The sequence below is a fragment of the Cebus imitator genome, unplaced genomic scaffold (genome assembly GCF_001604975.1).
Source record: "Cebus imitator isolate Cc_AM_T3 unplaced genomic scaffold, Cebus_imitator-1.0 Scaffold98, whole genome shotgun sequence".
Taxonomy (NCBI): domain Eukaryota; kingdom Metazoa; phylum Chordata; class Mammalia; order Primates; family Cebidae; genus Cebus; species Cebus imitator.
The window spans coordinates 5,382,606-5,454,694 of NW_016107413.1; the positions used below are offsets into that span (position 1 = coordinate 5,382,606).

Consider the following 72,089-nt stretch of genomic DNA (forward strand, 5'->3'; position numbering starts at 1 on the left):
TTTTGGTGTGACTTGACATAGTCTATTTGTGCTCTTTCAGACTTTTTGATGTAGATAATTAAGACTATGAACTTTCCTCTTAGCACTGCTGTTTGCCGTTAACCCAGGAGTTTTGATAGGTTCTGTCACTATTATTGTTCGGTTCAAAGAAGTTTTTAGTTTCCATCTTGATTTCATTGTTAACCCAACAATCATTCAGGAGCAGATTATTTAATTTCCATATATTTACATAATTTTGAGGGTTCCTTTTGGAGTTGATTTCCAACTTTATTCCACTCTGGTCTGAGAAAGTACTTGCTGTAATTTTGATATTCTTAAATTTGTTGAGACTTGTTTTGTAGTCTATCATATGGTCTATCTTGGAGAACGTTCCAAATGCTGATGAATAGAATGTATATTGTACAGTTATTGAGTAGAATGTTCTCTAAATATCTGTTAAGTCCATTTGTTAAGGGTATAGTTTAAGTCCATTGTTTCTTTGTTGACTTTCTGTCTCAATGACCTGTCTAGTGCTGTCAATAGAGTATTGAAGTCCCCCACTATTATTGTGTTGCTATCTATCTTATTTCTTAGGTCTAGTAGTAATTGTGTTTATACATTTGGGATCTCCAGTGTTTTATGCATATATATTTAGGATTGTGACATTTTCCTTTTGGACTAGTCTTTTTATCATTATATAATGTCATTCTTTGACTTCTTTAACTGCTGTTGCTTTGAAGTTTGCTTTTTCTGATATAAGAATAGCTACTCTTGCTCACTTCTGCATGGAATATCTTTTCCCCCCCTTTACCTTAAGTTTATGTGAGTCCTTATGTGTTAAGTGAGTCTTTTAAAGACAGCAGATACTTGGTTGGTGAGTTCTTAACCATTCTGCCATTCTGTATCTTTTAAGTGGAGCATTTAGTTCATTATATTCAATGTCAGTATTGATATGTGAGGTACTATTCTATTCATTGTGCTATTTGTTGCCTGAACACCTTTTTTATTGTATTTTTGTTTTATAGGTCCTATAAAATATATACTTTAAAGAGATTCTATTTTGGTGTATCGTGAGGATTTGTTTCAAGATTTAGAGCTCCTTTTAGCAGTTCTTATAGTGCTGGCTTGGTAGCGGTAAATTCTCTCAGTATTTGTTTGTCATAAAAAGACTGTATCTTTCCTTCACTTATGAAGCCTAGTTTCACTGGGTAAAAATTCTTAGCTGATAATTGTTTTGTTTAAGGAGGCTAAAGGTAGGACCCCAATCCCTTCTAGCTTGCAGGGTTTCTGCTGAAAAATCTGCTGTTAATCAGGTTTTCCTTTATAGGTTGCTTTTGTCTCACAGCTCTTAAGATTCTTTCCCTCCTCTTGACTTTGGATAACCTGATGACTATGTGCCTAGGCAATTATCTTTTTGCGATGTATTTCCTACGTGTTCTTTGAGCTTCTTGTATTTGAATGTCTAGATCTCTAGCAAGGCCAAGGAAGTTTCCTTGATTATTCCCTCATGTATTTTTCCAAACTTCTAGATTTTTCTTCTTCCTCAGGAATACCAATTATTCTTAGGTTTGATCATTTAACATAATCACAAACTTCTTGGAGTCTTTGTTCATGTCTTTTAAGTTCTTTTCTCTTTGTGTTCGATGGATTGGGTTAATTCAAATTAACCTTACCTTCAGGCTCTGAAGTTCTTTCTTCAACTTAGTTTGATTCTATTGCTGAGACTTTCCAGGGTGTTTTTTACTTCTCTAAGTGTCCTTGATTTCCATAATTTTTTTTTTAATTTATGCCATCTGTTTCACTAGAGATTTTTCCATTCATATCCTGTATAATGTTTTTGATTTCTTTAAGATGAACTTCACCTTTCTCTGGTGGCTTCTTAATTGGCTTAATAATCAATCTTCTGAATTCTTTTTCTGGAAATTCAGAGATTTCTTCTTGGTTGGATTCATTGTTGGTGAGCTACCGGGATCTTTCGGGGCTGTTAAAGAGCCTCATTTTTTCATATTTCCAGAATTCTTTTTCTGGTTTCTTCTCATTTGAGCAGACTACGTCAAAGGGAAGATCTGGGACTCAAGGGCTGCTGTCCAGATTCTTTTGTCCCACAGAGGTGTTCCCTTGATGTAGTGCTCTTTGTTTTCCCTTAGGAATGGAGGTTCCTGAGAGCCAAACTGCAGTAATTGTTATTTCTCTTTTGGATCTAGCCATCCAGCAGAGCTACTAGACTTCGGGCTGGTACTGGAGAGTGTCTGCAAAAAGTCCTGTGATGTGATTCGTCTTCAGGTCTCTCAGCCATGGATACCAGCACCTACTCTGGTGGAGGTAGCAAGGGAATGAAGTGAACTCTGTGAAGGTGCTTGGTTGTGTTTTTGTGAAGTGCTCTGGTTTTGTCTTAATTGGCCTCCATCTAGGAGGTGGTACTTTCAAGAGGACATCAGCTGTGATTGTATAGGGAGGATACAAGCTTGCCCAACATTGGCTTTGAATAAGTATTCAGGTTTCTCAGGTGGTGGGCAGGGTCACAGAGCTCCCATGAGATTATGACGTTTGTCTTCAGCTACCCGGGTGGGTAGATAAAGACCATCAGGTGGAGGGAGGGTTAGTTGTTTCTGAGTTCAGACTCTCCTTGGGTGAAGCTTGCTATGGCTGCTGTGAGGGTTGGGAATGTGGTTCCCAGGCCAATGGATTTATGTTACCAGAAGGATTGTGGGCATCCCTGCTGCATCACACAGGTTGCCAGGGAAGTGGGGGAAAGTGGCAACCACAGGCCTCACCCACCTCCCATGCAGCCTGCCCCTGCAACAGCACTGAGTTTATTTCCAGGCATCCAGTGAGCAGAAATGAGAACTCACTCCAGGTTCCAAGCCTTGCAGATGAGAAAGGAGGCCGACTCACAGTTCCTTGGCTGCCCCATGGAGCCTGCAGAAGCAATCCACCTTCTTCAAAGGGTCTGTGGATTCTCTCAGTTTTCCTGGTATGTTCCTGCAGTAGTTCCTGGAGAATAAGTTCACAGTGTGGGTCTCCACACACTGCTCTTTCGCTCCAAGTGAGAAGTGCAAGTTAGTGCTGTCTCCAATCTGCCATTTACCATAATGTCTTCCCCCAGTAAAGGTATTCTTATACTGACTTTTCCTTTTTCTTTTTCTCACTCACCCTTTCCTTCACTCCTGCCTGCTGGGATTATCTCCCACATAAACCATACCCAAGTCCTTGTTGCAGGCTCTGCTTTGAGGGAAACTAATCTGAGATTTCCCTCCACCATCATCATCCACCATCATCTCTGCCTGGGAGGTATAAGCCCGGCTGCCAATGCTTGAGACTGGAGTAGAGGAAGAAAACTAGAGACTTTATTTGAATTATACAGAAATCCTCAGGAAATGTTCTCCCCTTTTCCCTTGGGTTGAGTACCAAGTTTATGAATCACTTGTCTTTCTCTTTCTTGGTTTTTTTCTTGTTTTGTGTGTGTACGGAGCACATCCTTCAATAGTGTCCTGAGTCACTATTTTCCTTAGAATTTTGAAGACATTCTCCAGTATTTACTAGCCTCTAGTAATGTTTCTAAGTCATACTATGCCATTCTAATATGTGATACTTTGTATCACACTGATTTTTGTTTCAGAATCTTCTCATTGTCTTCCATGTTCTGAAATATATCAGTGATATGCTTGGTCAGTTATTTTTATCCACTCAGGGAATTTATAGAAAATTGTGGAATCTCATATCCCTGTTCTAGAAAATTTACTCAAGTCATTTTTTTAATGATTTATTTTCCTTCATTTACTTTTCTTTCTTTCTAGAACTCCTAACTTTTAGATGTTGGACTTCCTGGAATAGACTTCTAATTTCTTTCCATTTTCTTTTCTATTTCTCTTCTCTGTTTTAGAAAGTATTTTACTGTCTGAAAGATTTCTTCTATTTTTATCTTATAATTCTTTTATTGAGGTTTTTAGTTTTTTATTGCATATTTTAAATTTCCAAGAGCTCTTTCTGATCTTTGAATAATTCTTCTTTTTAACATCAGGGTATTATTAACAGACTTTCTATATAATGTAGAATTACATATAATTTATAGATTATAATAGTAATTGAGGTAGAGATGTTTTTACCTCCATAAATTTGCTTCCTTAAAGCCGTCATTATTGATTTAACTTCGAAGCACTAGAAAGCTGATTGGGGCATTTGTTTACTGACCATGGAATTTTCTGTATCATAACCCATTTTGGTCAGTTTGCAGAGGCATGATCCATCTGACTGTTCAGCCTGCATAGAATAGTCAGCCATCTCTGCCTGGGAGGTATGAGCCTGGCTGCCAATGCTAGAGACTGGAGGAAAGGAAGAAACTAGAGATCTCATTTGAATTATGCAGAAATCCTCAGTAGCTCAATTTTACCATTTAAGAAATGTAAGACCACTCTTTTTTGCTCATATGAGAGAAGAGTAGTGACCAAGTTAGGTAGAATGGGAGAAGGGAGCTTGTGTATGGAATTGTTTCTTAAAGAGTCTTTCAACCAATTATTTTGATTTTAGCCCCTCCCTCATCTCTATAACCAGAGGTAACAAGTGCCACCAAAACTCCGGTGAGCCTTTGAGAAAATTTTGTTTGCAAGTCAGGTATCTTCTCAAGAAGTGGTTTAAAATCCAGCTTTCTTCAGTCTGCTGGGTCAGTTAGCACTTGCCTGTTTTCCAACTAAAGAGATTTTGTTGCATCTCCATTATTTGCTCCCAACTCTTTGTCCATGTGTCTTACACCTTTTAAAAAAAATACCATTACTATCATTTTAGTGGTATTTCAGCAGGATGTGATATAAATTTGTGTGCTCAATGTTGGAGTTTTCACTGTATATACTGTATGATTTCCAAGTTAGTATACTTATGTTATTTGGCAGAAGAAACCTTAATTCTCTTTTGTTTATTTTCTTAGACAGTGTTTATCATAAAAATAACTTTACCATTTTTGAGGCTTCATGGTATTTGATTTATTAATTATAGTATTTTGGTACAGTAGGTGATATCCTCAAGATTTTATTTTTTAACATGTGAGCCTACTTTAAATAACCCTCAATTTCTATCTTTTCTAAAATTTTATACTTCTATTCTGCAATTCTTTGGTTTATTTTTAATCAACTTCTATATCCTGCTGTTGACAGATGAATTTGTGGCTTCTATTCTGCTTTATTTTACAAATAATTTTGAAGGTTATGGTGGCTCTATTTTAGAAAGTAATGAAATATGAAAGCTTTTTGATAGCTATTTCTTTGGAGGCCCATAGCCCTCAAGTTTTTCTCTGTTACTTATGGATTGATAACTATTTTTTTAATGATTGATATTATTAAAATATAATATTTGAATGAAAGTACCTTAATAACAAAAATAAAAATGACGATAATGGTAGCAATAATGATAATGGAAGCAATAATAATAATTCCTAAAACTTATTGAGGAGCCACTGAGTGTCAAGCACTATTTTACGTGTCTTATATACAAGGCTTATTACAACCCTATAAAACAGTTAACATAATTATTTGTACTATTGCATAGAAAAAGAAGAGTACTGGAGGAATGATGTTGCCTGTTCCTAGAATATGAATCTGGTATTTTACTTCCAGTTCAACTGACTCCAAAGTCTCTGTTTTCTCATTACCATGTTATACTGACTCTGCAAAGGATTGCAGTAGATGTCATGAATGGACAATGTATATCATAAATTCATTTTTATATAATTTATAAAGTTTGGCTCAATTATTTAGGTTTCAGGCTAAGATTAAATCAGTGTCAGTAAGTTCAATAAAATTAGACACTTGAGGTCACAAGCATGAATGCATATGTAGTGGCTGTCAATACCCAATCTTGTAAGTCACGAGCCTGCTCCCAAGCATAACATGGAATTTGATATAAGATGTCTAACACCCTCTGTGATACTTATTAAATCTAATCAAATTAATATATGCTTATTAACAAGTCTCGGTATACTAAACTATGCGTAGTAACTGAGAAAAACTGGGAATAAAAAGAAAACAAGATATGTATCTTATTTTTCCCAGGACTTACTGTCTAGTTGCAAATATAAAACACATATGAAAATTTTAAGAACTTTACTATTTAACTTTTAAAGGTTTGAAATGAACATAATATAGCATTACTTCAAAGGAGAGAGATTCATAGGGATAGCCTGAGATGGCTGGTGTTCGGCAGCAGGTGATTCTTAAATATGAAGTCTGAAAGGTTATTCAGCTCTCAGATTGGCAAAAAGGAATTTCTAATTTGCTATTCGAGTGGAGATATCTGTAGATAAGAAATGGGAATCATGCAGGTAATTGCCATAACATAGAGGAAAGGAAACAATAAGAAGGCTCTCTAGCTAGAGCAGAAGAGTATGAGCAATATAGTCACAGAAGAGAGGCAAGGTGATATAGCGAAATGTCTTGCACAGGGATACATTCCATAAATACTGGTCAAAATGGAAGGCACCCAACAAGCAAGATGAGGAAACTGGGCCGTGTCCTTTGACTAAAGGGAGCTACTATCTTATATTATTTCTAGGAGGAATGGCAATGAATCCTGAGGGTTGGGAAAACTAATCAATAAGTAAGCAGTTAGGGAGAAGGGAAAGGAGCCTGGTGGCTGATGAGATATCAATCGGAAGAAAGTCACAGAAATCTGTGTTCGAGGTTCTGATGACCTGGATATACAAGAAAGAAGGAATGGAGTACGGGGGCAGGGGGGGCTATTTGTTTAAAAACAAAGATTTGGCAGTTCTTATGGCTATTTTTTTAAGTTAAAAAGACACCTTAAGTTTCAAAATAAAGTCACCAGAAATATTTATGAAGTCCCTAACACTCAGAATATATAACACTTAGTCATCACCACTAAATAGGCTCCATGCCTCTGACTTGATTTATTATTTTGATTTTGACTAAGCTTGTGATTCTGGGACCTTTGCCAAAATAAGTATATGTTGCTTAGTATATGTAATTTAAGAGAATAAATTGAAAGACTAAACGATACTGCCTAGAACGAAAGAAACCTTATTAATCACAGTAATACATTTAATTTAGGTAATTTGAGTCTAATCTGGAAAAGAGAGTAAACTGTCATAATGAATTATATACAAAAGCCAATAATTATTCATTTAATTAATCACTCAGGTAAGTAAATAACATATTCACCCAAAAATTTTATATTGCATACCTACTACATGTAAGAAACTGTACCAAATGCTGGAGGTAGAAGTAATAGTAGGACAATATCATTCCTTAAGAGACAGATTGATCAGAAGAATCACTCAAGACATCAGGGACCCACAGAAGTGTGGCCCCACACATGCTGCCTCAGACATCATGGAGAAGGATAGGACTCTGATGCGGAAGAGCAACAAGAGGTGTTGTATCATTTAAATGAAGTTAACTTTGCTTTTTTCCTCTTACTCTAGAGGCATTTTTTACTTCTTTCTTCTCTCATACCCAACATTCAATCCATCAGCATATTCTGCTAGTTCTACCTACACAATCTATCCCAAATCACGCTCTCGCTGGCTATGAACCTAGTTCAAATTCCAATCACCTCACATGTAAAAATCACTGTAACAGTCTCCTCACTGGTTGCCTTGCTTCCATTCTTGCCTTCCAGAATCATTTCTCCATCCAACATCCAGAATGAGTTTCTGGAATTAAGTCAGATCACATCATTTCTCTTGTCAAGGCCTACACTCCTTTAGAGAGCAATGCAAAGTTATCATATGACCTATACAGCCCTGAATAGACTGCATCTGTCTCCAATCTTCTTTTCATTCTCCTTGTAACTTCGCTTATGCCATATGGCCACCTTGCTGTTTCCCAGAAAATCAAGCATACACTCACCCCAGGGATCCATTCTTACTCTTTCCTCTGTGTGGAATGCTTTTCCCTAGATTTCTTCTCTTAATTCTTTCGTCTGCATAGACATCACTTAATGTAAATGTCTTCTACCAACTATCCTATCGAAAATAGCATCACCTATCAATTTCTAGTCCCATTTTATTATTTATCATATATTTGTTTATTATTTGTTTCCGTGCTGGAATAAAAATGCCACAAGGAGAGAAACTCAGTATGTTTTTGTTCTCTGCAGTATTCTTAGAAGAATGTTTGGTCCATGTGGAATGCCCACAGTCAGCATGTGTTGAACAGCTGAGTCAAATGTAACTGGCATGACCTTAAGGCTTTTGTTGTTTTCATCCTACGTAAATGGGCATTTAAACAAAAGATAATTATTAAAGAGATAGCCCCCCTTTGTACCCAGTAAGTCTATTGCCTATAATCCCTCTAATTGTTTAACAAGCCATGTATTACTATTTTTTTATTTTAACATTTAATAGGATTTCACAGAGATTCTGAACAAAAAACATTATGTTAGTCATGCTAGGAAAATTTTAAAATATAGAAAAGTATGCCTTAGAAAATCACCTAGAAATTTTTACTGTTATCCATGAGTAACTTTATGTAGATACCATATTGTATGTAAAATTGTGTGCCATGATTTTCAGTACTTAATATTTAGGCTTTCATTGTGTTGTGCAATTAAAGTTCTATGGGACTGTGATGCATCTGTGTCTATGTTTGTATATAAATGGTTTTTCATATTTGACATGGTGTGTCAAAATATGCTTCGATAAGCACATGTGATAACTCTCACCTCACTCTTGCTAAGAGTTGAGGAGCAGGTAGTAGAGAGGTTGTGAGCTCAAAAGCCAAAGAGAGATCTTCCAAGTTCTGGTACCAGCTTCACCACTTGTTAGGTTTGTGATCCTGGAAAATATTTAATCTCTTAGTGCCTCAGTTTTTTTTAATCTGTAAAAAGGTAATAATAGTGATATCAATCTCATAGGTTTATTAAGAGAATTAAATTAAATATATACAAAGTGCTTAGAATAGTCCTGGCAAATACTGAGCACATATAAATGTGAGATGTTAACAAAAGGAAAGTAAAATTCAGTATGTTGTATGAACATTTTAAATATTTAGCAATACGAATAAAAAAGTGATAATATTCAATTATTTCTTTTATCATAAATAAAATTAACTAATTTTCCATTTCTTGATCATTTCAATTTTTATTTTATAATTGGTCTGCTTAAGACCTTTGCTCCTTATTCTTTTATGAACACTGTTAATATATTAAGATTAACTCTATGTATTTATTGAAAATATTTCTCTAACTTGTTACATAAATTTATTATTTCTGTATTATACAGAAATTCTTAAATTTACATTTTAATCCTATCAATTTATGGTTAAAAATTTATTCCATTATTTTCTACTTCTAAATTTTTTCCAGCATTTTATGATTTCAAATTTTGCACTTAGCTCTTTATCTGGAAATTATTTGAGTATGTGGTATGATGTGAGGTTTTACTTTGAATTTTTCTGGAACCAATATTCTCAATATCATCTATTTAAAAATCCATCCATTTCCACTTTTACATTACTTCCCTTATATTAAGTTTTAATTTATGATATGTATATATATATATGTACACACATATTCATATATGAATATATATCATAAAATTAAATTCTATATCATAAAGATTATTTTTAATTTCAAAATAATATTTGTGGAATAAACTAAATAGATGAATTTGAGTTGAATTGACAGTAAGGATAAAAACTGCACTAGTATGGCTTTTTTTTTTTTTTTTTTTGGTCTCTGCAATTGAGACTAAATATTTCATTCACAAGGAACTCTTAACATAAAATCCAATTAAAGCTGAAAAGCAATGTGTAAGAACCTCCAGCAGTGTTTGCTGCATGTGGATGATCTGTGCAATGCTAACAGCTTCATATACTCACTGTGCTTGTGCATGAGCCTGTTACTAACAAGCCCACTCAAATAAGCTAGATAATGTATAGCACAATAAATAAAACAATTAAAAATATCACAGTGTCAAAGCATTTGTGAGAGTCTAATCTTTGTTTCTGGCCATTTAACCTAGTTTACCTGCTGTTGTTTTAAAAGTCCATACTCTCCTAACACCATAAAAACCCTAGAAGAAAACCTAGGCAAAACCATTCAGGACATAGACATAGGCAAGGACTTCATGAGTAAAACACCAAAAGCATTGGCAACGAAAGCCAAAATGGACAAATGTGATCTAATTCAACATCAGAGCTTCTGCACAGCAAAAGAAACAGTCATTAGAGTGAATTGGCAACCAACAGAATGGGAAAATTTTTTGCAATCTACCTGACAAAGGGCTAATATCCAGAATCTACAAAGAACTAAAACAGATTTACAAGAAAAAACAAACCCATTCAAAAGTAGGCGAAGGATATGAACAGACACTTTTCAAAGAAGACACATATGAGGCTAACAAACATATGAAAAAATGCTCATCATCACTGGTCATTAGAGAAATGCAAATTAAAATGACATTGAGATACCATCTCATGCCAGTTAGAATGGCAATCATTAAAAAATCTGGCGACAACAGATGCTGGAGAGAACGTGGAGAAATAGGAACACTTTTACACTGTTGTTGGGAGTGAAAATTAGTACAACCATTGTTGAAGAAAGTGTGGCGATTCCTCAAGGACGTAGAAATAGAAACTCCATTTGATCCAGCAATCCCATTACTGGGTATGTACCCAAAGGATTATAAATCATTCTATTATAAAGACACATGCATATGCATTGTTCATCGCAGCACTGTTTACAATAGAAAAGACGAGGAACCAACTCAAATGCCCATCGATCATAGACTGGACAAGGAAAATGTGGCACATATACACCATGGAATACTATGCACTCATAAAAAATGATGAGTTTGTGTCCTTTGTAAGGACATGGATAAACCTATAAACCATCATTCTCAAAAAAATGACAAAAGAACAGAAAATTAAACACCAAATGTTCTCACTCATAGGCGGGTGTTGAACAATGAGAACATATGGACACAGGGAGGGGAACATCACACACTGGGGTCTGTTGAGGGTGGACTAGGGGATGGACAGCAGGGGTTGGGGAGGTTGGGGAGGGATAACTTGGGGAGAAATGCCAGATATAGTTGATGGGAGAATGGAGGCAGCAAACCACATTACCATGTACGTACCTATCCAACAATCCTGCATGATCTGCACATGTACCCCAGAACCTAAAGTACAATTAAAAAAAAAAAAAAGTCCATGCTCTCATTAACACTGAAAAGGACAGAGGTTTTTGAGAGTTATTTAGACCTGCTGCTCACCACTAGCCCTCATATTTTAATGAACTTGACATTTTTAAACTAAATCAATTTCAAGTACCATGTCTTGAGCTCATCTCAAAATGAGCATGGAAATCTTGTTTTAAGTCTTTCAGGTATTAAAGATTGATGGATAGATAGATAAACCTTCACATACATACCTACATATTTACAATGGAAAGGTGATCCATTTCTACCCGGAGCTCTGGGACTGGATGACTGCAGGTATGTTAGGCTCCTCCACTAAGGAGAAGCACAGCCTCCTTCCGGGCAGCCAAGAAGAGAAATGTCAGGGCTGTGGCAATGATTGATTTTGGAACATGATAGAGCCCTTGGTTAATTTAGAAGAAAGGTGAAGGGTTCTTTCATTCACATCACATTACCCTTTTTGATTCACTTTTGGCTAATTCTTCCTAACCAAAGCTGCAGTTGTAAAATAAGCCAACCTTCTACAAGAGTTTTCATGGCATGTAAAAGCCGATCCTAAACCACAGAATTCTAGCTTTCATTTTGTGGTATGAAAAGTTCTGTGTTTTCAGTATATTTATGCATGTTAGTGGATATTATTTGTCCTTATATTATGGTTTTACTTGTTTTTCTGCAAATATTCCTGGTAGATTTTCCAAAGAAATTTGTAGCAATAAAGAGCTTATTTTGTTAAAAACTTGCTTGCTCTATGTTCTTTTGTGTAATTCAACAAATATTACTGGGTTACAAGAATAGATTCTGATTAGGGAAGAAACTGGAGAACCTATTTTAGAAGGTAAATACAGACTGCGCAGACTGATGCTAATATACAACTTATAAATCAGGAATACACAGTTTCCAAGGTCAACTTGAAGGGAGATATGTGAGTCAAAGCTCCTTACTAAATGCAGAGACTTTATACATTATATTCAAACAGTCCAGAGTAAGCTATACCACAAAACTAGACCACTGGTAGATGTGTCCATTCATGGCTAGAAGAAAAAGATTGAAGCCATTCAAAGTTGTTATTTTTGAGATTTCTCAACCTATGCTCTTTCAAGGTATAGCCCACCTTAGATAGACACAAGGTGAGAATATAGTGAAGGCTCTGAGTGAATTTCAAATAAGGCCTTTATGAGAGAGACATTTCTAAAGGCTAAATCAATCAAGTATTTTATTTTCCCAGGAGAAATTTTATCCAACCTATAAAGAACTGGTCCTCAAGGCTGCTTCTACTAAATTATCTCAGACCAAGGAACATTCCACATTTAAATACCTCTCATCAGAGTATCCTGTCATCTCTTACATTCTCCAATGTATCATCAAAGCTTCCTAGGATTCTAAATATGGTTGCTTATTTCAATGAGAGGCTAATCATCAGAGTAACTTTTTTTTTTTTAATGTGGGAAGAATCATCCACAGAGTTTGTCACTTTACTACATCAGGAATCCAAGTGGAAAGAGGGAAATGGGAAATTGGACCTTTCAATAGAACCCTCTTAGTTAACCTCATCAGTAGAGCTGTGGTTCAGAAAAGGGACAGGGTACACAATCCACCACACTATGAACAACACAAAGTGTTAGCTCTCATAAGGTTGAATAACAATGCAAGACCATAACACAAGGATCCTCTGGTTCTTTGTTGCTACTCCATCGAAAGAAGTGCTTTTGCTGCAGAGTTTGACCTGCTGGTGGAGGGAATGCAGCCCTATGCCATTTGCTACGTACTTGAGCTAGCTAAGGAGTGGAAAAGGGACAGCCATCTTTCTACATAACAATGGATCTCCTGCTCCAGGAAACAGCTTCAGTGTTACCCAGTATCTCATGATGTCAACACTGCTGACTCAGCCAGAAGCTTTGTTTTCCTTCCTAGGCCTCACTGCCAATACAACAAAATTAAAATGTGGAAGAGAGACACAAAACCTCTGAGACCAAAGATGAGTATTTCCTTAGGAACACAAACCCATATTTTTTCTACCACAGATTAAATAATTTAAAAAAAAAAAAATGTCCACCATTCTCTGGTTTCTCTGTTTTAATACTTTTGAGCTGCCTAATTGAGCCCTGATAAAAGGTATTTCTTGATGTTGGTCTCCCTGGCAGAAAGACACTTTCCAGAATGCCAAAAGGTTATGAATTTTTGCATCTGTCCAACATTCTATAATAAATAACAACCATTGTTTTCTTCCCCTGATACCTCATACTACAGTAGTCTTTCACAGAAAATTTCTCTTCATGGAACACAGAGAAAATCATGATACCTATATTACCTGTTGGACAAATTGGAATGAGTTTTGAAATAGAGGGAACTTGGTGTAAAATTAATTACATATTCTAACAAAGATAAATTATTAGTAATTAATGGGCACATTAACTTTTGCATTTATATAACTTATAAATAACTTTTATAATTTATATAATTTATAAATAACTTACAAAACTTCCAAAGAAAATCTTAAATTTAATGAGAAACTTTAGATTGTTTTCATGATGATAATTTTTTAAACATTTGTAATGCCTATACACAATTTTTGATCAAGATATCCTAATAACAATATCTTCGAATTTTTGGCAGTTACTATAAGAATATTTTTCCACATGACAGAAAATTGAAGTTTATTTTTTGCTTTATTAACCTGTGAATGAACACTTCTTTTTCTCCATTAACATGATTTCGGATAATTCCATCTCTTATTGTGCTTTAGAGTTTGATTATTCTTCAGTCTTAATAGTGCTTCCTTGTCTTTCACTGATATATACAATGTTATAAAATTGTGTCATAATTCAAATGTATTTAAATTCCTTTAGAAGTTTTTCAGATTAAATATTTTTTAAAATGACGAAGAGACTTCCAGTTTCAGCTATGACATGTAAAGAAATTAGAAGTTATCACTCCCATCCTTAATAACAAGAAAAAGGTAAACAAACTGAAAATCACTGACTGTTTGGGATCCATCATGGAATTAGACATCACTAGACAAACCGAAGCCTCAAAATATGAAGAGACATGTGTGCTGAAAGACACACAGGACAGATCTGCTTCCCTGGAACCAAACTACCTAGAGCCATATAATGATAATTTTGAGGAATTGCTGTAGGAAGACTAATCCTAGCTTGTGCAATATGGCAACAAAATAAAAATAGAAGTTATACATTCACATGTAAAACAGGAAAAAGAAAAGAAACAAGCTTAGACACAGATCTTACACAAAAATATTTGCAAAATATATCTGATAAAGACTTTTATACAAAATATACAAATATTTAAAACTCAACAAGAAAAAGACAATAAAAAATAGGCAAGAATTCTGAATAGGCACCTCATCAAAGAAAATCTACAAATGGCAAATATGCATATGGGATGCTATTCAACCCCATTTGTTTTTAGAGAAATGTAAGCTATCACTACACAAGTATTGGAATAGCTACAGACTAAAAATTGGCAATAGCAATTGCTGGCGGACATAAATATCAGCAAGAACTCTCATCCATTGTTTGTGGAAATGCAAATGATATGATCACATTCTAAGACCATTTAGCAGTTTCTTACAAAACCAAACATATTCACCATACAATCCAGCAATCATGTTCCTCATTATTTACCCAACTGACCTGAAAACATTTCCACAAAAATCTGCACTCCAGGTTAATAGCAGCTTTCATTCACAGTTGCCAAAAATGACATGCAGTCAAAATATTATTTATTAGGTGAATGGATAAAGTGTAGTGCATCTATATAATGGAATATTATTTAATAACTAAAAAATAATCGATCAAGCCATGTGAATAACAAGGCTGAATCTTAAATATATACTTCTAGTGAAAGAAGTCAGCCTGAAAAGGCTAGATACTACATCATTATATTTTCATGATATCCTGAAAAAAGGCAAAACAATAGGGATAGTCAACAGATCAATGGTTGTAAGAGTTTGGTGGGACCGGGAGGGCTAAATAGGCACAGTACAAGGACTTTTTTAGGGTGATGAAACTCTTCTGTGTGGTACTGTAATAGTAGATGCATGACAGTCTACATTTGTCAAAATCATAGAACTTCACAGCACAAAGAGTGAACCCTAATAGATACAAATTTTAAAAATCTTTTAGGGGGCTGGACATGATGGCTTGTGCCTGTAATTCCAGCATTTTGAGAGACCAAGGCAGGAGGATCACTTGATGCCAGGGTTTGAGACAAGCCTGGGTAGAAAGTAAGACCTCCTCTCTAAGAAAAATAAATAAATAAATAAATTAGCTGGGTGCGGTGACATCTGCCTGTAGTTCTAGCTATCTGGGAGGCTGAGTGGGAGGATTGCTGGAGCTCAAGGCTACATACGATGCACTATGATTGTAACACTGCACTCCCCCTGGGCCACAGAGCAAACCTTGTCTTTAAAAAAATTAAAACAAAAATAAAAGTAAATCATTTAGAAGGTTGATGACTGAAAATTTGCAGAACAAAGTAATGATTCCTCAGACTGAAAGTGAAAACAGAGTGTTAAAAAGGATGAACAATAATAAATACAGAAATATGCCATGCTAAAATTTCAGTGTATCAGGGATAAAGAGAGTATCTTTAAGATAACCTAAAAGATGAGTCAGATTAACTACAAAGGAGCACTCACTAGAATGACATGAGCTAAAATAAATGTGAGAACACAATGAGATATTTTCAAAGTGCTGGGAGAAAAGGATGTCAACCTAGAGTTTCATATTTAACTAAGCACTTTAAAGAGAAATGATGAAACAAAGACATTTCTAGATGCTCAAAGGTTAAGAAGAGTTCAGGAATTACAGAGGTTTGCTGAAAGAGATACAAAAAGAAGAACTTAAGTCAGAAGAAAAGAGGTCCTAGAAGCCAAGAATGAAATGCAAAAAAAAAAGATGAATATATTATTTGTTGGTATATTTAATTAACATCTGATTATGTTCTGCTAAGGAAAGTTAGAATTAATATTTTAAAACAAATGGTAAGGAAAATGGCAAGGTTTGGTGAAAAATTTAATTATACCTATATTCTCATCTTTCTGAGGAGATGAATAATAATACTGTAGACAAATCTTACGTAGACTTGAAGAGAAAATATATTTTTTTAATTTCATTTTTAATTTTTGTGGGTACATCATAGGTATATATATTTATGGATTACATGATATTTTGATACAGGCATGGAATGTGTAATAATCACATCAGGGTAAATAAGGTATTCATCACCTCAAGAATTTATACTTTGTTTTACAAACAATTCAATTATACTCTTTTTTAAATAATGTACAATGAAATTATTTTTGACTATAGTCACCCTGTTGTGCTAGAAATATTGGTTCTTATTCATTCTTTCTAACTATTTGTTTGTAACCATTAACCATCTCCACTTATCACCCATTAATCATGCCCACTTGCCCCTGACTCCTCCACTACTGGTAATCATTGTTCTACTCTCTATTGCCATGAGTTCAATTGTTTTAATTTTTGGTTCTCACAAATAAGTAAGAATATGCACATTTTGTCTTTCTATGCCTGGCTTATTTCAATTAACACAATGATCTCCAGTTCATTCATGTTGTTGAAATGATTGGATCTCATTCTTTATTAATCGCTGAACAGTTATACTCCGTTATGAATATGTACAATTGTATTGATCTATTCATCTGTTGATGAACACTTAGGTTGCTTCCAAAGCATGGCTATTGTGAATAATGCTGCAATAAATATGAAAGTGTGTATATCTCTTTGATATGCTGATTTCCATTATTTTGGGTACACATCTAGGAATGAGATTTCTAGATCCTATAGTAGCTCTATTATTGTTTTTTGGGGGGAGCCTCTAAACTGTTCTCCATCATGATTGTACTAATTTACATAGTCGCCAACAGTGTACAAGGGTTCCTGTTTCTCTACATCCTCACCAGCATTTGTTATTGTCTGATATTTGGATGAAAGCCATTTTAACTATGATGAGATAATATCTTATTGTAATTTTTGTTTGTATTTCTCTGATCATCCGTGATGCTGAGCATCTTTTCTTATGCCTGTTTCCCATTTGTATATTATCGTTTGAGAAATGTCTATTCAGATATTTTGCTCATGGTTTTACGGGATTATTAGATTTTCTCCTATAGAGTGTTTTGAGCTACTTATATATTATGGTTATTCTTTTGGACCGATGTCCTGTAGAGTTTCCCCAATGTTTTCTTGTAGTAGTTTCATAGTTTGAGGTGTTAGATTTAAGACTTTAATCAATTTTGATTTGATTTTTGTTTATTGCAAGAGATAGGGGTCAGATTCATTCTTTTTCATATGGGTATCCAGGTTTTACAGCACCCTTTATTGAAGATACTGTCCTTTCCCTCAAAGTATGTTTTTGGCACCTTTGTCAAAAATGAGTTCACTGAAGATCTATGGATTTACCTCTGTGTTCTCCATTCTGTTCCACTGATCTATGTCTGTTTTTAAAGCCAATACCATGCTGTTTTGGTTACTATAGCTCTGTAGTATAATTTAAAGTCAGGAATGTGATTCCTCCAGTTTTGGTCCTTTTGATCAGGACAGCATTGTGTATTCTGGGTCTTTTGTGGTTCCATATAAATTGTAAGACTTTTTTTTCTATTTCTGAGAAGAATGTCATTGGTATTTTTATGGGGATTTCATTAAATCTATAGATTGATTTAGGCAGTATAGATGCTTTAACAATATTGATTCTTCCCATCCACGAACATAAAATATCTTCATTTTTTAATGTCATCTTCAATTTCTTTCATCAATGTTTCCAAGTTTTTATTGTGGAGATCTTTCACTTCTTTGGTTAAGTTTAATTCTTGATATTTTATTTTGTTTTATGTATAGCTATTGTAAATGAAATTACTTTCTTGATTTCTTTTTTAGATTGTTTACTGTTGGTGACATAAATGGTGCTGATTTTTGTAAGTCAATTTTGTATCCTGAAAATTTATTGATTTACTGAATTTATTTATCAGTTCAAATAGTTTTTTGGTGGAGTCTTTAAGTTTTTTCAAATATAAGACCATATCATCTGCAAACAAGGACAATTTGACGTCTTTCTTCCAATTTGGATGCCCTTTATTTTTTTATCTTGTCTGATAGCTCTAGCTATGACTTCCAATACTATGTTGAATAACAGTTTTAAATTGGACATCCATGTCGTGTTCCTGATCTTAGAGAAAAGGCTTTCAGCTTTTCCCCATTCAATATGATATTAGCTGTGGCTCTGTTGTATATGGATTCTATTATGTTGAGGTCTGTTCTTTCTAGAGACAGTTTTATAAGAGTTTTTCTTCTATCATGAAGGGATATTAAATTTCATGAAATGATTTTTGGCATCAATTGAAATGGTTATATGATTTTTGTCCTTCATTATGTTCATATGTGTCTACACTGACTGATTTGCATAGGTTGAACCATTTTTGCATCCTTATAATAAATTCCACTCGGGCATAACCACTGATCTTTTTAATATGTTGTTGACTTTGGTTTGCTAATATTTTATTGAACATTTTCACATCAATATTCATCAGTGATATTGGCCTGTAGTTTTTCATTTTTTAAATATACTTTTGTTTGGTTTTAGTATCAGGATAATACTGGCCTTATAGAATTACTTTAGAAGTATTCCCTGCTCCTTTATTTTAAGAGTTTTAGTAGGACTGATACTAGTTCATGTTTAAAAGTTTCATGGAACTCAGCACTGAAGCCATCAGGTGGAGGGCTTTTCTTGCTCTGGGAGACTTTATATATTATAGTATTAATCTCATTACATGTTATTATTGGTCTGCTCAGGTTTTAGATTTCTTTGTGATTTAATCTTGGTAGATTGCAATGTGTCAAGGAAATTATCCTTTTTTTTTCCAGATTTTTCAATTTACTGGTATAGAGTAGCCACAAATGATCCTTTAAATTTCTGTGCTATTGATTGTAATGTCCCATTTTTTATCTCTGATTTTATACACTTGGGTCTTTTCCCCTTTTTTTCAAAGTTAGTCTGCCTAAGGTTTTGTTAATTTTATTATTCTTTCCAGAAAAATAACTTTTTTCATTGACATTTTGTACTGTTTTCTTCACTTCAAATTTATTTCTGCTTTGATCGTTATTATTTCTCTTCTCCTACTAATTTTGGGCTTGGCTTCCACTTGCTTTTTTAGTTCTTTAAGATGTGTCATTATGTTGTTTATCTGAAGTTTTTCTTGTTTTTTCAATGCAGGCACTTACAGCTATAAACCTCCCACTTAGTACTGCTTTTGCTTTATCCCATAGGCTTTGCTATGCTATGTTTTCATTATCATTTGCTTGAAGAAATTTTTTAATTTTTTTCTTTAGTTCATCCAACTTTATTGAAACGTGTTACAGAAGACAATTCAAATAAAAGCACTGTCTACTATAGAAATCTGAGTTATGTTTTATTATAAAATATAAAATACACTAGTTTAAACTACAGTGTAAAGGAATTTTTTTAATTAACAGTGTCTCCTCATTAAATGTTTGCAAAGTTTCTTCCCAAGCACTTACAACTAGATACAGCTTTTTTAAAAATTCAAATTTTACAGTCACTTTAACATGAGAGACGTTCATACTAAGGTACTTCAGCCCCAGCTTTCACAGACCATTGGAAGTTAGAAAGTACTTTGTTGCTAAGTGAAAAAAATTCACGTTTTTCGTATCAGGGAAAATTATACTAGACTAACAGATTTAAATGAGCAATAACTCACATATATTAGAGAGAAATCTCCTCTTGCCTTACAAATACAAAATAAATTCTTTAGGTTTCCCTTCTCTGTAGAGACCATTAGCTCACTGTGAAGGCTTGAGCCTCAGTAAGTATAATTTGAGGAAAAAAATAAAACAGACTTCACCACAAGAAATGGCTAAAAGAGGCATCTCCTGCAGGAAACTTCAGTGATTATTTATGTTAAACATTCAATCTTCAAGCTCCTTTTTTAAACTTACTCCATTCTCAAAACCACTGAAAATGAAAAGAATAAATTTGATAGTCCTCATGTCAAGGCAGTGTTCATTGTCTCTTGATATTTTATCCCATTTACTATTGACAATGTCTCCCACACTCCTGAAATTATTTAGAGGTTCTCTCTATGACAAACTCTTGCTTGTTTTAGCTTTAGGTATAACACTGACATCTTTTGAAAAATGTGTTAGTAAATACTCAAGTTCTGGCCTCATTTCCTGATGCATAAAGCATGAAAGCAGAGCTGTCCTGTGTAGACTGCTTTTGTACCAACTGTTTAGGAAGGTCCTTGACCTCTAAGCTTTCCTTTAGAGAATAACATTCATAGAAAACAAATTTCGTTGTCAAACACCTGTTCCTAATTCAGTGCAAAGCAATACAACATGGCACAACTCCATTTGTTTTGTTTTATGCTTTGCTCTGTAGAGAGGGTGGTCTTGCTATGTTGCCCAGTCTGATCTCAAACTCCTAGCCTCAAGCTATCCTTCCTCTTCTGCCTCCCAAAGTATTGGGATTCCAGGTGTGAGCCATGCCTGGCCCCATCTCCAATTATTAGGCTTTATCTCATGCAAACTTAAAATTTAAAAAATAACTCCAGGCCCCAATGTAGATCATGAACCTACTTCAGACTCAATATGGTAAAAACCAATTTTTTAATTTTTCTAGTCTTCCTAAAAGAAGTGTAGTGGTTTTGGCTAAAGACTAATCAACATTGTAGATCCAGTGTGTTGTCAAAGAACATAATTGCTGACCTGGTAACAAAACTATTCTGATAATCCAACACATGGCCGAGATTCTCAGACAAGAATTAAAGGCATTCTTTTGGATTCTGTCCTTTAATAACTTTCAGAGGAAAATCATGAAGAGACTTCCAGCTCAGTAAAGGCACTGATCAAAGCTTGGCAAAAATGGGCTCGTTTGCAGAATTTAGGTGATGTTCCTCAACAAATTCAGCAGGCCAAAGGAGTTTTTTCACTGATAGAGCTCTCTCCACTCACTGGTTCTGTGCCAATTTTCCATAGCTTCCTCTCCCAGCATCATAGTCCCGCCTATACTCATCCTGTACCTGGCCCCCAAATTGCCCACTGCCGCACTGCCTGCCGTCCTTAAAGCCTGCGTCCCAATCTGCATGAATGATTCAGTCATTCAGACGAGTTCCATTTATGTACCGCACAGCATTTTTTGCATCTGCTCATGAGTAATACTCCATGAAACAGAACCTACATGCTGTTTTCATTTTATCCAGACCCATAATGATTTTCCTTATGTCACGACTTTTGCTGAAAAGTTCATAGATTTGTTCTTCAGTTGTGTAAAAAAGAAAGATTTCCAACATATAACGTATAGCTTTTCTTCAGTAATTTTTCTTGTTTTTCATTGTCACCCTGGAAGTGCTGGTCCCAGTACTGGCTCAGCTCCAGGTAGGATTCGTTGCACAGCGCCTTCAAGAGGCCACCAGACATAGTGCAGAGAAGCAGATGAGGATATGGTGACTTCTAGCACTGAAATTTTAAAATTTCCTTCTAAATTTCTTCTTTAAAACCCATTGGCCATTCAGTGGCATATTGTTTAATTTCCATTTGTTTGCAGTTTCCAAAATTCCTCTTGTTATTGGTTTCTACTTTCATTCCATCATGGTCAGAGAAGATGCTTGATATTATTTCAACTTTTTTTGAATTTTTTAAGATTTGTTTTGTTACCTAACTTATGGTCTATCCTTGATAATGACCCATGTACTGAGGAAAAGAGTAAGTATTCTGCAGCCATTGGGTGAAATACTCTATAAATATCTACTGAGTCCATTTGGTCTATAGTGCAGATTAAGTCTGATGTTTCTTTTTTTGATTTTCTGCCTGGAAGATCTGTCAAATGCTGAAAGTGGGATGTTGAAGTTACCAGCTGTTTTTTTGTTTATTGGAATCTATCTCTCTCTTTAGCTCTAATAATATTTGCTTTATACATCGAGGTGCTCAAGTGTTAGGTGTATATGTATTTACAATTATTATATCGCTGCTTAGTTGGTCCTTTTATCATTGTACAGTGACCTTCTCTGTCTTTTTCTTTTAGTTTATTTCTTGAAATATCTTTTCTATGATAAAAATACAACTACTACTGCTACTGTTTCTTGGGTTTTGTTTGCATGGAATAGCTTTTCTCATGCCTTTATTTTCAGTCTACATATATCTTTACAGGAAACGTTTGTATGTAGGCAACAGATGATCGAATTTTGTTTCCTAAGTCATTCATCACTTCATGTATTTTTAAGACTGAGGATTAAAGTAATGTAAAGGTAACTAATAAAAAATACAGTCCATTTGATCAAATCAGTGCAGGAAATTAAAACACAGATTAGGAAATGATTACTAATATAACACAAGTTAGAAAAAAGTTCAAAGCAAGTTAAGAAAAAGCATACAAAATAAGGAAAAAAATGGAGGAAATAAGTGCACATATAGAAGTAATAAAGATAATATAAGTGAACCAAGATGAGCCACAGAAGGACAAAGTTCATCAGAGTGGAAAAATAGTCACTGAGTTTATTACATCCTTTTTCCTGACATCTCTGCTGGTGATATCTTGACACAGAGACATGGCATGTCACTTATGTTAGCTAGGAGGGAAGGCTATCTACTATGCATTTCAGGGCCACTATAGTTCAATGTAAATAACATAAATATAGATCATAGAGTTTCAAGTTAGGTTTATCTAGAGAAACATTCCTGGGAAATGAAAACAACTGATATCAAAGGTCCATTATCCCCTCCCCAGTTAGCAGTAACCAATATAATTCATATTTAAATCATTATATTGAAATTGGATAATGGCAATTGGTGTATGTATACACACACATTGTATTAGCAACACAATTAGTGTGACACTCAAATTTACATATATGTGTGTGTGCGTATATATACACACATATATACACACATATATACACATATATATATACACACACACACATATATATATGTAAATTTGAATGTCACACTAATTGTATTGCTAATACTATCAAATGATTTTCTGGATCCAGTTAAAATGTTTTTTTTTTTTTAAGGTACATTTTACCCATGCTTCATCTTTCATACCTCCTGCTATTTAGTCCTGTGGCTGATTATCTGTGTTTTAATGTTCATACACATATAAACATTAGCCTCTTTTGCTCATTAAATGTTATGTTCCATGGAGTCCAAATATATATATATATATATATATATATTTTTTCTTCCTGCTGCAGAGCTTTGTTCACAATGGATGAGCTTTTTGTTTTTTTACAGGGAGATAATAAAAGCAATGCCAGGGCTGGTGGCAGAGTGTCCACCAGAAAGCCTCATACTCTGTAAGACCTGCTCTATTTCTATAAGCAACTACCACCATCAGAATGATTTACTTACCTTGACTCTACGTAGGATTACACCTATGGGAATAAATAGACATAAAAATCCTAAATAATTGCAGTAAATTTGCCTAGAAATTATGCATATGGGTCATGTAACGTTTCGGCATACCTTAAATTCATCATAATAGGTTAGGATATCTTTTCACAATAATTAATGTAGAAAAACACATTCAGATTTTCACATCCTCAGATAACACAATTCTGTCAAGAGAAGGATTAGTAATTCCCTTAATGATTCATTCTATATTCAACTTCAGTGAATGCAGGAGCCTAGAAAAAGGTATCATTTTGCAATAAATGTCAAAAACATGTTTTATCTAAATAGCTCAACACATAGTACTCACAAAATTTAGGTAGAGATAATTTATACCTTTCTGTGGCCAAAGTCATCTATGGGTTTCCTCGATTTGCTTTTGTCTATAAAATAGACTCAATTTGCTTTACCACATGAAGCACAAATTTGAAACAATGTTTCATAAATCTCTGTCACTGAAAATTTATCTTTAATTTACAAATACTGCTATCATCCTACCAGCTTTATGTTGCCAGCTTTGAAAATTGAGTTAGACAACATAATGCTGATTTTCAACCTCATCTGTGAGTAAAGACAAGATGTCTAATAAAATAAGAATATATGAGCCATTATTAAATATCCCTAAAGATCTTAACATGTACTCTAATAGGGTTCTAAAATCCTGTTTGGTCCAAACAGAGTTGCTTTAATAGAGCACTGAAGATAAGGCATTTAAATTGTGTTCACAGTTGTCTATCATAATAACTCCACTTGGCAAATTTCACATACTCTTCACATCTGTTGCATAATGTAAGGAGCTGTATAAGATCATTTAAACCTTGTTTGAGAAAATGCATATTACCAAGAGTAAATTCTCTAATTTTGGATCACTGTTTCAATGCTATGTACATATCACAAGCCCAGTATGAAATGTAATGAAAATAGACTTTATAGTATATATTAAATTACTAATAGGTCACTGTCTAGCTATTTCAAAAACTTCCACTTTAAAAATAGATGCTAATATGTGATTTATAAAATTCTTCTTTCTCTTTATGTAACAACACACTGAGTACTTATTAGTACAAGGCATTGTGCTAAGTGTTTTACCTATATTATTGTATTTCATTCTCGCAACTCTATAAGGCTGCTGTTCTGTTATTAGTCCCTTTTTACAGAGGAAACATAAATCATTCCAGGTCACACAGATAGTAAATATTGGATACATTTTACTTTAATTAGTAGACTTCAGGTCTTTTTAAATTACCCTCATTTGATTATAACACCATGCATACATGATCAAAACATCACCCATAAATATGTACATCACCTGTAAATATGTACAATTATGCATCAATTAAAAACAAAATAAAAATTTAAAACTAAAAGACTTTAGTTTTTAGAACAGTTTAAGGTTTACAGACAATTGACAGAAAGTACAGAAAATGACATACACACTCTTGTTGCTTCTCCTTTCTCCCCCTGTACATAGCTTCACCTATTATTAAAATTGTATAATAGTATGGTACATTTGTTAGAGTTGATGATACATGACTATTAATTAGAACACATAGCTTACATTAAGGTCTACTTTTTGAGTTGCACAGTTACCTGGGATACACGCATAATATCATGTATCTGCTATCAAAGTATTACACAGAATAGTTTCACTGTCTTCAAAATTACCTGTGCTTCACATTTTTGTTACTCCTGCCAAATCTGTAGAAACCACTGATTGTTTTACTGTCCCTATACTTTTGCTTTTTTTCTGAATATACTTGGAATCATACAATATTTAGTCTTTTCAGACTGGTTTCTCTCACTAAATAATATGTATTTAAGGTACTTTCATGTCTTTTCATGGCTGGATATCACATTTTTAAAAATCATTTAATAAATGGTATTGAGAAAACAGGCTAGCAATATGCAGAAAGCTGAAACTGGATGCCTTCCTTATACCTTACACAAAAATTAACTCAGGATGGATTAAAGACTTAAATGTAAGACCTAAAACCATAAAAACCCTAGAAGAAAACCTAGGCAATCATGGACAAAGACTTCATGACCAAAACACCAAAAGTAGTAGCAACAAAAGCCAAAATAGACAAACGGGATCTAATTAAACTAAAGAGCTATTGTACAGCAAGATAAACTATCCTCAGAGTGAACAAGCAACTTCCAGAAGGGGAGAAATTTTTTGCAATCTACTCATCTGACCAAGGGCTAATATCCAGAATCTACAAAGAACTTAAACAAATTTACAAGAAAAAAACAAACAACTCCATCAAAAAGTGGGCAAAGGATATGAACAGACACTTCTCAAAAGGAGATATTTATGCAGCCAACAAACATATGAAAAAAAGCTCATCATCACTGGTCATTAGAGAAATGCAAATCAAAATCGCAATGAGATACCATTGCATGCCAGTTAGAATAGTGATCATCAAAAAGTCAGAAGACAGCAGATGCTGGAGAGGATAGAGAAATAGGAATGCTTTTACGCTGTTGCTGGGAGTATAAATTAGTTAAACCGTTGTGGAAGACAGTGTGGCAATTCCTTAAGGATCTAGAAATAGAAATACCATTTGACCCAGTAATCCCATTACTGGGTATATACCCAAAGGATTATAAATTGTTCGGTTATAAAGACATATGCATATGCATGGTTATTGCAGCACTGTTCACAATAGCAAAGACTTGGAACCAACCCACATGCCCATCAGTAATACACTGGAAAAAGAAAATGTGGCACATATACACCATGGAATACTATACCGCCATATAAAAGGATGAGTTCATGTCCTTGTAGGGACATAGATGAAGCTAGGAACCATCATTCTCAGAAAACTGACACAAGAACAGAAAACCAAACATCACATGTTCTCACTCATAAGTGGGAGTTGAACAATGAGAACACATGGAAACAGGGAAGGGAACATCACACACCAGGGCCTGTCAGGGGTAGGGGTCTAGGGGAGGCATAGCATTAGGAGAAATACCTCATGTAGATGATGGGGTGATGGATTTACCCAACCACCATGGCACATGTACACCTATGTAACAAAACTGCACATTCTGCACATGTACCTCAGAGCTTAGAATCATAAAAAAATAAATTTAAAAAATCATTGAATAATATTCCATTGCATTGTTCTATCACCAATTCAAAGGCATCTTACTTGCTTCCAGGTTGTGGCAATTATGAATAAAGCTGCCAGGATATATATGCAGGAGCTCTGTATTAGTTTTCCATGGCTTCCATAACAAAGTATTACAAACTGAGAGGCTTAAAGCAATAGAAATGTATTGTCTCACAGTTGTGGAGGGTAGGAGTCTGAAATCAAGATATCAGCAGGATGGGTTTTCTCTCATGGCCATAATGGAGAATCTGTTTCATGCTTATCTCACAGTATCTAGAGAATTGTCAGCAATTCTTAGTATTCCTTGGTTTGTAGATGCTAATCTCTGCCTTCACTTCACATGGAATTCTCCCCTGCATCATCACACTGTCTTTCCCTTGCTCATGTCTGCGTCTGAGTACAAATTTTCCATTTTTATAAGGACATTAGTCATGTGGTATTAGGGCTAACCCAAATGACCTCATTTTCTTGGTATCCTCAGTAAAGATTTTATTTCTAAACAAGGTCATATTCTAACGTACTTAGAATAGTACCTTTCTGGGGAGACACAAATTAACCTGCAACAAACACAATAGCTAGATCTTGTGGTGAGACTAGACTTAGCTTCGTTTTGAAAGAAAAAAAAAAAAAATCTTCCAGATTGTCTTTCAAAGTGGCTATGCCATATCAAATTCCCATGAACAATGAGTGTTTCTGTGGCCCCACATACTCATCAGCATTTAGTGTTTTCAGTGTGTTGGATTTTAGTTATTCTAGTCTGTGTGTAGTGAATCTTACTGATTTTTCATTTGCAATTCCCTGATCAAGTACAACATGGAGCATCATGTCACCCTGTTTGCCATCTGTATATCTTCTTTGTTGACTTGTCTGTTCTTATAGTATGCCCGTTTTTTAATTGGGCAGTTTGTTTTCTTATTGTAGAGTTTCAAGCATTCTTTGTCTATTTTGGATACGAGTACCTTATCAGATACCTGTTTTGCAAAGGTTTTCCTCCAAGTTTGCATCCTTTATTTAATTTTCTTAATGGTGTATTTTGCAGATCAGAGCCCTTTAATTTTAATGAAGCCCAACTTATCATTTTTGTATTTTTTGAATTATGCTTTTGGTTTGTGTCTTAAAAAGTCATTACTGAACAAAGGATCACCTAGATTGTCTTCCATATTATCTTCTAGAGGCTCCATAGTTTGTTTTACATTTAGATCTATGATCTGTTTTTAGTTAATTTTTGGCAAAAACACAAGGTTTGAGTCTATATTCATTTTTTGCATGTGAATAGACTGTACCAGTTTTTGAAAAGACTATGATTTTTGCATCAAATTGTGTTTGCTCTTTTGTTAAAGATCAGTTGACCTCATTTGTATTCAATGGGTCTATTTCTAGTTTCTCTATTTTGTCATACAGACTAGGGTCCTCAATTCTCTATTCATCTATTTCACCAATATCACATTGTCTCTATTACTTGCTATACCATTATAGTAGTCTTGAAATCAGGTAGTATCAACCCACCAACTACTTCCCTTTGATATCATTTTGGTTATTCTTTGTCTTTTGCATTTCTGTTTCAATTTTCAAATCAGTTTGTCTATATACACAAAATAATTTTCTAAGATTTTGATTGGGATTGCATTGAATTTATAGATTAAGGTAGGAAGAACTGACATCTTACCAATATCAACTATTTCTTGACATTAACATGGAATATTTCCATTTATTTAAATTGTCTGATTTTCTTGTAAGAGTTTGAGAATTTATACCTAAGTATTTCATTTTTGGAAAAATATTTTGTGCTTTTCTAATTTTCATATAAATGATTTTGTGTATTTCAAATGCAGTTGTTCACTGCTGACATATAGGAAAGCAACTGACTTTTGTATATTAACAAAAATATTTAATTGGACTTACAGTTCCACATGGTTGGGAGGCCTCAGAGTCACGGTGGGAGGTGAAAGGCTCTTCTTACATGGTGGTAGCAAGAGAAAATGAGAGAGATGCAAAAGCAGAAACCCCTCATAAGCAAGAATAGCATGGGAAAGACCAGCCTCCATGATTCAATTACCTCCCACAGGGTCCCTTCCAGAGCATGTGGGAATTCTGAGATAGAATTCAAGCTGAAATTTGGCGGGGATACAGCTAAACCATATCAGCTTGTATCCTGCCAATTTTCTGTAATCACTTATAAGTTCCAGGGCTTGTTTTGTTGATTCTTTGGGATTTTCTATATAAACAATAAAATCTATGAATTGTGATTATTTTTTCCTTCCCAATTTGTGCACTTTTTACTTCCTTTATTCTTTGCTTTCTTTTTGTTGTTTTAGTGCATTAGCTGGGACTTCCGGTATAGTGCAGAATATGAGTAGTGAGAAGAGATATTCTTGCTTTACTCCTGATCTTAGAGAGAAAGTTTCTAGTTTGTCACCATTAAGTGTGATGCTAGCCATAGTTTTTTGTAAATGTTCTTTATCAAATTGAAGACCACCAATATTTCTAGTTTGTAGAGAGTTTTTACCATAAATGTGTTCGATTTTTTTCCAAATACTTTTTCTACATCTATTGATACGATTACGTGATTTTTCTTCTTTAACTTGTTAATGTGATAGATTACATTAATTAATTTTCAAATGTCAAACCAGTCTTGCATACTTAGGATAATTCCCACTTGGTCATAATGTATAACTATTTTTATTTTATTTGCTGATATTTTGCTGAGGACTTTTGCATTTTATTTTATTTGCTAATATTTTATCTGCTAATATTTTGCTGAGGATAGTGGCATTTATATCCATAGGAGATATTGGTTTGTAGTTTCCTGTCTTTTAATGTCATTTTCTGGTTTTGGCATTGGAGTGCATTTGAAACCACAGTCTGATTCCAGAGCCCATAGTCCTAACTACTATATTCTACTATCATACTGTTTTGTTTTAATACTTGAGTTTTTACCATGAACTAGGTACCGCTTGATGTTTTCACATATATTATTGAATTTTTCTGGATCATATAGCAGTAGAAAAGATAATCCTGGTAGAAGTAAGCAAATGTCCCTCATTTCTAAAATGGGTGTAGTAATAGCATCTTCCCCATGAGATTTTTGTGAGGAATAAACTATGCAGTGAATGACAAAAAGCCGATATGCTTAAGCACTTCACAAACATATAATGTGTTATCGAGATAAGTCAAATCACAACTGAATTATTTTATGCTCCAAACTAATATATATATATATAATATATATATTATATATATATTATATGTAATATATATAATATATATATATTTTATATATATATTTATTTTATGCTCCAAACTAATATATATATATATATATTATATAATATATATATATTATAAAATACTGTACTACTTATTAGCATAGTGTTTGGCGCATAGTTCATATTTAACAAATATTGTTGAATGCATAAATATTTCAGACAATAGTTATAAATTTTCCTTAACTCTTTTTAAGCAAAATTAAGATTAGAAGCTTCAAAATTACTATTACTGGTGATGATAGCTAAAGGAGAAATATAAAATAATTTTAATTTTAGCAATAAAAAAGTAGCAAATGATCACATTTTTTAATGCAAAATATATACATAAATTTCAACTATCACTATACAGATAAAATATCTTTTTGAAATGAGCATAAGTACCCTATAAAACGTTCTACTTCATTACATTAAATAGAGAATGTCTTTTCAGATTAATTATAATGATACTGTAAAAGAGCATGTGAATCTTTCATCAATATGCATTTTTGGTAATTTATTCATGTGAAAATGCCATAAGAAAAAAGACTGATGCTTCCAAAGCAATCACACTGTAATACATTTTCTCAGGTACCCACCATCCATGAGCACTGAGATTAAAAATATGACCCTTTTCACCATGGCACAATAGAGGAAATCTAAAGTCCCAATCATAGTTCTTAGCAGAGGTAGAAAGGATCATGCCTCTATTCTTGCTGAAATTTCAATGTGAGGCATAAGTACCTATTTTAGGATCAAGAAAACCTTTGTAATCATGAACTTACCTCTGACCTCCTAACATGCTATTTGTTAGAGGAAAGGAATGAGGTGTTCCAGAGCAGGGGTTAACCAACTATGTCCAGTCTCTACATTTGTATTGTACAATTCATGAGTTAACAATGTTTTTAACATTTTTTATTATGAACAAGGGGGAATATGAGACACAGATCATGGCTCACTAAGCCTAAAATACTTACTATGTGCCTCGTTACCTAATATATCTTTTACAGTGATGAAAATGTTCTGTATCTCTGCTGTTCAGTATGGTAGTCACAAAAGCAAATGTAGCCACTGAGTAGTTAAAATGTGACCAGTGCAACTGAGGAAATGTATTTTAGTTGCACTTAATTTTAATTAATTTAAATTTAAATAGCCACATGTATCTGGTGGCTACCAAATTGGACAGCACAGCTTTAGTGGACCATCTCTCCTGTCCCAATAGTTCTGAACCATCAAAACCCCAAAGCAATAGATGAGCTAGAGGCCACTATAACCTTTCTGCCATTTTTATCCCCTTTGATTACACTTCTCTAATTTCTTTCCAATGTATCTTCAGACATTTTACTATACCATTTACCTTGTGTTTTAAGTGGAATGCAGAACAGAATGGCAAGTTAAGACCTGCTTCAGGGTCATTTTGCAAGACCAAGTCAAAACTCTAAATCACTGCCCTTAAAGGAGTGTGGCAAATGGAGGGTAGATTCTTTTGGTACTTGAGTGAAGGGTATGCGTATTCCTTTGATGGACTATGAATTAATCACTATGTACAACGCAATTTCTGTACGAAATTCTGAGTTCCAAACTGTTGACTTAAAAACTGGGCACACACTTTTTGATAAATCAGGAATCAATTATGTATAGTTTACAATAAGCAATTACTTAAATGTTTAGGTTTCTACTATTTTTTCTTTCAATAAACTTTGTTGTAACAGGTCTCAAAATTCTGTGACAGATTTTTGGTCAAGTTGTTTCCGTTATAAAGTACTGATTTTAGGCTGGACAGCGTGGCTCACGCCTGTAATCCCAGCACTTTAGGAGGCTGAGCTGGTGGATCATCTGAGGTAAGGAGTTTGAGACCAGCCAGGCCAACATGGTGAAACCCCATCTATATGAAAAATACAAAAAAATTAGGCAGACATGGTGGCAGGTGTCTGTAGTCACAGTTACTAGAGAGGCTGAGGGAGGAGATTCACAAAACCCAGGAGGTAAAGGTTGCATTGAGCTGAGATCATGCCCCACTGCACTCCAGCCTGGGCAACAGAGTGAGACCCTGTCTCCAAAAAAAAAAAAAAAAAAAAAAAANAGTACAGATTTTAAAAACTAACAACTTAAAACTGCCACATGCCCCCCCCCCCCAAGAAAAACAAAAGTGGTCCACAAAACATTCTTCTTTCCCTCCAAAGGTTTCTTGAGGCATTGTTATCATTAATGAATTAACCAGTCTTTTACTATTAAATTTAAATGGCCTTAAATTGCCAAACAGTTCTGAGACCATTCCTCCAACACTGATTAAGACTGGGGTGGCAAGTGTTAGGGATAATATTCATTTAGCCTTCTGGACTTTCTAGGCAGACTTGGTGACCTTGCCAGCTCCAGCAGCCTTCTTGTCCACTGCTTTGATGACACCCATGGTAACTCTCTGTCTCATATCATGAATAGCAAGGCAACCCAAAGGAGGAGAGTCTGAGAAGCTCCCAACACACATGGGCTTTCCAGGAACCATATCAACTGATGGCAATATCGCCAGACTTCAAGAATTCAGGGCCATCTTTCAGCTTCTTACCAGAATGGCAATCAATCTTTTCTTTCAGCTCAACAAACTTGCATGCAATGTGAGCTGTGTGGCAGTCCAGTACAGGGGAATAGCCAGCATTGATTTGGCCTGGATGGTTCAGGATAATCACCTGAGCAGTGAAGTCAGCTGCTTCCAATGGTGGATCATTTTTTTGTCACCAGCAACATTGCCATGATGAACATTTTTGACAGGCACATTCTTGACATTGAAGGCCACATTGTTCCCAGGAAGAGAGTCACTCAAAGCTTCGTGGCACATTTCAACAGACTTTACTTCAGTTGTAACATTAACTGGAGCAAAGGTGGTCGCCATACCAGGTTTGAAAAAGCTATCTCCACTCCTCCAATAGGCACAGTACCAATATCACTAATTTTGTAGACATCCTGGAGAGGCAGGGACAAGGGCTTGTCAGCTGGACAAGCTGGTGGTAGGATGCAGTCCTGAGCCTCAAGTAGTGTGGTTTCACTGGCATTGCCATCTTTATGAGTGACTTTCCATCCCTTGAACTGAGGCATGTTAGTACTTGGCTCCAGCATATTGTCACCATTCCAACCAGAAATTAGCACAAATGCTACTGTGTGGGGTTGTAGTTAATTTTCTTAATGCAAGTGCTGACTTCATCAACGATTTCCTTGTATTTCTTCTGGCTGTAGGGTGGCTCAGTGGGATCCATTTTGTTAACACCAACAATTAGTTGTTTCCCACTCAGTGTGTAAGCCAGAAGGGCATGCTCATGGGTCTGCCCATTCTTGGAGATAGCAGCTTCAAATTCACCAACACTAGCAGCAACAATCAGGACAGCACAGTCAGCATGAGATGTCCCTGTAATCACGGTTTTGACAAAGTCTCTGTGTCCTGAGGAATCAATGATAGCCATGTGGTATTTGCCGGTCTCAAATTTTTGCAGGGAGATACCAATGCTGATACCACATTCATGTTCAGCTTTCAGTTTATCGAAGAGCCAGGCATACTTGGACGAGCCCTTTCCCAACTCTGCAGCTTCCTTCTCAAATTTTTCAAGGGCTCTTTTGTTCATACCACAGTGTTTGTAGATCAGATGGCGAGCAGTGGTGGACTTGCCCAATTTACGTGTCCAGTGACGACAATGTTGATATGAGTGTGTTCATTCCCATTTTGGCTCTTGGTGTAGCTTTCAGAACATTTGTTTTCTGGCAGCAAACTCACTGGGGGAAAAAAAACTCTACTATTTTTGTAGAACACTTCTTGTTTCCTTGTTAACTCTAAGGGAAAATATATTATACTAGACTATTGTTGTAAATATCAAAGAGGATTCTTTCAAAAAATGCAAATGTGCTCTGTTTCAGTAGGTCTCAGATGAACCCAAAAACCTTTCTTTTTGACAAGTACACTTAAGCTAAGCTGATGTTGGCAGAGGAGACTGACAGCTCACCCATTTAGTAACACAGTATTAACAAATCCAGAGAAAGATTTGTTGGGAAGTAAGTCAGAACCATAGACTAAGTAAATCTTAAGGCTATCAGTTTTTTACATTATGAGACCTATGCTTTCATGGTTTGTACATTCTGTTTCTTGGGTCTTATATTCCTCGAAAATGACTACTTTTCATTTTCGTCATCTTCTTTCAGAAACAATAAAATGTCCCTTCTTCCGTGAGACCTTCCTTGGATTCCCAGGAAACATTTGGCTTTGTTTTTTTAATATTATGAATTGTACTTTGTAAACTCTATCAGAGTCTATCACATTGTGTTAAATTTGTTTATTTCACACTAAGAGGAGTCATGTCTTATCATGTAAGTAATTCGGTACCTAAAATATTTTATAGTGCATAATTAATGCTCTATAATGTTTGATAAACAGAAAATGAGGAAAAAATTAGAGCTGACTATAGTTAACTGACATTTTAGTTAGTCATGGTAAGTACTTACACTCTTTGCCAGTTTTTAAATTATAATTTTAGTCATACAATTTAAGGTATCAGATTTTAATCTTAAAAAATCCTCAAGGCAAACTAAAAACGTTAGCTTAAAAATTGCTTTAGCATTCACTTTATGTCATCTTTCATTCCAAGTATATAGACTAGGAATTAAAAATTTAAGCCAAGGAAACACATGAATAAAGAGAGATGCTATTTGTAATGAACTGGAAAAGTGCATTCCCTCTCTATCAATATAAAAGCTTCAGGAGAACAGAGACCTTTTATATTTCTAATACCTACATTAGTGCCTGGCATAGAATTAGTTTTTAATAAACATTTGTTCACTAATTGGAAAGATATATATATAAATAAATGGGCATATGAATACCATGTGAGGCAGGAGGCCCAACATAGAGTTTTGAATTTTCAAGAAATATCAGACATCTAGATAGTTAAATAAATATAATTTTTACACATTTTAAAATTCAGAAAAAGAACAAAGAAAAACAAAAATATGCAGACTGAACAAAACATTAAATGCAGCCTATGGATCATGAACTTACAATATCTAATAAAAACAAGTAGCAGGAACAAATGTTTGTGCAGTAATACAAATCATGAAATATATTTAGTTAGGCTATATGGGAATTCTTTACAACTTCATATATGATACAAATACTCTGCATGTCAAATCAGCTAGTGCTTTGGTATTTGTTTCCCCTTGACAATCTCTTCTTTTCTGAAGTGGCTTTATTCTATCAGAGTGACAGTTTCAAAATCAATCACAATCTTCTCAACCTGACAGATTAAAAAGTTTACTGAAAGAAGAATTGGAACACAACACTACATTTAAAACATTTTCCAAAGCTACATTTTTTTTTTCAATAGTTTATTTCATTAACTATAAGCTTCAGGGCAAGATTTTCTGTATAATGCATGTGCATTATGTCTTAGGACTTAAAATTGTAGTTCCAGTTTGCTGATTCCCAAATCAATTAATTCAAGAAGTGAAAATTAGTTTTTGTGCCAAAGTAATTGTTTCTCCTGGAGTTCCTTTTGAACCATAAGTTTATCTTCAATGCATTTCTTTGTTAAGCAAAAATAAAATGGATAATGAATAAATGTTGAGCATATCATTCAATCATTTTTAAGTAGTTGTCAAATGCTCTCTTTAAAAAGCTTCTCAAAGGGAAATGGCTATGTCTAGAGTAAGTGATACAAAGCATCATAAAAATATGCCAAATGATTATTATCTGCCAAAAATGGCTAGTAAAGGAAATGAAAATTCTACTCTTGAAAAAAAGAAAGGAACAGACTCATTCCTGTACAGTCTTTGGAAGGAGTCTGCATGCAGTAAAATTGTATGGGAAAATGAAATTTGTGCTCACATGAATATTTGAAAACTCCACAGTTCTTTTCACTAGAAAGACAATGTACCAGACAATTGACTGAATTTTTTAACTTTTTCTGAATATTTCACTATAATTTTTATTCAGCCAAATTATCCCAGGAAAGGAAAATATTAAAAATACAACACAAAACCCTTAGATAGACTTTTAAAATACTAACCACTGCCAAATTATTGGCAGAAACTTTGTATATACAAACCAGTGATAATTTCAGTTATGAAAATTTTCTTCAGGAAGCTAAAGGCCATCAAAGTTTCTATTGCTTTACATTACTTACTAATTATAACTTTTTTTCAACTGCATGTTAATTTGGACCATTAGAGAGCTAGAAGACTTTTGTTTTTGTTTTCCTGTGTTTAGGACAAAGAAATTTAAGGCATAATACTACATTTAATATTCTCTCATAGATTCTCTCTCAAAGAAACAAAAACATGGGAATTCAAATGAATTATAACTATCATTTGAGGAATAATTACTGAATAAGAAAGTGGTAACGATTTTGGCTGGACAGATGGCAAATCTAAATACTGTGAAGTTAAAAAGAGGGCCTTAGATATCAATTATTCTGTTTTTAATCAATTCATTGATTCTTTTGATTATATCTTATATAAAGTTTCAATTCTAATACTCCAATTAACAGAGAGTTATCTACCTCCCCAGCCAATCAATTCTACCTTTGGAACATTCTAAATGTTAGAAAAGTCTTTTTGACAAAGATATAAATCTACCCACAATTTCCGACTTATTTTTCCCACCTGAAATTCTAGGTTAATTTTATTATACTCCAGTGATAATTTACAGAATTAACTGAAAGCCTGAAATAGAGTGTTATAGAGGTTCACCGTACATCATAACAGCCCACCACAAAATGATGGTCAACAAGGATTTGAAATACATATATGGCACATTTTGTGTCAGATTAACAAAATAAAGATTATGGAAACACTTGCAATGAAAAAATTTTTCATATTTTTCTCACATTTCTGTGGGGGGGTGGGAATCAATGAGAGGTCTGACTCACATGCACATCGACACAATACACTTTCACTTTATAAATAGGGTTCATGGTGATTTCTTAAACGCACCTAATGAGTACATCATCACAATCATAATAAACTCTAGTAAGATTAAACACTCGGATAACTTCTGAAAAGCATCCCAACCATTTGCTATTATTATAGGGTTCTCATCGGTTTTCACAACTGAATCTCTGTTAATTCTTGTGATTAAGATGGGCTTGAAGTTCCTCCCAAATGATTAAGCTTTAGACAGGCTCTTTCTTCACTCTAGCTAGGCTCCTTGACCTCCCTTTTCTTAGAGCATTTACTTCAGAAAACTTTTATTTGTAAATCCTTTATCTGTCCCTTTGAGATGTAAATCCTTCTAAAAGCTTTTCACCAGTTTCACAACTCAGGATTGTCTTTCTCAAGGATCCAGGAGTCATCCCTTTGATATGTAATCATAAAGGAAGATAAAGTTTTACCTCCAGGTCTCTGTAAGAACATAGGAGCCTAACTTCCTGAGTGGGTGGTTTGCTCCCAGTTGTAAAACTACCTCCTGTCACATAGATAAAAGAAAGTTTACTTTTCCTTAGGGTAAAGCCAATTAGCCAACACAAATAGCCTATATTTTCCCTCTTACTCCAGTGCTTAAAACTCTCTCACCCCTTGTTTCAGCAAAGTTGAGTTCAGATTGTATTATGGTCTTGCTTTTCAATTGTAATGGTCTTGAATAAAGTTGTCTTTACTTATTTAACTTTGTCCGGTGCAATTTTTGCTTTGACACACACACACAAAATACTTATTCATATTTGTAGTCATACTTTCTAGGACAGAAAAAAAAATACTCCTTCAGATTTGCAATCATGAAAAAGCCAACTAGACAGAGCAGCATTTGATAAAGACAAAAACAGAAGCTGCACTTTGAGTAAACGCTGCTATCAGTCATACAAATTAGCATGAAGCTTGAAATTCTTAATTTAAACAAGGTCTACATGTAGTTAGTCATGAGCAAGGAAAAATTTTAAGAAAAATTGTTATCTCACCCTGTAGAACTAGTACTATCTTTTCTAGACTGCCAAAACTCACTCATCACATGGCTAATACTGGAGCTTCGGCCAACATTAAAAAATGCTAAAGAAAATGTTGCCACCTGGTAAAAAAAAAAAAAAAAAAAAAAAAAGGTAAAGGTGGTGGGTTGTAGGCTTTTTCAATTCTCATGAGACTTTACATAGCCTGTTAAACTAAAATGAACATATCTAGATTTTTTAAATTCTATATTTTATTTTAATAAATTTAAAGTAATTCACTAGGTTATTGTACTCTACTTTTGGCATTCTTACATTATTATATTGACTAATTAAAAAGTGTTCTGGCATATATGCAGCTCTATGCAAGTGTAGGGTGCAGTTGTAATACTTATATATCATGCTGCCTTTCCATTACTGTAATTTCATGTGGTCCTGCAAATAAATGTGCTCATGTATTACATGCCTGATCAGTTTTAATTTAGCTTATGTATACTTCAAGTTATTTTAAAATTGTGTTTTAAAGCATGTATACTTTTTTCAAAATGTTATGCTATTCCATACAATCTCATTACTGTCTTGGCAGTTTGACCACTTGAAAACTATCTAAATTTTCATCTTTTTGTTATATTTGATTGGTAGGGAGAGTCTTAGTTTACAGTTAAAGACAGTGTGTGACTAATGGCCATCATTATTAGATGTGACTGAATTAAAATCAATAATCCCTTTATTTGCAGTAGACCTCTGTCTTAATTGCTGATTTAGTAGTTAATTGAGAAAATCTTTATTAATGATCTCAAATAGCTCTAAGAAATGTTGATGAATGAGGTTCTTCTCTAGAAATAATTTTCCCAACTACATATGTCAGATCCAAAGAAAGAGGAATAGAACGGGTGACAAAATCCACTGGTTCAATGATGTCTCTCAGCCGCACAAACATAACATACACATAAAAAATATGTATTAGGAATTCTTGATCTTAATGACAATTCTGAGCAATAGGACTCTCAAAAATTGGGGGAAAAAAACTAAAAAAATAATTTTTCCTATAACCTTTTTTGAGGGGAACATATTGAACATTTTTTGATATAGGGTACATCTGTTCTTATTTTCTAAATCTAGCTACCTTTTGCTTGACTTCTCCTTGTTTCTCTGCCATTCACTTCTTACGTGCCACAGAGATAACTGTTATTAGGGAAGAGATTGCTAATGGTTGCAATGGCATAAATCCTCAAAAATTAAACATATGATCTCATCTGTGTTAGTCTCCTTTTTGCTAATTTACGAATCACTGCCCTTCATGGTATTTACAGAAAGATTTCTCATTTTAAATGTGTGTTATTTGAAATAGAAACTTGATTAACTTTATGAGAAAATCTCTCTTCATAGAGAAAATAGGAAGGAAAATAACATTTACTGCAGCCTAAAGGGGCCAAATATTGTATTAGGTACTCAAAGTATAATATTTACTATAATTCTTACAACTACTATGAGATGTGCTTATTATTATTTCCACATTATATATGAAAAAACTAAGGCTCCAAGTTATTAGGTAGCTTGCTCAGAGACAAACTTCTAACTAATAAATAGTAAAACAAGTATTTGAAACTTGATTTGAATCCATACTTTTAGTCCTCCTCAACAGCAACAAAATGCATCTAAGGGATAATCTATCTGAAACAAAAACATTAGGATTGGAATATGTGCTTTGAATCAGTCTGTATGTTTGGATGCAAACTGAAATGCGTTCAGGTCAAAATTCTTGAAATGTGATGAATAGTGTCTACTCATGTTTCACTGCCTGTGCAATTGTGTTCTAAATTATAACTGCAAAATTCACCCAGAACCATGGAATATTTTAAAGTTTTAAGGGAAACACAATGATACTTAACACCTGTGAGATACTGCAAACCATTAGGTTGAAGTAGTTCAATTTTAACAGCAGATTATACTACATTCCTTTCAATGGCATATCTTTGCAAAGCTTTGTTTTCAGTGATTGCTACAATGATAAGCAAGTAACCAGTAAAAAAACACAATGTGGAACACATAAAATGGGGGTCCTGGCTGTGTCTAGTCTGGATCTAATATATGAGAAGTTGTGCAGTATTCACTAGATACATATATATCACTAGCAAGTAGTTGTGCTTATCTAAAAATTAAATGTAATATTATTTTTTGTAACTTATGTGTATGATTTCCCTTAAATATCTAACAAGTTGTTAGGACTGAGTATTTATAAAGTTATGTAGACTTCATTGCTTAATAAATGAAACTCTAAAATATTACTTTCAGTCTTATAACACCGTGAAAACGTAACTAAGACTCGATGAAATGAAAAGCTTGGGAATCTCTGGAAACTGAGCTTCCTCTTTCTCTGCAATAAAGTTACTGAAACTTGTACATGTAAGCTAATCATGTGAGTAAACTACAAATCAATGAAGATTTGTCTAATCATGCTCCAATCTGTTGTACTTTAGAATTCAGATCAAGGCAATCTGAGAAGACTGTATTTCAAAGAAATATTTATTTCAAAACACAAGTATATTATCAAGCATTTTGAGGCTGTGAACTTTCCTTCTGAGCTGGGCACTGCCCCCAGTGCTGCAAATTGTTAAAGAGAAGAATGAACTCTAAATTCCAGTTCTGTATTTTGTGTATTGTGGAAACCTCAAAATTAGTCATGCTGTTCTCAGAATGAATAGAATTCAGAGAAACCCTGTTTCATATTATTGTATTGTGAGGATTAAAAACAATGTGAACCAAGGTCTGTGCCAGTTCCAAAATCTATGTCTAACAAACATTAGCAAACATTGTGAAACACTAATGTTTATTACTCCCTCTGGAGCCCATCTCCCACTGCAGAAAGGATCAATAATTAATACTCAGACCTCATATGCAAAGAATTGCAAACATTGCCTTCTATTTCATTTTACCCTAAATATACACTGTAGATGAGGAAATCAGAATCTTGGATGACTTCCCACTGCTTTATTCATTATCTATCCGGTCAGGGTTCATAGTGATCCTCTTTGGGTCATTTCTATCATTTCTCAACAGATACCTCATCCCCAGTCTTTTTTATCTGCCCTGCCACCAGATACATGTCTAATCTCCCTAAAAGACAGATCTAAACATATCTTCTATCTCTACTCAAATGCCTTCATGGCTCCCTATTGCCTATAGAATAAAGTCCAAATTACTGAGTCCAATCATCAAGGGCCTTCATTACAGAACCAAACTCTGATCCGAGCCCTGTAAATTTAAGCAAGTTTCTTGTTCTCTCCATGCCTCAATTTCCTCATCTGAATATGGGAAAATAATAGAATCTTCCTGAAATGATGACAGTGAAGAGTAAATAAATATCTAGGCCAGTATTTGGTGCAGAGTAAATAATGTTTAAGTGTTCAACAAACAGAGTTGCATGATACGCTCTGAACAAATTCCACATTTTTGGATGCCTGTGATTTTTCTTGTTTCTCCTATACTTAAATTCCCTTTCTAAGCTTATCTTCAGCCAAAATCTTTGCAAATTCTATCTGCCTATCAAAATCTTCACAATAAATTTTTCCTTTTCCATCTTGTGGAACTTTATTTCTATCTTCCATTTTATTGGTCATTTTCTACCTGATACGACTATCTGCTCCTTTATTTTTCCAGCCCTACTCACAGTTTATAAGCAAAGATATCTTTCTTGGCTAAACTATTTAGAGTCTATTATTAAACTTCTAGAAGCTCATGTATGTATTTGGCCACCCTGCACACACAGATTACAATATCTAGCATATCGCTGATTCAAAAAAACAATTACATAATTAACAAATGAATGAATGAACATGTATCTACTCTCAAATAGAGGTTTTCTTTTCATCCAATGTATGCTATAGTTCCTTTCACTGATGGATTTTCCCCCAATGTGTTCCAGTATTATGTGTCTTTAATAATTTGTTTACAAAATTATATCAAGATGTTATATTAAAATATGACTCCAGCTTGTTAAATATTATAAAAATAGATAATAGTGAAACAAGACATAATACCTATCTGCTTTATTATGATTGAATAGTGAATTAAAATCACTAAAGCTAGCTGATAACTAAAGATAGCTTATGTTGAAATGTTTATATATAGCATTATCAGATATCATTGAAGAATATTTACAAAAATGCGAATTGCTATAGAATCTCAGCTTAAAAATATTGTGCTTATTTTGACTATAGCCTCTGTATATTTTTTCTCCATGATACAAATGTGCTAGCATATTACTGGATATTCTTTCAAGTTTTCAAAGGAAACCCAGTGGGTTGGCCAGAAAATACAAACAATAACTTGTGTGCAAATACATTACACTAGATAATAGGAAAACTAAAAATAAAAAAACAAACAATACTGTTTAGGGATACTTGAGTACGTAATGAAATTATAGCAGTGCCTTGAATAACATTATTTTGTGCAATGTTGCTTAGTTTAAACTTGATGAGAAAAAAATTCCACTCTTGGCAGGGCCACTGTGAGGAGTTTGCAAGTTTTCTCCAGGTCTGTGTTTTTTCTCCATGTCTGTAGGTTTTCTAGTGTCCTACAGTTTATTCCCACATTCCAAAGATGTGCACAGTTAAGTGACTTAGCATGTCCAAATTGTCCCAGTATGAATGAGTAGGAGTGTGTGTATGTACGTGTGCACCCTGCAATGGGATGGCATCCTGTCCAGGGTTGGTTTCCATCCTATCCCCTGAGCTTCTGGGATAGGCTTTGGTCATCCTTGACCCAGAACTAGAATAAGCTGGCTGGAAAATGAATGAATAAATTAATATAAATTATTGCAAAATAAAAATCTGCAAGATATACAATTATCATACAAATGCATAACAATAAATTATATGGTACAAAAGTGCTGAGCGAGCCTCCCATATTCATTATTGTGTTGTTTGAACTATGTGGTTATAGGGGTAATCCTTAAAATCTTTCTTTGCAAACATAGCTTTCTTGATTTAACCCATTGTCATCACTCACTTATCTACCAAAAATTGGGTAAATGATTATCTTACTTGTTCTTATTAATATTTCTTAAATGTATGTAGAGCTCATATTTATTTCTATGTTTAATATTAGAAGTGTTTGGAGTCTTTATTAGGAAGTTTGGTGACATTTTTGTGACCAGAAATGTCATGGAACTTGTTTAGTTAAATTACCCTAGATAAAATTGGTTTCATTATACAACATTTTGCTTAAAGTTGTAGTTTCAAAAAACCTACCAACAAAGTTAAGTGAGGACTTATTGTATCAGAAACATTCAAGGGAGGATAAACAGAAAATTCAGTTTAGAGACTGCTCCAGGGGAGTGGCAGAGCAATGGGATGTGAAGGACACAGGACAAGAGTAAAGTTATTGGTAATACTGAGTTCTTAGTTGTGTGATGGGTTTAGAGATGTCTTAATATTTTCTGTTTTTAATACACATAAAATAAATAGTATTATTTTATTCAAAATGTTAAATATATTATAAATTGAAAACAGTTGATCAATATTGAAAAAGTGAAGAAAGATGATGAGAAAGAAAAATAAGAGAAGAATTGAATGAAGTAAAGCCACACAAAGCAAAAAAAGGATTTTTCCAAACTCTGTAGAATAAAACTGGCATCTGGACAAGCCAGAAAACCTAGAATTGCTTACATTTTATTCATGTGTATGGTTACTCTCTATTATAGGAAGTGACGATGGGTTTTCCATTCGTAAGTGTAAAATAAATTTTTCTTTTAAAATAAATATATTTACCTAAAAATTTTAAACCCCAGGTATTTTTAAAAATTGCTAGTAGTTTGAACCTTAAATTTTTTTTAAGAACCATTATATCAGCAAATATTTTTCAGAAGCCAGACTCTTGCAGACTCTGCAGACTCTTGATAGTAAGAAAAAAAAAAAATATATATATATATATATACACACATATATATACATACATACACATACATATGTCTTATGTATATTATAAATATATTGTGTATATATATAATATATATATAACATATAATATTATATATATATATATATATTGTGTGTGTGTGAAACAGAGTCTCTGTTGCCCAGGCTGGAGTGCAGTGGTGTGATCTCGGCTCTCTGCAACTTCTGCCTCCCGGGCTCAAGCAATTCTCATGCCTCAGCCACCTGAGTAGCTAGGAATACAGGCGCGCACCACCATGCCGGACTCATTTTTGTATTTTTAGTAGAGAGCAGGTTTCACCATGTTGGCCAGGTTGGTCTCAGACTCCTGACCTCAAGTGATCCGCCCGCCTCAGCCTCTCAAAGTGCTGGGATTACAGGTGCTATCCACTGCACCTGGCAGGTAAGACTATATTTAATACTGGGCAAAATCGTTTTTGTTTAAAAAAAAGCCAGTGGAATTCTGTGGCATTTCAGAAATGGATACTTCACTCCTAATATTCTCCTTTCTTCCAAATTCATAGATTTCCCTCTAATATGTAGTTGGACCATGGTATCCCAGAACAGAAGCCACATTTCACAGCCTACCTTGTAGCAATATGGAAAGGAGGTAGACCTATGAGTCCTGGCAATGAAATGTAAACAAACAAAAAAAAATAGTATACAATTCCTGGAACATGCACTTTTGACTGGCTGGAATGAGGGTACAATGTTAGAACTGAAGCATTCATCTCTTGCCACATGTTCATATTGGGAACCGTGGTCTTTACAGAGAGAAAAGGGAAAAGTAATGTGGTTTTCCGACACTGTGTAGCATCATAGCATCCTTCAACAGCCTTCCTCCAAACTCTTGATAAAGAAATATACTTCTCATCCTTATTAAAACCATTGTTGTATGGGTTTTTTTGTTAGCGGTAGTCAAAACTAATCCAATTAATACACACACACAAGCAATCAGACTGCTTTATTCATTTTTTCCTCTTTCTTTTTTTGGGCAACTTTGTAAATCTAAGAGCAAAAGTGATAAATAGTCCCTTAAATTCCTACCCATGATGCCATTATTATTTGACTTCCAAAATACAATTCTTTTAGATTTTATTTGTTTAAAATTGGAAATATATTATCAACTATTTGAATTAAAATGAGATAATTATATTACGCCAAATATGGATTAGAATTATTTTGGCCTACTTCAGTTCCATCTAGCAACTTTAAGACAATGTGGATTCCTAGTGTTCTAAGCTGGATCAACCATATTATTTTGTTGTTGCTTATATAAATTCAACTTTTATTTCAGATTCAGGGTCTATATTTGCAGGCTTGTTACCTGGGCATATTGAGTGTTGCTGAGGTTTGGGATATGCTTGCTGTCATCACCCTGGTAGTAAGCATAGTACCTATCAGTTATTCTAGTTTTTCAACTCTTGCCCTTCTTCTTTCCTACCTCCTCTAATAGTCTCTACTGTCTGTTGTTGCCATTTTTATGTCCATGAGTATCCAGTGTTTAGTTCCCACTTACAATAAGTGAGAACATGAGGTATTTGGTTTTCTGTTCCTGTGCTAATTTGCTTAGAATAATGGCTTCCAGCTGCACCCATGTTGCTGCAAAGGATATCATTTCATTCTCTTTTATGGCTACATAGTATTCCATGGTGTATATGTACCACATTTTCTTTATTCAATTCACCACTGATGGGCACCTAATTTGATTCTATGTCTTTGCTATTGTGAATAGTACTGTGATGAATATTTTAGTGCATGTGTCTCTTTGGTAGGAGAATTTATTTTCCATCGGGTATTATGCCCAGTAATATGATGGCTGGGTGAAATGATAGCTCTGTTGTAGATCCTTGGAAAAATCTCCTAACAGTTTTTCATAGTAGCTGCACTAATTAACATTCCCACCAACAGTGAATCATGTTCCCTTTTCTCTGCAGCCTCACCAGCATCTGTTATTTGGCTTTTTAATAATAGCCATTCTGACTTGTATGAGGCTATATCTCACTGTGGTTTTGACTTACATTTCTCTGATGATTAGTGATGTTGAGTATTTTTCCATATGCTTCTTGGCCACTTGTCTGTCTTTTGAGAGTTATCTATTCATGTATTTTGCCTAAATTGTAATGCAGTTACTCGCTCTATGCTTCTTGAATTAAGTTCCTTTTAGATTCTCAATAGCAGACCTTTGTCACATGCCTTGTTTGTAAGTATTTTCTTCAATTCTATAGGTTGGCTGTTTACCCTGTTGATAGTTTCTTTTGTTGTGCAGAGGCTGTTGAGTTTATGAAGTCCCACTCGTCAAGTTTTGTTTTTGCTGCATTTGCTTTTGAGGGCTTGATCATAAATACTTTCCTAAGACTGATGTCCAGAATAGTATTTCATAGCTTCTTCTAGCATTCTTATTATTTGAGATCTTACATTTAGATATTTAATTCATCTTGAGTTAAATTTTGCATATAGTAAGAGATAGTGGTTCAGTTTCATTCTTCCACATATGGCTAGTCAGCTATCACAATGCCATTTATTGAATAGGGAGTCCTTTTTCCATTGCTTGTTTTTGTCAACTTTGTTGAAGATCAGATGGCTGCAGCTGTGTGGCTTTATTTCTGGGTTCTCCATTCTGTTCTGTTGGTCAACGTGTCTTTGTTTTTGTACCAGTACTATGCTGCTTTGGTTATGTGTTATAGCATAGTTTGAAGTCAGGTAATGTGATGCTACATCTTTGTTCCTTTTGTTAGGAAAGCTCTGGCTATTCAAGCTCTCAAAAATAGCTCGTGCTGATTTTGGCCTTTTGTTAGAAAAGCTCTGGCTGTTCAGGCTCTTTTTTGGTTCTATATGAATTTTAGAATAGTTTCTGTAGTTCTGTGAAAGATAACTTTGGTGGGCTTGATAGGAATAGCATTGAGTCTATAGATTGCTTTGTGCAGTTCAGTCATTTTAATGATATTGATTCTTTCAACCATGAGCATGGAATGCTTTTCCATTTGTTTGTGTCATCTGTGATTTCTTTAAACAGTGGTTTGTAATTCTTCTTGTAGAGATTGTTCAACTCCTTGGTTAGATGTACTCTAAGTAATTTTTTTTTCTGAAGCTATTGTAAATGAGATTGCATTCTTGATTTAGTGCTCAGCTTGAATGTTATTGTTTTATAGAAATGCTACTGATAGTTTTATGCTAATTTTGTATCCTGAAACTCTACTGAACTTGTTTATTGGTTCCAGGAGACTTTTGGTGCAGTCTTTAGGATTTTCTAGGTATAGAATCTTACTGTCAGTGGAGAGAGATAATTTGCCTTCTTTTTATTGGATGCCTTATATTTCTGCCTCTTGCCTGATTGCTCTGGCAAGGACTTCTAGTACTATGTTGAATAGGAGTGATGAAAGAAGGCCTCCTGTCTTGCTCCAGTTCTTGAGGGGAATGCTTGCAGCTTTCACCCATTAAGTATAATTTTGTCAAACATATTTTTCTCCCTGGAATTATAAAGTTGAACAGAGCTATACAATCTCCTTGTGATGGTTAATTTTATGTGTCAACTTGACTGGGTCATATGACATCATTCTTAGATGTATCGGGATGAGATTAACCTTTAAATGGGTAGACTGAGTAAAGCAGATCACCCCACTCCACCCCCAATGCAGTGGGCCCCATCCCATGTTTTGAAGACCTAAATAGAACAGAATAAATGTCTCAGTAAGAAATAATATCCCACTCCCTGACTGTCTTCAAACTGAGACATTGGTCTCCTCCTGCCTTCAGACTCAGACTTCATTTGGAACAATACCACTGGGTCTCCTGAGTCTGGACTTCTCAGTCTCCATAAAAATGTGAGACAATTTCCTACAATAAATCTTTTTTTCTCTCTCTCTCCCTTTCTCTTTCTCTGTCTATCTCTCTACATACATAAACACACACACACACGAGCTGAGTTATGCCATGGCATGGCAGCACTTTAGCAAAGACCCTCAAGTTCCTGCTATAACAGTCCCCAGGGATGCCTCAGCTCCCATTGGTGACATTTTTGCTTGCCTCCCCAGCATCAGTTTTCCCCTTCTTAACAGTATCCTAATGTTCTATTCATGTGGTTTGGATGATATAATCTGACCCCTAGTTCAAGATTTACCTTAATTTGCTAAACCCAAAAGCATAATCCACCTCCATGCCACAGTTTCTGAGTTTGGGGTGAGGATATAACCTGGACCTCAGCCTAGAGTACACTGGAGCTGGCTCATACCAGCTCATGAGAGCCAATGGCTAAATTTCTTGAAAGTTTGCAACTTAGTTACTAAACACAGCCATTATTAAAAAATTAAATTATACAAACTTATAACTAAAATATATTAAAGCAAAAATATACTAATTCACACTTTTAAAAATATTATTTTACTAAATTTTATAGTACTTATGACCTTGAAATTATTTATACTTAGTCTAACATTGAAAAAAAGAAGAAGATAATACTGTATAAAAGTATGCTACTGCACACCTTTTCCTAACTCTGGAGGCAGTGACATTGCATTGGTAGCCAAATAATATATATATTTCTGTTTTTTAAAAATTATTGTCCAAATGAGCAAATCATTCTCTCACATTACCAATGCAAGAAGCAATGGGATTTCCCAACAATTAGGATATTTTCAAATCATGGTTTAATTACAATAACAGGTTAGCTGCAGATTCAAAGAGTTTGGCAAATGGCTAGTCTGGCATGGTGACTGGTTTGGGCACAGTGACTCGTGCCTGTAATCCCAGCACTTTGGGAGGCCAGGTGGGTGGATCACCTGAGGCCAGGAGTTCAAGACGAGCCTGGCCAACATGGTGAAACCCCTTCTCTACTAAAAAATAGAAAAAATTAGCTGGGTGTGGTGGTGTGCCTGAGTCTCAGCTACTTGGGAGGACGAGGCAGAAGAATCTCTTGAACACAGAGGCAGAGGTTGCAGTGAGTAGAGATGATGCCATGGCACTCCAGCCTGGGCAACAGAGCTAGACTCCATCTCAAAAGAAAAAAAAAAGAGTTTGGCACATGTTTTCAATGAGAATTAATTGATCATATGGAATTTATAGTGAAAGTATAGCATATTCTATTATTTTATAAATTGAGAACTAAATATATTTTACATAAATAAAAATGTTTTGTGTTTTTGGAAGACTTTGCTTTTATTATTTAATTGTTCTAACTAATATTATATGTATTTATGATATATAGCATAATGTTTTGCAGCATGGTTACATTTTAGAATGACTAAATCTAGTTTAACACATATATTACTTCACATGCTTATCATTTATTTGTGAAGACACTTAAAAGCAACTCTTTCAGCAACATGAAAGTATAAAATACATTATTATTGACTATATACATCAGTAAAACTTATAGCAAAGTTATGTGTATATATACATGCTTACTTTTTTGAGATATTATTTTAAATGCATGCAGCATATTAATGCCTAGGTCAGTTAGTTACTATTTGACGTTCTATGAATGAACAAGTGCTAAATTAGTCCAATTCCAGGAAAGCTCAGGACTTTTATTCAGTGATTAAAGCAGAAATTTCTCTCTCTCACACACTCTCTCTCTCTGTAAATAAGACTGTAGCTTTAGGAGCTTATGAATGCTATCCTATGACACAACAAAAGAAGTCAACTTTAGAATGAGACATGATACACGAAGGAGATATAGAAGAAAGGAAATTTCTTGAAGAAAGTTTTGAGGTGCTAGATAAAACTAATGCTATAGAAGCCACATTAACCAATGAATTTTCTCATTGTCTACGTTGTATTTTCTGCTCTTTCTGAGACCTGGTTGTCCAGCTATTTAATTGTAAACTATACCATTTTCCTTCCAAAAAGCACTCTTTTTAAAAAATCATGTGAATCCATCATTCTCAGCAAACTGACACAAGAACAGGAAATCAAACACCGCATGTTCTCACTCATAGGTGGGTGTTAAACAATGAGAACACATGGACACAGGGAGGGGAGAATCACACACTGGGGTCTGTTGGGGGGAAATAGCGGAGGGACAGTGGGGAGTGGGGAGTTGGGGAGAAATAGCATGAGGAGAAATGCCAGATATAGTGGAGGGGAGGAAGGCAGAAAATCACACTGCCATGTGTGTACCTATGCAACAATCTTGCATATTCTTAACATGTACCCCAAAACCTAAAATGCAATAAAAAAAATCATGTGAATCAAAGTTTGTGAATCAATCCTTTAGTGAGATAGAGATTGGGAGTAAAACAATTCTGACATAGCATTCTTATAGAGGTTACAATTTATTATAAAAAATACAGAAGACGTATTCTCAAGAGGAAATACTAGGAGATACAAAGGTAGAAGATTTGGGATGAGTGGTAGTTTTCAAGACTCTCCAGTTTGTTAAGGATAGTATTCTTAGGTTGGTGAAGAAGATATTTTACTTAGGCCTCAGATTGTGAAAGGTCACAGGAAGCCACAAGAAGGGACTTACAGGCTTCTAATACCATCAACTTTGTGGCCCTGAAATTACAGAAAAATGACCTTTTATGATGCAAAAATCATATGGCAAGTCACATCACTTGGATCTAATGCACAAGCTCTATGTATAATTTTGCATTATGCCTACAGTGCCATGTTGCTATGTTGTCAACAGGTTGTAAAGTAATGAAAATACATATTATTGGGTCCACAGTATATGCAACATAACCATGTAGTGATGGCCAATCTATTGGAACATAGGATCAGAAGGCACTACCACAATCATGTCTATGGTTGCAATCATAAACACCTAAAAAAATACATAAGTAGATGCTAGGAGTAGGGCAAGGGCCACAGATCCTCAGAGACATTTAACTTTTTGGAATTTTTATTAGGTTGATGTGAAGCAAAAATCGTTGAGATACTCTCTCACTTTCCAGGATGGAAAAATACCACAATGCAGCAAATTAGCCAATCAACTTATTGACTGTGGTTACCAGAGAAGTAACAATGGATGAAAAAATTATCAGCCATAGTAGTATCTTTGCTACGTCCAATGGCATCGAGTAGTTTAAAGTGAAAGTATGCTAAAAGCAAGTCTTGAAAATCTTACCTCAAAGATCAGATTGATACTTGAGTACTGTATGTTAACCATGCTAAAAGCAAACAAACAAACAAAAATCTCCTACCCCTTATAGCGATGGAGCTAATGCTGCTAAAAGTCAAATGCAGATATTGATTCCATCACTGGCTTAACTACAATATCAATTAATTTTCACGACTCACTAATTATTTTATATGAAAGACATGATACAAATAGCAAATTAAGAAAATTCTGATAATTGACATAAAGATGTCTAGGAGGATTCATATGATTTAGAGAATCCCATCCCTTCAAACTGCTCTGAAATGTTCCCACAATGCCTTTATTGCTGTACAAATCTAATAATTTACCCAATTCTTCTATTTATATCCCCACAATTTCCCCAATTGGTAAAATGCAAAATTAGAGTAGAGAGTATGAGTTATACTCTGAAGAAATTTCAAGGATTTAAATTTTCTTATCACTAAAAATGAAAATTTTAGATGGGTATTTTAAGAATACCCAGTTATAAAGAGCAGAGTATGATTTGAGATCAGGCTTAATTATTTGCTACAGGTGAATACATGGAGATTTGGAATTCAACAGCTTTTAGACAGCTAACCATCACGAGTTTAGAAATTTGCTGGGTAAAGAAAAACTAGATCAAAAGGTGACCCAAGATAGATAATATTTAAAAAATCAGAAAGTCATTAATCTTATGTAAAATAAATTCAAAAACTATAAGAGAAAATAGTATTAGACTGGATTTATTCTGTACTTTTGACCCATCCATCTCCGATCTATTTTTATTATCAGAGTTCAGACAACACTTCACTCTACTTTTCAGCTAGGAGCAGATTTATATAAGTCCTAGGTTCTTGGAAAGATGCATTACTAGGCTGATAATTCAGATGAGAAAGGCTGGGCTAAAAATGTGATCCATCTTTTTCTAGGGTTGGAGTAAACTCAGTGTGGCTAAGGCTGTGTTGACTATTACCCTCCAGAAACATTACAAAGTTCTTATGACCTCCATCTTCCAGACGACTCTGTTGAAATTTCAATCCCAGTGACAGCAAATCTCATTATTCAGACTTAGCTCTGGTGTCTACCCTAGAATTAATCAGCTATGGCAAGAAGAAAGAGCTAGATCCTAGCCACTGAGGCATCACTTGGAACATGAAGGGTCACCCTACTTTATCTATTATGTTATTTTTCCTTCCATTCTAGAAGAGGCAATTTCATATTATTTTTTACTTGGCTTCTGAACACATGTACACTCACATAAACACACAAGTGCACACACATACATATACACATACACACAACCCCTTGAAGACAGGCTGGAACAATTTTCACAGTACTATACATTTAGTGTTATTATGACAGCATTTCCTTAATTAACTCGCTCTATTTCAAAAATGTCACTGCTTAATAAGATCTAACTACCCCTTGCATGTGCTCTTCCTCTCCATAAGCACACACAATTTCTAGTTTATATCCCCATTAGCTTTCCTATGGAAATATTCAAGTAAAATCCACTTTGCCTTCCCAATATAATAGCTCATATTAAAAAATAAAGGGAGGCAGTATAGCGATTTGCTATTTGCCCAGGATATCCATTCATGGTGTTGTGCTGGTAAATTGTTAATAATAGCATTCTGGGAAGGGAAGATCACGATTTGTAGCATTTGCTGATTTCTTTAAGCACTTCAACTATGTCCAGCTTCAAGCTACCAATGTAAAGTCACTAAACCATGGAGTTGGAAAGAGATGCTCACAATCAGCTCCATGAGTAGATGTAAGCTGGCTCCAGCACACCTATGTAGTTGTATCAGCTAGGAACTCTAGAAACAGGAGTTCCACATCTGTTGATTCTGTCCTTAGGTTTACTTAGTTCATTTTCATGTATCCCCTCCTGCCCACAAAGTCTCTCCTTCTTACTGGTAGAATACAGTGATCTTCTGGAATTAGTGCAAGTATAGAGTCAGGATTCAATAGTCTTCCCAAACTGTTTGTATTTGTTTCCCTAGATATGTAATAAATTAACCCATTGAAGACAGACTGGGACAATTTTCACACAACTATACGTACTTTTAGCATTATTATGACGGCATTTTCTTAAGCTTCCCTTTTCAAAAAGGAGAGCTACTCAGTTCAGAAAATTGGTGATAAAATAGGAGTTTCTGGCTGTGTCTCGGGTATCTTAGTCGTATGAAAAATCTGTTAGCAGTTTTTCTGCAAATCAAGTAGGGGCTTAATAGCAGTCCATTTTATTCCCTTTGAAGACAATAATTATTGACCAAAACAGACCAAGCTCTTCCCTGTTCATACTGCACTGACCCTACTCACCTGCCATTAAGTAACCTTATGCTTGTTTTGCTTCCACTTAGGATCAATGTAATGTAAGTTCTGCAAAGACAGAGATGTTGTATGTTTTCTTCCAAGTACAGTTTTTGGCATCAAAAGAAAGGAGAGAAGGGAGAAAGGGTAAAAAGAAAGAGACAATGCTGAATAATTAATCAAACATGATAGATTTATAGAATCTTAGAGCTTGAAAGTGCCTGGTGTTAGCTCATCCAGCAGCCTCTTTCACAGATTAGGAAATGGAAGTCTGCTGAAATTAAAATACTTTTCCATGGGTAGTTCATTTGTAAATTCCAAGTCAGAACTTACATTGTACAAAGAACAGAAATATTCCAATGCTCCGGAAAATATTTCAGTCACACTTAACATGGAGGTAATGAGAAAATCTGAAACAGGTCTGTTGAACCAGAAATAGTTCTGCCCCCAAATTCTCCCCACCCACACACACTTTTTTGGTCTTCTACTCACACAAATCTAGAAGAATGATTAAAGAAGAGGTTGTGGAAAGAACTTTTAAAAATATGCTGGAAAATAAAATTATTTAGCTCCTTTTGTATAGGAAAAAACTCTTGGGTTTATTTTGTTTTCAATTCAGCAAACATTCATTGATAACCTATGTGCAATTCTCTGAGCCTAAAGCTATAATATATGGTATGGTAAAGCATTGGTCCTGCCCTCCAGGAACTCATAACCTAGTTAGCAAGATAGATGAGTACATAAGTAATGATCATATAAAGGCAGTCTGCTTTTAGGAAAGGGTGTGAAATTGGGACAGAGTGGGAAATTGTCATGAGGGGTACAAAGATATGACAAGATGAAGCAGGAGATAATAGATTTTTTTTTCTTATGCACCACATTTGTGTAAAAAACATCCCTTCTAATTGGAGTAGAAAAAATGCACCGTTGACTCTTGAATTCTTGCTTCCTCCTCTGTCAATCTTGGCCTTCTGAGTGAATCCTGCCATGATAAAGTTGACAATAGAGTTTCTCTTACCAAAAACAGAATTCTTTTACCCTCCACATAGCCACTAGCACATTCTGTGAGGAAAAAGAATTCCAAATTATTTGTGTTCTTTTGATATTTCACTGTCTGGATGGTGAGAAACTATTCATAGAAGCAGGTAGATTCTACATGTTTGTCTGAAAGACAAAGTTCATTTTTAATCTTTTATTTCTCCTAAGTAATACAACTTTTTATATCTCACAAATGGAAAAATAAAAGAATCATCTGATTCTATTCAGCAGGATTGTTCTTTGAAACACAAACTTTACTAAAATTTCACTATTAAAAAACTGGATTTTGTTTGAATATTTAAATCTCTGAATGTATAAATCTTACCTTATTAACAAAAGGCCAAATTAAATAAAAACAAAAAGTAAACCAGTTTGATTAAATATCAGAAAAGATCCAATTCTCTCATCTCATCTGATCATGAAATGAACCACATTATCATTCTAATTAAGCTTTCTTAGAATTTTAGGAAGCTTCTATTCTGGGCCATAGTTCTGTAATGATACCCAGTAGATGAAGCTTTTACTTTCCACAGTTGAAAGCTGCTTTTTTTCTTAGAGAAGAAAAGTGCACCAATCAAATTTGAATTTTTCTAGAACAAATAGATGATTTAGAAAAAGGCCAATGCATATCATTTGTAGCACTTTAAGAAATTATGTTATTTCAGTAATTCTTTCAATGTAACCTTACAGGCACAGGCACCTAAAGATTCTAAACAACAAAAACCTGAATAAAAATAGTAACTGAATATGCCAAGTGAAGGTTGGGTGAGTTATGGCTGACAAAACTGCCACTGCAGAGAGAGATAACAATTCACTCAATGGTTCTGTGATCCAGGTAATCTAATTTATCATTCATAGAATGATAATGAAGAGAAGAGAAAGAATTGTTAACCAAGCATATACCTTAAAGGGACTGGGTAAGCTAAAAATCTCTAATATTAATAAAATATAGTAAAGAAGATATGTCAAAAAGATATTAACAAAGAAGCAGCTTTGTGAGCTGATGTGTTTAGACAAACCTTAGCAGAAGACAAAGGACTGAGCTAATCCTTGTAGGTTCAGTAGGCTATACAAAACTAGTGAAGCAGAGGGAAAGGATGATAATATTACAACTTGGATAAAAATATAAGGAATAATATATATCACACTGATATGGTTTAGATCTGTGTCCCCACCAAATCTCATGTTGAAATGTAATCCCCAATGCTGGAAGTGGGACCTGGTGGGAGGTGATTGGATCGGGGTGGTTTATAATGGTTTAGCACCATCTCCCTAGTGCTGCTTTCATGAAACAGTTCTCAGGAGATCTGGGTTTTTTGTTTGTTTATTTTGTTTTGTTTTAACTGTGTAGCACCTTCCCCAAACCCTTCCTCCTGCTTTGGCCATGTAAGATGTACCTGCTTTCCCTTCACCTTCCCCAGTGATTGTAAGTTTCATGAGGCCTCACCAGTCGTGCTGCCTGTATCATCTGTGGAACCATAAGTCAATTAAACCTTTTTTTAAAATAAATTAACCAGTCTCAGATATTTTTACAGTAATGCAAGAACAGAGTAATACACACTTGTGCATGAATTTGGAGTCAGATTCAAGTATCTGTCCTAACAGCTACAAGATACAGGAACCTAGTTACTTAACTGCAATGTAAAATAACATGTTAATAAATGCTAAGGGCTAATTACCTGCCAATTATTGTTTAAAATATTTTTACATACATTAACTCATATCATCTTCACAAAACCTGTGAAAACACTGGTCGAATTATCTTTCTTTTACAGATCCTGGAATTAAGAAGTAGAAATGTTAAGAAATTTGCCCAAGTTCATAGAGCTAGTAAGTGATATAGCAGTGATTCAAACATGAGTACTCAATAATGTAAGCTATTATTCATATTTTAAATATATTAAAATAATAAACTAAATAGCTCTATAAAACATTGGATAAAACAACTTTCCAAATAGAACAAACTTTGCAAACTCATCACATTGTATGTATGTATGTATGTATGTATGTATGTATGTATTTATTTTGAGACAGGGTCTCGCTCTGTCTCCCAGTCTGGAGTGCAGTGGCATGATCTCGGGTCACTGCAACCTCCACCTTCCAGGTTCAAGTGATTTTCCTGCCTCAGCCTCCCAAGTATCTGGGATTACAGGTATGCACCACCATTCCCAGCTAATGTTTGTGTTTTTAGTAGAGACGAGGTTTTACCATGTTGGTCATGCTGGTCTTCAACTCCTGACTTTGAGTGATCTACACAGCTCAGCCTCCCAAAGTGCTGATATTACAGGCATGAGCCACTGCACCTGGCCTCATCACATTTTTATTGGAGGTTTTTCCCCATTTTCTTGGTTCAGATTAATGTATTATATATCTCTTGTGTAATGACTATTCAAAAGCAAGAAGGTTACACAGAAATGGAAAGCAGCCTAAAATATTTGATAGCCAGTAGTCATTGTTCTACTCAACATTACTAGATACAGTAAATTAAGCTAGGGCGATATTGCACTTCTGTGTCGAAATGAAAAAAAATGTGAGTAATTTCATGAATCATTTATCAAGTGCAACTGATAAATTACTAAGAATTCAACTAAACTATAGGCCAGCATATGTTAGGGAAAAATTAACAAATGCTTAAGAAAGAGAGCATTTAATATTATGTGTGTGTGTGTGTGTGTGTGCGCGCGCACGTGTGTGTGTGTGTGTGTTTATATTACTGGTGCATGTATGTGTGTAAATTCACAACAACCTGTATGTACATTATGGAATGCTTGTAAATTTTGATATTTTAAATTATTTATAGCATACAGTGTTTTGCGTGTTTGCATCTGAAGTGTGATATTGTTATTTTCAACAAAATGAACTAATAAAAAAGTAATTCAATGAAGCAAAATTATACAAAAATATGTACAAAATATTTATAAAAACAATGTTTTCTTAATCTCTCCTGAACAAGGGTTCCAAAAGCAGCAGTCTGCTTTTAATTTTTACAAAGATGAAATTTGTCTCCTAGCTTAGGATACTTTTTCATATTTAAGGCAAAATATAACTTCCTAGAAATGCCAATCATTTTACTATAGAAAATAGATTGTATCTTCAATCATGGTGGTCTAAATAGTATTTCGGTGTCTCCCTATAACTTTCAGGATAAAATTTAGAATCTTCATCTATAACAAGACTCCTCCGGGATCTGTCCCTGGGACTATCTTTCTCAGTGTCAGCTCCACCACTCTTCCACAGTCACTTACTAGAGTTCCTGCTTTAATGTCATATTTGTAGTTTCAAGTGTTATATTCATGAACTAGGGCCCTGGCACATGCTCTTATGTCATTTTTTTAAAGGCCCATCCTTCTCCTCTTTTTAATCTACCTAAACCATACTCATTCTCTTACCGGTGTTACCTTGCTCCAGAAGACTTTCCTCATCAGACAAGTATAATTCATCTGTGGTTCTCAGAGAACTATATACAGTGTTGTGCCATAGTATTTGATTATTTTTCTTTGTAGAACTACCCTATTTAAGGCCAAATATCATATCTTATTTTACTTTGCCCTATAGGGCACTTGGTTGTTGCAGAACGACTTATGGCCAATTTCAATAATTCACTGCCTGGTTTAGTTCTTCATAGTCAATCTATGGGGTTCAAGTCAAAGCATGTTTTCACAGGGGATATCTATTTACTTGATATGTGTATAAAAAGGAAAGGAGAGAAATTGTGCCACAGCAATTTCTCAGTCTTTGCTCCCTCAGCATAACTCCCTTTCACCTTCTCTCATTTCCTGGTGCCAGGTTAGAAGATACTAATGAGTCTGACAACACTCTCTATGGGAAAAATGTGCCTTAAAGTAGATATGATGTCAATTGTACATGCTTGGTGCAAGGACCCACCTTTCTAATCCAAAGAGAGAATATACAGCTGACATTTAAACAAAGCAACGATTAGGGCTGCCTACCCCTATGCAGCTGAAAATCCACGTATAACTTTTGACTCCCTGTAAACTTAACAACTATTAGCCTACCATTGACCCAAACCCTTATTGATAACAAACAGTCAATTAAAACATATTACATATGATATATATATATTACATGTGGTATTCTTAAAATCAAGTAACCTAGAGAAAAGAAAATGTTAGGAAAATCATAAGGTGCACTGACAGGGAAGGACTGACAGACTACTGGTGAGAGAGCAGGGAGGGGAGGAGGTGGCGTTGGGTCCTGTTGGTAGAGGATTCTACAGGATAGCTGTAGCAATGGGGAGGTGGCTGTGGTGTGTGGTTGCAGGAACCTGTGAGAATGGAGGCAGTTCTGCCAGGTGGACTTCAGGCACCCTGCTGGGCAGCACAGGTATGTGGACTGGGTTGGCTTCTGGTGCCACTGCACCTGCTGGTTTCCTGGAGTCAGATGTAGCCATGGTGTCTAGAGGGGTGCTCCCATGTATCCTGCAGTACTCTAAGGGGAGCAGTCATAATCTCGATGGCTTCTCTACCTATTTATGTCTTGTGCCACTAGTGGCCAATATTTTACGGATACTCTTCTGCTTTGGAAGACATTTTGAGTCACCACTTCTGTGGTGGAGCATAATCATGATCTTGACCATGTTGCTAATGAAACTCTACAGTGAAGTCCCAAGTGGCAAATGAACTGAACAAAGCTTGCCCCTTTGCAGACTTCTGGCTCCACCACTTCTGGCACTGGAGGCAGAAGCTTAGGGGACTCTATGCAGTGCATCTTGGCCTTCATGGGCATGGCAGGATGCATCAGGTACCTGTCCATGACTTGGCCCTGTTTGTGGAGACTCTGGGCTTCCTGGCAGGGCTGAAGGAGGCCCTCCTGGGTGTGCAGCAGCCCTACTGCCACCACCACCACCAGCCCACAGGGGCAGGAGCCTCAGGATGGCACTCCTGCAGAAAGGCAGTGACACCCTCCAGAGGGCCTGCCACGCAGCTAGGCATGTGCTGGGCATGGCCGTGCTGGGCAGGCATTCTCCTCACCCCACCCACCACCCCAGAAGCCAGTGCCCCACACGGCACACCCACAGTGTCAAGGCACTGAGGCAGACAGGGAGGATGCCCAGGGAGTCCCCTGTGCTCCCCTTGTAGGGGAGGGCAGGCACCGTGGTGCCCTGCGTGGGGGATGGGCCAGTGTGGGGAGATGGTGTTAGGGGTCAAATTCACCATCGGCTTCTGCTGGGTATGCCTCCTTTTTTTCTTTCTTATAATGGTATTTTTACTGTACCTTTTCTATGTTTAGATATGTTTCCATAAATAAATACTTGCCATTGTGCTACAATTGTCCACGTATTCAGTAGAGTGGCCTTCTCTTCTGGTTTGTAGCCTTGTAGCCTAGGAGCAATAAGGTATACCATCTAGCCTGGGTGTGTGGTAGGCTATAGTATAATGTCTACACATTGACAAAATAGCCTAATGGTGCATTTTGCAGAGTGTTTCCCTGTTGTTAAGCAATACATGACTGTACATCAAGTATAATTGGTTTCTCAACCAGTGTCTCAATCCAGTACTGTTACCTCAGAAGTAACAGTTGAAATGATTATTGGTTTTTGATGTATTTCCTCCTAAGTCCTGTTAGTTCAACAACTTTGTCAATGACTTCAACAGACAGATTTAATAAATGAGAACATTCTCCCAACTAAGATCTTTTGAACCAGCATAAAATTATCTTTAGTTCCTAAACATATTTTGAGTCAAAATATGCTTGCAATCTAAATATTAATATGATTTATTCCACTTTTTCCAAGACAGATAAAATTTCAAAATGAGACTCCCTACAAATACTATTACATACTTTTCTTTCTAACACTCAAACTCAGATAATTATAAGCAGAATATAAAATAACATTATTTTCTCTACATATATTAGACATTGTTTTCCTAGATAATTTGTTCAGTTCTGGGATATCTTCTGAAAAATAATATCAATTTGGCATATTTATTATTGTTGATTCAGTGGTTCTTCGTTTGTTTGTTTTGAGAGGGAGTTTCGCTCTTGTTGCCCAGGCTGGAGTGCAATGGTGTGATCTTAGCTCACTGCAACATCCACCTCCTGGGTTCAAGCAATTCTTCTGTCTTCACCTCTTGAGTAGCTGGGATTACAGGCATGCACCACTATGCTTGGCTAATTTTTTTGTATTTTTAGCAGAGACGGGTTTCTCCATATTGGTCTGGCTGATCTCAAACTCCCGACCTCAGGTGATCTGCCTGCCTCAGCCTCCCAAAGTGCTGGGATTACAGGCATGAGCCAGTGTTCGGTACCACATCATCAAAAAATAATTGTTAAAACAAGTCTTACTGAAAAACACCCTAGCTCCTAGTTAATAATGTTGATATTAGTATTAAATATGCCTCACCCCCGAACAGAGCAAGTATAATTGCTTAAAAGTATGAGTGATAAACTCAATGCTTATTTCTTGAATAAAACCTAAATCAACTTACCAGATAGATTATAAATGAATTGCATTATAATTCCAAGTCCAATGTACCTCATCTTATATATTAGCTTTTTAAATTTCTGTGATTAAATTCAACCATACTTTTTAAAAGAAAATAAGGGAAGACTTGCTTAAATAATTTTTTAATGACCACTTTTGTAAAACAAATAACTACTCCCTAATTTATTTCCTTTAGATATTTTGTATTCTTAATTCTTACATTTATGATTATCCACACTCTCCATTCACTACTAGAAGATAAGTAAACATTCAGTCAAAATAATTTCTGTCTTGTAAAATTAGGTCAAGGATGGAAAGGTCATAAACTTTTGGGAGATGGCAAAGAAAATTTATGTTAACATGAGCATTACTCTTTTTTTAGTGCTTCAAGACACAGAAGAGGAATTTATGATATTTGGGTTGTGGATCAGGATATTTTTTTCTTTTTAATAGGTCAATAGGCATCCTTGAAAGAGTTATAAACTTCTGGGATTTGAATGGCTCTCAAATGCCACGATATTTTCATCTGTTTCAAACTTCATATATATTATAATACTTTTATGTGATTTGTACAAGATAAAATTCTGTTATATTGTCAATCATTTTAAATTTCAATCAGTATTATTCAGACTTAGATTCTAGATTCTCACATGAAATTTAGATTAAGGTTAATTTTTGCTTATCAAAAATGTGTTTTCCAGGAATATCAAAGGGCATATATAATGCCTTAAGCAGTTTACTTTCAAAATAAGAGAGAAGGAAGCACCACGCTAACTATACAAAAGCTAACAAGTCACAGTGTTCAAGAGTGAATAAGTAGCTGCATTAGGGACATAAAGCTATGAATGATATTTATTTTTTCCACTTTCTGATTTCTCTAATTTTTATCAACAAACATAGAAAAACATGTGTTTTGAACAATGATCTCTTGGATGTAGATGGTAAAAAGCAAATATATAATCAGTGTATAACTTTTATAAGTAATATGATAGAGATATTGGGAGGTTGCAATAAAAATATTGGCACAGGTCATGATCATGATTTCTATTTTCACCATATACGTGAAAATACTGGAAACTATGTGGCAGATACTTGTACTAAGAAACCATCTCATGATAGAAAAACAACAATAAAAAAAAGGAATATTCAAATGAGAAATGTCCTTTGGAAATGCATAAAGATGATAATTTTGTGGCCAAAGTACCATGTCTCAGAAGTTAGAGATTCACTGGGTTTGTTACTGCCACTGCATTGATTTTTATTAATATGTACTATAAACAGTTAATACAACAATCATGATAATCATTAAAAATAGTGCAAATTACCAATTCCTCACACTCTGATGGTTTGTGGTTTTACATAAGGATAAATAACTAAAGATTTTTAAAGACAATACTAACAACGAAAAATATTATTTTTAAGAGAAGTCCATGCGTCTTGCTTTTTGAACAAAAAAATTCAAATTGTTGCCTTTCAACTATGAGATCAAAAGAAAATGTTAAGCAGAAAATTATTTTAAATGATTAACTCTGGATAGAACACAAAACCCCCACAATGGTTTAATGAATATGTTTTCAAAACATAAGAGCAAGATGAAAACAATTGTCCAAGACAAAAATTAAACATTTTGTTTAGAAAAGAAAAAGGATACAGTATCTCCATGTTGCTTATCCATATGTAATGAAATATAATGATGGAATTATTTTGCTTAACATTTTTCTAATGGAATGGGAAATCATAGCACTGGCTACTTTTGAAACAAATGGAAAATCATAGCATTGGCTACTTTTGAAAAATACAGATTTTCAAGGGGACTGAGTTGTAGTTCTATTCCACAAAAATGTATGTCAAACTAGTGCTGTCAAAGCTATTTTGTCACCTTTTACATTCAAAATTAAACTCTTCAGGCACAACTAAACCCAACTGGCACATGTAGAAAATGATTGATTCTAGCTTCACTTGATTTCTGAATATATAGAGTGATGAAAATAAGTGAGGAAACAACATATTGTGTGTTGCCAGTTAGATATAATAAAGCTAATTATCAACTCCCAACAAAAATGAGTAGCAACTGGAAGCTTCATATGCTGACTTATTAAATAACATATATAGCAACCACAATCAAATATTTTATATCTTCAGAGTCTACTTAGCCTTATGTAGGCTTAAATTAACAAAACTCAATAGGATCTTTGTAGGTTTCATTCACATTGTCAGAAATTTATTAGAAAATAAATTAAGTTTAATAATACTTTTAATATGAATTTGACAGGTATCAAAGAGAAAAGTAATATCATTAAATAAATGACTTAAACATTTAAATTGTAGAATAATTCATTTTAGAGCTCAAGGGAGCTTTAGAAATCATTGGTGCTAATATTCCTATTTTACCATTGAGAAAACTAAGGACCACAGATGTGAATTTATTTTGTCTAAGTCACATAATACATTTAGATTATCTAGATACTGTATACCAAGGGAGTAATAATCAACCAAAGAAAAAACTGTATTAGCCCATTTTCACACTGCTATAAGAAACTGCCTAAGACAGGGTAAGTTATAAAGAAAAGAGGTTTCAGTAACTTACAATTCTGCATGGCTGGGGAGGCCTCAGGAAATTTACAATCATGGTAGAAGGGGAAGCAGGTACATCTTACATGGTGGCAGGCAACAGAGAGTGTAAGTGTGAAGGAGGAATTGTCAAACACTGATAAAACCATCAAATATCATGAGAACTCAGTCATTATCATGTGAATACCACAGGGGAACCATCCCCATGATCCAGTCACTTCCTACCAGGTCCCTTCCTTGACATATGGGGATTGTAATTCAAGATAAGATTTGGGTGGGGACACAGAGCCAAACCATATCACCAACCCTAGAGAGAGTCCCTTCAAATATATCACATTTGTTAAAGCTTACCGTACTGAGCACTTTACATGCATTGGCTGATTTGATTTTCAAAGAATGTAAGTTATACATTATTATCTCTATTTGATGGGTGAGAAAATGAAGACTCAAGCTATAAATAATTTTCTCTACAGTAGTGGTGGAGTCAAGATTTGATCCCACATGTCTGACTGAAAATTTCAGTCTTTCTCTTACACTTTACAGACTGCTATAGATGCTTACATTCTCTTTTTTGAAATTGAAGTCACATTTATAAGCACTTACTTGGTGGTGGCAACTGCATACCACACAGATAATGATTATAAAATTTAGGGTTCCCTAAGGGTAAATCTTAAATTAAAGAACCTCTTTTATTTACATGACTCTGAAACAAGGAAAATTCACATGACCCCAAAACAAGACACTTATAATCTGAGTGCAGGCACTTTCTGTTAGATGCTTCTCCCTTTTATTAGGAGGACTAAAGAGAATTTGTTGTAGGGGGTGTATGTACTGTTTTAAAATATTAATTCCCAACAACAGGCACAACTATCAGAGAGAGCCTTGACTTGGTCCAAATTCAGATTGCTTTTGTGGTGTCAGCAACTTCTCAGGAATCTACATACATTGATTTGTGTAAGAGGAAAAGGAGTCAGTGAGGAAGATTTATGCATAGATTTTGTGGCCGTAAAAGAGAGACAGGAAAATGAACACAGCTCATGCCCCATTGGCTGAGTCCCCAGCCTCCTGGGGTATTTCTAAACTAGTTCTAATGCAGTGACACCCCACCTACAAGAAACACAGCACAATTTTTGCCCCACATGGGTCTCCAGGTTAGGAATTTCAGGAGACAGTAACTGGACAGGGTGGCACTTGGCCATCAGAGCAAAGCATGAAGAGCTCTGTCACTCATCAGCTGAGATTTATTCACAGACACATGTAAGACATCCCAGCAACATCCAGAAATACAAAGGTCAACTTTCAGAGGACTGAAGTCTGTTGTGAAAAGGTAAAAGTAACGATGCTCAGTGAAATCTGAGTAGAAATGCTAAAACAAACTTATTTATATCTACAGGCTGCTGGGGGAATCAGATTACTTTACAGGATTTTGATCAGCCAAGTAATACTATAAAATATAGGTTTTATAGCCATATATTATTAAAGCTGAAATGGTGTTTACATGTTATCTAGCCCAACTCCTTTTTATTTCAGACGAAGAAGCTGAGGTTTAGAGACATCATTTCCTGCTCAAGGTTATACAACTAGACAGTGATAGGGCGAGAGCTTATGATCACTCCTATCTCCTGAAACATGCTATAGCTTTTTCCTCACCGCTGCTCTATTTCACTTTTTTAAAAATAGCTTTGCATTTAGCATTCTAGGGGTTCTTTAAATTTCTGAGAAGTGAGAATTTTTTTAATATAATGTGGGCTTTGCAGTTTTAGATATACTAGTTATTGTAAATACCAAATGTTTTCTTGAACTAGCTCTTCATAAAAGATTTGATATAAAAAGTTCTTTCTCAAATGACTCATTTGTAATGCCAGAAAGGGAACCTGAGGATAACTTATCTGTTATGCCATTCATCTAATACTCTTATAATTTAAGTACAGATATGGAGTTTTAATTACTAAACAAAAATGTTGAAATAGGATGCATCATTGACCTAAAAATATGTCCAGTTAAATCTTGCTGCTGCCTCTGGTCTTTTTTATTCTTTCAGGATGAAATGTTTTAAAGTTATAAACAAGAATGTACACACTGGGAAGTTAATAATAATTTTAACTTGTGTCATAGGCTAATGTGTAGTTAAATACTGAATTGAGAATGAAATGGTCAGAGTCTACCACATATACGCAGGAGCTCATACATCTATATTGTATGACTAGTGGAAACCATCTTTCTTATGAATATCTGAATAAGAGTTTTGAGAGCTAATTTTAGCTTTGTTTCTAAATGCTTTGTTTTCCTGTGTGATTTAATTGCTGTCTTCAGTCTTTGGTTTTCAGAATAGTTTGTGGCATTCCTAATCCTATAAAATATAGTGCCATAGATATCGGTATTGATTCACAAAGACAATAAATGAGTTTTTGATGTCCAATATAATATAGGTTGATATTGTTTCATACAGCTTATGAGTTGTTTTAGGTAACCAGGGGATAATGGCTGTACTTTTCCTACCATATAAATTTACCATATAATTCAAAATAATAAAATATGTGAAAGCTTGCTTTATATTTTAATTTCCACAAATATATACGGTATTATTATTAAAGTAGGAGCTACTGAGTAAATATTCCCCTGTAGCTGGTAAGGCTACTCAGCTTGCAACTCCTCCTATCAGTGTGCTGATGGCTTATAGCTGACTAGCAGCAGTACTCTGAGGTTGAGTTAGAAAGACCTATTATTTCTATTTCATATTCAAAATATAAGTGCTCCTTGATTTACAATGGGGTTTTGTCCCAATAAGTTCATTCTAAATAAAAACTAATCATAAGTTGAAAATTCATTTTATGCTGGCAACAGAGCAAACCATCCTCTACTTAGGATGGTTTGACTAACTATTTTTTTCAGTTTTATGGGTATGAATGCAATAGCATTCAGTAGAAAGCATAACCCCATCACAAGTCCTAAGGAGGTCCTTGACTTTTGAGTGAGTTACACTTCAATAAACCCATTGTAAAGTTAAAAAATCATAAGTCAAACCAAGGTAAATCAGAGACCATCTGTACTCAATAAGTTGCTGATAACTTGGCTACATTTTGCCTTGGCTGAGAGACACTATTCTATTCTCCTCATCAAATCAACTCTGTGGTCACTTCTTCCTCTGTTAATCCAAACCCTAAAATTCTGTGTCAGCTTTGGCTTTCAAAAGCCCTGTTTAGGGTAAATAATTGATGATTTCATCCCAAGACTACTTAAAAACTGAAGCAAAGACAAACGTGGGCTCCTCTGAAATCAGTGTCCTACACTTCTATTTTCTGACAGAACACCACTACAGCACAAACTAGAGGGATATAAGGAGGGGGAGGAAGACTGTGGACAGATGATCTTTTAATTTTACTCATTGGCTTGAAGGAGAGACACCCACATTCCATCTCCCACTATACAGACACAAACACACACGCTAACCACAATATGGCAAGTCCAAACAAATGTCTCCCCAGGGTGCCTAGACAAGTGAGAAGCTAAGAACTCTCCTCACAGAATGCCAAGCTGGCTATGGTCTGTATCTCTGTTTTATTTTGAAGTTGCTCTTTCCACAATTGGACATCAAGTAATACAAAAAGTAACAATCATCAATGTCATTCTATAGACAGGTAATATGACTTATTCATCTGTCTATGGGGATGTCCCACCCATTTTCTCAGTCTTCTAAGTCTTCTCTGTCTTGACAAATGGTTTTTGTTATGTACTAAAAGTAATTTTCTGCCAGTTTGTCAGTATCTTATTCATGCTTAACATTTTTTACCCAACTCCTGTTCTTTCATCATTTGGGAAGTTTAGAAGACGGCATAGACAAATCACTTCATATGTTGCGTATATGCTGCAATCATGTTTTCTACAAGCATCACCTTGGTCATTACCTTTAGTATAGTCCCAATGAGCCAGCATAATTGCCTGAATTAATTCTTCTTTTTCACTTATTTTTAATGAAACCTAGCTGATTACAATCTTCAAAACAGCAAATGAGAGATGAAAAATATACACCACGTAGGAAGTATATGCAGGAAGTAGGAAAAATTAAATTCTCTAAAAGGGATAATATAAAACTAATAGAGCTAAGGAACAGCTTGAATTCACTCATCTGAACTCTCATAATTCTTTGTCTGCCAGTCTTCTGTTATCTACTGTGTTCTTCAAGCTTCAGTTGCTTGTGCACTCACTTTGTCTCATTTACCAGCCTCATGGGCAGGGATACACTTTTATCATCTAGGTAAGCCCACATAGCACCACAAAAGCATAATGTATTGTAATTATTTAATAATTAAAAATTTAACCTTTTGTGTTTACAATAAGAGCATGGATAAACAGTTCCTTATGTTGGACTTATAATAAGATTTCATATAAAGTTGTCTAGTGAGCCCTCAAATAAAAAATAAATTGCCCCTTATAAATAAAATTTTTTAATTAAAAAAACTCAGTCTAGCCATTATGTTTCCATTATGAAATGACCATTTTATAAATTGCCACCTGTGAAGTTTGTGAATGATACCTCAGTGCCATGAATTAATTTGCATTCAACAAGTGAACAATTTTACCCCCTTCCAATTCATTTCATCAGCAGCAATAAAATATCCAAGGGGAGAACAGCATAAAACATGTTGGATATTGTAATGAATTTGATTACAACAACAAATAAAGCCCATTTTCATTTTGATATTATAAAAAAAGCAGCAGGAGGTTTGACTAGATAACTTGCTTTTATATTTTATTAAATTCCTTATGTTACAGTCAGTTGGATTGAGTGCTCCCTGGGAGTGAATTAAGAACATTTGGGCCTTGTCTTTACGTCCAAAACAGTGTGGCTTTTACAATCCACCTTACTTGGTTTGCCAGAGGGATATTAAGGAGAGCTTCCTAGTTCCTTGGCTGTTTATTGCCTTATGTGGAGAGTTTTCCTCCTACCTTCAGGTCATGAAATATCATGCTGTGGCATTAGGCAAATGGAATACTGAGGCAAACGTGGTGATTGTCCACATCTCTGACCACTTTTAGAGGGAACTAAAACCCTGTATCTTTTTAGTCAACAGGTATTCAAGGCTGTTTCACTCCACCACAACAATGCTAATTAGTTAAATATTTTCTTGGTGGCCTAAAAGAGTTAGTGTCTATCTCCCAAGGCTTCAGGCAAACACTAAGAGGACTTACATTTTGGTTATAAAAGCAAAAGACCCTCTAAAATATTATCATTCTTGTTCATAAAGGCAGGCTAGTACACAAAGGGAAAAGAGCACCTAAATAAACCTGAGTCAACTTAAATCATCCTTAAATTAGCTACTACCATCAAACACATCCCTGTCCTCAGTCAAGTCTAATGAAAGCTCAAATGTGTGGCTTTTCAATGGCCCTGCCACTTTCCCTTCTCAGCCTCCTGTTTTGCTTACATTGTGGTGGTCAAACCTATTTTTGTAGCTGGCTCGTTACATTTTATTTCATAACAGTTGGCACATTCTCCCTGACTGAGGCCATGTTATAAAGTCAGTCACACATTATCCTATCATCAATTGCTGAAAATGTGAATCCCCTTGCCTATTGCTAAGGATTTGATTTTCTCTAGTGTGATTTGCTTTCCTACAGCAACCATAGAACAGTATTCATTGCACCTGAGAAGGAAAAACAGAGGCAGGTCTACCTACCAACCCTAACTCAAAAAGAACACTGGTGGGTCCAGTGGAGCAGTTTTCTTTTCCAAAACAGGAACAGAATTTTCCTCAATGGTTTTCACTCAATGCATGCCTTCTGGATTTTTCACAAGGCCAAATTTCGCACTGAAGAAAAGCACTTTGTCCTGATCAAGAACAGTGCAGTTTTAAAAGTCACTGGTTAAGCCGATTGTAAAGAAAAGGCCTCTGCTACCTAGTAAGAAAGTTCGTAAGTGTTTATTGAAGGAAGTACAGAAAAAGCAACCCCAACCTATTATAGTATATTCCACGTGTGAAGGTGGGAAGAGTTCTCCTAGAAAAAATGAGACTGTTGACTTTGATACCCATCAAAACCTGATTATGCATTGATGGGACACTTTGGGTATATTATAAATTGTGCTGTGTAGGAAGACTGACTAACATCATGCATTTCACATTACACAATAAAGTAGAATGTTCCCTATAATTGCTAGTTACTCCTTTTCATATCCCTTCACTTTGTTGTTCTTCTTTCTCTATCATAACCACTTGACAGGGTGTGAGTTCTGGCTAAATCCAACTGCCTGGCTAATCCGTACCTGCACGGAGCATCAAAGAAAGGCAGAAGGAAAGCACTCAACCCTCTTGACTGAGTTGATCCAATATTTTTAAGCATAAATCTCAAGTACATTCTCAGCATGTCTCAAGTAATTTGGTTCTCCCACAAACCAAGATGTTATTTCAGAAGTTCTCTCAATTCAAACAGCCGATATCCACTCCCCCTCCTCCCTCTCAGTTAAAGATAATCTTCTCACAGCCTAATCTGCCGGCTGGCCTCTCTCCATGTATATGTAAATGTTCTCCTTTCTCTCCCATTCTAATAAAACACACTGTCCCTTATCCACTGTAAATCCAAATACTCTCCTTATACTCTGGCTTCTTTCCTTGTTCATTCTCCCTCCCTATCTTTGCTTCCATCTCTGTCTCCAACTCTATATTTCCCAATCCCATGGCTTAAGTATATTTGTTCAATGAAAACCCAATATTTGTCTATGAAGTAAGGATTTATCTCCTGAACTACAGATTTGTGTAAATAAAATAACAGTTGCATTACTTGCAACTGTTTTATATGTAATAGTCAACTCATATGTATTATAACCAAAATTCATTATTTATTCTTCCCTCAGACATCCTTCTCATTACCATACTCCTTCTCAAGAAAGGGTACTATCATCATTCCTATGGCTCACACCAAAAAAACTTAGAGTCATTCTTTTTTAAAAAAATAGATTTTTAAAAATAGATTTAAATAGGTAGGTTTGTTACATGGATATATTGTGTCATTGTGAGGTCTGAGATTCTAGTGTACCTGGGATTCTAGTGTACCCATCACTTAATTAGCAAACAGTGTACCCAAGAGATAATTTTTCAATCCTTAATCTGCTTCTGCTCTCCCCTTTGGAGTCTCCAGTGTCTGTCATTCCACTCTGTATGTACATGTGTGCCCATTTTTTATACCCCACTTATAAATGAGTATTTGATTTCTGCTTCTAAGTTATCTCATGTAGAATAATGGCTTCCAGCTCCGTCTGTGTTTCTGCAAAAGACATGATTTCATTCTTTTTTTATGACTCAGTAGTATTCCATAATGCATATTTACCATCATTTCTTTATCCAATCATCCATTGATGTACACTTAGGTTGAGTTCATGACTTTGCTTTGAGAACAGTGCTGTGATAAACATACAGTGCAGGTATACTTTTGATAAAAAAATTTCTTTTTCTTTTGGTATATACCCAGAAGTGCAGTTGCTGGATCAAATGGTAGTTTTAGGTTTAATTCTTTGAGAAATTTTTTTACTGTTATCCAAGAGGTTGTACTAATTTACACTGTCACTAACAGTGTATAAGCATTTCTTTTTCTTCACATCTTCAACAGCATTGGTTGTTTTTTTGACTTTAATAAAAGCCATTCTGACTGGTTTGAGATGTCATCTCACTGAGGTTTAAATGTGCATTTCTCTTATGATTACTGATGTTGAAGATTTTTCCATATTTTTTTGGCTTCTTGTATGTCTTCTTTTAGCAGTGTTTGTTCATGTCATTTGCCCACTTTTTAATGGGGTTATTTGCAGTTCTTTTTGTTGTTGTTGAGTTGTTGGAGTTCCCTACAGATTCTGCATATTAGTCCCTTGTCAGATAACATCATTTGCAAATATCTTCTCCCAATCTGTAAGTTGTCTGTTTACTCTATTGATTGTTTCTTTTTTTGCACGGAAGCTTTTTAGCTTAATTAAATCCCATTTGTCTATTTTTGATTTTGTTGCATTTGCTTTTGAGGTCTCAGTCATAAATTCTTTGCATAGGCTAATGTTCAGAAGAGGTTTTTCTAGAATTTCTTTTAGAATTTTTAGTTTCAGGTCTTACATTTTAACATTTAATTCATCTTAGTTAATTCTGTATATGATGAGAGATAGAGATCCAGTTTTTCCAGAACAATTTATTGAATAGGTTGTCCTTTCCTTAGTATATATTTTTGCCAACTTTGTTAAATATCACTTGGTTGTAGGTATGTGGATTTATTTCTAGGGTATACATTTTATTCCATTGATCTATGTGTCTACTTTTGTACCAGTACCATGCTGTGTTGGTTATTATAGACTTGTAGTATGAAGTCAGGTAATGTGATGCTTAAGAGCAAAAAGAACTTAGTTTCCTTGCTACTCAGGCTCTGTTTTGATTTCATATGAATTTTAGGATTACTTTTGTCTAACTGAAAAAATACATTAGTAATAGGAATTGCATTTAATCTGTATATTGTTATAAGCAGTATCATCATTTTAACAATATTCATTCTTCCAGTCCATGAGCATAAGATGTTTTTTTCATTTGTGTCATCTATGACTTCTTTATTATCATTTTGTAGTTCTGCTTGTAGAGATCTTTCACCATCTTGGTTAAATGTATTCCTAGGTATTTTGTTATTTTGTGGGGCCATTGTAAATGGGATTGAGTTCTTGGTTTAATTCACAGCTTTCACCTTATTAGTGTATAAAAATGCTACTGATTTTTATGCATTGAGTTTGTATCCTGACACTTTACTGAAGTCATTTATCAAATCTGGGAGTCCTCTGGCAGAGTCTTTAAAATTTTCTAGGTATAAGATCATGTTTTTAATGAACAGAAATAATTTGACTTCCTCTTTCTTAGTTTAGATCCTTTTT

At 34.8% G+C, this 72,089-nt stretch overlaps 2 pseudogenes; both read right to left on the reverse strand.

Annotated features, from left to right (window-relative positions):
• Positions 1-21,126: 21,126 nt before the first annotated feature.
• LOC108309898 lies at positions 21,127-21,603 on the reverse strand (annotated as a pseudogene).
• A 10,617-nt stretch (positions 21,604-32,220) lies between these two features.
• On the reverse strand, positions 32,221-36,058 carry LOC108309847 (annotated as a pseudogene).
• Positions 36,059-72,089: the final 36,031 nt, after the last annotated feature.